Source organism: Pristiophorus japonicus, chromosome 30, assembly GCF_044704955.1.
Source record: "Pristiophorus japonicus isolate sPriJap1 chromosome 30, sPriJap1.hap1, whole genome shotgun sequence".
Taxonomy (NCBI): domain Eukaryota; kingdom Metazoa; phylum Chordata; class Chondrichthyes; family Pristiophoridae; genus Pristiophorus; species Pristiophorus japonicus.
Genome location: NC_092006.1, coordinates 7,164,275 through 7,234,926, shown reverse-complemented (window position 1 = coordinate 7,234,926; position 70,652 = coordinate 7,164,275). Strand labels below are relative to the sequence as shown.

General features: G+C 54.2%; 2 protein-coding genes across 2 annotated transcripts; both read right to left on the bottom strand.

Annotated features, from left to right (window-relative positions):
• Positions 1–16,555: 16,555 nt before the first annotated feature.
• On the bottom strand, positions 16,556–44,614 carry LOC139240104 (zinc-binding protein A33-like). The gene is made up of 7 exons (XM_070868480.1): positions 44,318–44,614; positions 38,644–38,843; positions 35,780–35,825; positions 32,213–32,431; positions 25,738–25,760; positions 24,136–24,251; positions 16,556–17,127 (listed from the first exon to the last, which is right to left on the bottom strand). The coding sequence occupies exons 1-7, from the start codon at positions 44,612–44,614 to the stop codon at positions 16,604–16,606; spliced, it is 1,425 nt and encodes a 474-aa protein (XP_070724581.1). The 3' UTR covers positions 16,556–16,603.
• A 7,262-nt stretch (positions 44,615–51,876) lies between these two features.
• mrpl9 (mitochondrial ribosomal protein L9) lies at positions 51,877–69,329 on the bottom strand. Its single transcript, XM_070868610.1, has 7 exons — positions 69,083–69,329; positions 61,737–61,896; positions 60,509–60,633; positions 60,279–60,332; positions 57,068–57,169; positions 56,167–56,250; positions 51,877–52,255 (listed from the first exon to the last, which is right to left on the bottom strand). The coding sequence occupies exons 1-7, from the start codon at positions 69,170–69,172 to the stop codon at positions 52,109–52,111; spliced, it is 762 nt and encodes a 253-aa protein (XP_070724711.1). The 5' UTR covers positions 69,173–69,329; the 3' UTR covers positions 51,877–52,108.
• Between the last annotated feature and the right edge of the window lie 1,323 nt (positions 69,330–70,652).

Below are 70,652 nucleotides of genomic sequence, written 5' to 3'. Positions count from 1 at the left end.
GTCCTCGACCAGGCCAGTATCGAAGCACTGACCACACACTTGACCAGCTCCGCTGGGCAGGGCCACATTGTCCGCACGCCCCCCAGACACGAGACTCCCAAAGCGAGCGCTCTGCTCGGAACTCCTTCACGGGCAAACGAGCCAAAGGAGGGCCAGAGGAAACGTTGCAAGGGACCACCCTCAAAGCCTCCCCCTGATAAAGTGCAACATCCCCCACCGACACCTGGGAGTCCCTGGGCCCAAAGACCAGTCCGCCCTAAGTGGAGGAAGTGCATCCGGGGGAGGGCGCTGAGCCACTCGAGTCTCGTCGCCGAGAGCATGCAGAAACCAAGCGCAGGCAGCGGAAGGAGCGTGCGGCAAACCAGTCCCACCCTCCCCTTCCCTCAACCACTGTCTGTCCCACCTGTGACAGGGGACTGTGGCTCTCGTATTGGGACTGTTCAGCCACCGAAGGACTCATGTTTAGAGTGGAAGCAAGTCTTCCTCGATTCCGAGGGACTGCCTGTGATGATGATGATGGCTGGGTGCAGGCAGCTCTGTCCTCCACGTGAAGATGCTGTAAAAAAAAAAAAAGGTTTATTTGGTGAAGTTTATTTTGATGATTTCTTTACCTGGATGGGGGAAACCCCCGAGGGTCTCCAGATGGGGTTTTTTTTTTTGCAATGCTTTTTATTTGTAGGTCTTCGACCCTCCGTGGGCCCCCGACTACATCCTGGGCAGCAAGGCTGCCTCTGCCACCGAGACCGAGAGCAAGTGTGCCCGCTGCTGCCCAGATTGGTGGCGTATGCCGCAGGTTTGCCACCTGCCGACCTTCGAGGGACCTGGGTGATGAAATCTCTGCCCCAAGAACAGGTTAGGGACCTCGGCGGTCCTTTGGGTGGCACTCGGGCGGGCGTGGGCCTTCACCATATGCGGGCCCTTTATCTGGGCATCGTCACAAATAAAGTCTGCGGTCAAGTGGTGGAGTGCCACGGAACCCAGTCCTCCACTTTGCCAGCTCTGGCTTCAGTGGAGTATAATGTGGGAAAATGTGAGGTTAGCCACTTTAGATGGAAAAATTAAAAAAAACACATTATTTTTTAATTAGGGAGAGATTACATAGTGCCGCAGTACAGCGGGACCTGGGGGTACTTGTGCATGAAACACAAAAGGATAGTATGCAGGTACAGCAAGTGATCAGGAAGGCCAATGGTATCTTGGCCTTTATTGCAAAGGGGATGGAGTATAAAAGCAGGGAAGTCTTGCTACAGTTATACAGGGTATTGGTGAGGCCACACCTGGAGCACTGCGTGCAGTTTAGGTCTCCGTATTTAACGAAAGAGAGAAGCATAGAAAATAGGTGCAGGAGTAGGCCATTCGAACCATTCAATATGATCATGGCTGATCATGCAACTTCAGTACCCCATTCCTGCTTTCTCGCCATACCCCCTGATCCCTTTAGCCGTAAGGGCCACATCCCTTTTGAATATAATCTAACAAACTGGCCTCAACAACTTTCTGTGGTAGAGAATTCCACAGGTTCACAATTCTCTGAGTGAAGAAGTTTCTCCTCCTCTCGGTCCCAAATGGCTTACCCCTTATCCTTAGACTGTGTGACCCCTGGTTCTGGACTTCCATTGGAGGCAGTTCAGAGAAGGTTCACTCGGTTGATTCCTGAGATGAAGAGGTTGTCATATGAGGAAAGGTTGAGCAGGTTGGGCTTCTACTCATTGGAGTTTAGAAGAATGAGAGGTGATCTTATTGAAACGTATAAGATTCTGAGGGGGCTGGACAGGGTAGATGCAGAGAGGATGTTTCCCCTTGTGGGAGAATCTAGAACTAGGGGGCACATAGTCTCAGAATAAGAGGTCGCCCATTTAAGATGGAGAGATGAGGGGGAATTTCTTCTCTCAGAGGGTCGTAAATCTGTGGAATTCTCTGCCCCAGAGAGCTGTGGAGGCTGGGACATTGAATATATTTAAGGCAGAGATCGGCAGATTTTTGAACGATAAGGGAGTGAAGGGTGATGGGGAGTGGGCGGGGAAGTGGAGCTGAGTCCATGATCGGATCGGCCATGATCGTATTGAATAATGGCGGAGCAGGCTCGAGGGGCAAATGGCCGACTCCTGCTCCTATTTCTTATGTTCTTATGAGTCAGAAGGTTGTGGGTTCAATCCCCATTCTGGAGACCTGTGCCCAAATTTTATTCCGACACTTCAGTGCAGTACTGAGGGAGTGCTGCAGGGTCTCAGGTGAGATGTTAAACTGATGCTGTTGTGGTGAATGTAAAAGACTGCACAATATTATTTGAAGAAGACCCGGACAATCCTCCCTTAAATCAACACCATGAAGAAAGACTGGCCAGACTGGGGAACTTTTCTCCAGAAGTGAGAAGGCTAAGTGGTGACCTGATAGATTATGAAAGCGCTTCAATCGGGGTATAGTAGAGAAAATGTTTCCACTTGTGGGGGAGACCAGAACTAGGGGCCATCGCTTTACAGCCAATGAAGTACTTTTGGAGTATAGTCACTGTTGTAATGTAGGGAAACGCGACAGTCAATTTGCGCACAGCAAGCTCCCACACACAGCAATGTGATAATGACCCGGATCATCTGTTTTAGTGATGTTGGTTGAGAGATAAATATTGGCCCCAGGACACTGGGGAGAACTCCCCCTGCTCTTCTTCCAATAGTGACCCCGGGATCTTTTACATCCACGCGAGAGGGCAGACGGGGCCTCGGTTTAACGTCTCATCCGAAAGACGTTCTCTCGGGTGGATGTAAAAGATCCCATGGCACTATTTCGAAGAAGAGCAGGGGGAGTTCTCCCCGGTGTCCTGGGGCCCAATATTTATAGCATCACTAAAAACAGATGATCCGGGTCATTATCACATCGCTGTGTGTGGGAGCTTGCTGTGCGCAAATTGAGCTGCCACGTTTCCCACAATACAGCAGTGACCACACTCCAAAAAGTACTTCATTGGCTGCAAAGCGCGTTGGGACGTCTCCGGTGGTCGTGAAAGGCGCTATATAAATACAAGTCCTTTGTTTCTTTCCTCTAATTCTGCCCTCTTGCACACATCCCGGTTTCCATCACTCCACCATTGGTGGCCGTGCCTTCAGCTGCCTGGGCCCCAAGCTCTGGAACTCCCTCCCTAAACTTTTCTCCGTTAAAGAGGAGATTTACGAGGATGTTGCCAGGAGTGGAGAATCTAAGCTCTGAGGACAGATTAGATAGGCTGGATTTGTTTTCATTGAAACAGAGGGAAGACCTGATTGAGGTGTATAAAATGATGAGGGGCCTGGATAGAGTAGATAGGACGGACCTGTGTCCCCTGGGCAGAGGGGTCAGCACCCAGGGGGCATAGATTGAAAGTAATTGGGGGGAGGTTTAGAGGGGATTTGAGGGGAAATGTCTTCACCCAGAGGGTGGTGGGGGTCTGGGGTGGAACTCACTGCCTGAAAGGGTGGTAGAGGCAGAAACCCTCACCACATTTAAAAAGTACCTGGATGTAACACTTGAAGTGCCGTAACCTACAGGGCTAGGGACCGAGAGCGGGAAAGTGGGATTAGGCTGGGTGGCTCTTTGTCGGCCGGCGCGGGACACGATGGGCCGAATGGCTTCCTTCCGTGCTTTAAATCGCTGTGATTCTATGAGTAAGAGGCTCCTTAAAAACCTACCTCTTTGACCCAAGATTTTCAGACACCTGTCCAGTCTCCTTATGTTAGTCGCCGTCAAATTTTCCCAGCGATTGGGACATTAAGGCTCTGTAACAAGGCAAGTCATTGTTATATTCAGGGGATGCACAAGAGGCCAGAATTGGAGGAAAGAAATGAAAGACTTGGATTTATATAGCGCCTTTCACGGCCACTGGACGTCCCGAGCTCGAACATGTTGAAAAGTGTTTTGCAGGAGGGTAATCAGATGAAAACACAGGTCGGTCAAACGCGGTGTACTGTAAACTTGGGTCCTTGGCTGACCTCAAGGCTAATTGTACACCAGCGCTGACCAACATTTAAAAAAATTGACCACTTCATGACAATGTGGTTTTGGTTAAAATCTGGTTACACAATCAGAATACGGGCAGTGAGATGGTCACCCAACCACTGGCCCCAGATGCTAAATATTCTACCAGCTCTCCCGCAAGCCGTCAGGGGCTAAATTTAAAAAATTGTTTATCTGTTTTGCGGACGAGACGTTGAACCGAGGCCCCGTCTGCCCTCTCGGCTGGTCGTAAAAGATCCCACGGCCACTATTTCGAAGAAGAGCAGGGGGAGTTCTCCCCGGGGTCCTGGGGCCAATACCTCAACCAAAACCACTTTTCCTACATTGCAGCAATTTGCGCACAGCAAGCTCCCACAAAACAGCACTGTGATATTGGGCCAGATCATCTGTTAAGTTTGTGATGTTGGTTGAGGGATAAATATTGGCCCCAAGGACACCGGGGAGAACTCCCCCTGCTCTTCTTCCAATAGTGGCCCCGGGATCTTTTACATCCACCCGAGAGGGCAGACGGGGCCTCGGTTTAATGTCTCATCCGAAAGACGGCACCTCAGACAGTGCGGCGCTCCCTCAGTACTGCCCCTCCAACAGTGCGGCATTCCCTCGGTACTGCCTCTCCGACAGTGCGGCGTTCCCTCGGTACTGCCCGTCCGGCAGTGCGGCGCTCCCTCAGTACGGCCCTCCGACAGTGCGGCACTCCCTCAGTACTGCCCCTCCGACAGTGCGGCACTCCCTCGGTACTGCCCCTCCGACAGTGCGGCGCTCCCTCAGTACTGCCCCTCCGACAGTGCGGCGCTCCCTCAGTACTGCCCCTCCGACAGTGCGGCTCTCCCTCAGTACTGCCCCTCTGACAGTGCGGCACTCCCTCAGTACTGCCCCTCCGACAGTGCGGCGCTCCCTCAGTACTGCCCCTCCGACAGTGCGGCTCTCCCTCAGTACTGCCCCTCCGACAGTGCGGCACTCCCTCAGTACTGCCCCTCCGACAGTGCGGCACTCCCTCAGTACTGCCCCTCCGACAGTGCGGCGCTCCCTCGATACTGCCCCTCCGACAGTGCGGCGCTCCCTCAGTACTGCCCCTCCGACAGTGCGGCGCTCCCTCATTACCGCCCCTCCGACAGCGCAGTGCGGCGCTCCCTCAGTACTGCCCCTCCGACAGTGCGGCGCTCCCTCAGTACCGCCCCTCCGACAGTGGGTCACTCCCTCAGTCCTGGCAGTGGGAGCTTGGTCCGGGAACTTGCACTCTGGTCTCTGGAACCCAGCACCTTCTGACCCAGAGGCGCGAGGGAGAGCGCACTATCCATCCGAGCCACAGCTCACCCAGTACAGTCGCGACCCCCCACTTCATTTCCCCAGCCACAGTTGGGTCGCAAATGTGAGATTGGTGGGGGGAAGGGGGAGCTCAGGTCATCAAGCAGAGACAAACTTTTGCAAGAAAAGGACGCAGACATGACATGTCCGCTGCGGTCAATGAGATTGGAACGTGCTGTTTCAGGCGTCTGACATTGACGTGTTCGATGAAGGGGCCAATTGGCAAACAGGGTGGTCAGACGATGCAGAAAGAGGGGTTTTTTTTATGTATCTTTGACACTGTTAGCTAACACCATCTTAAAAGGTCAAAGCATTGTGATTAGTAAATGGAAAGATAGTTTCCTCTCTGTACAAATCACTGGTGTCAACAGTTTGTGCACCTTTCTGGTAAATCATTGCACCGTTTCCCCTCAGGCTGCCTCTGATCTCGAGGCTGGGCCACAGCTCAGGTACTGTTTTCAGTCGGAGACACTCATAATCGCGACCTCCCGTGGGATCAAAGGTCGCGGCGTTTGCGCGCGGCCTTCCGGGAGCTCGCGTGACGTCCCACAGTGCCTCGGAACTGACAGCTCTCTCCCGGCAGCGTTGCTCTGCACAGGGGGTCCTGGCCAATATTTATCCATCTGCGCTGTCGGAGGGGCGGTACTGAGGGAGCGCCGTACTGCGCTGTCGGAGGGGCGGTACTGAGGGAGCGCTGCGCTGTCGGAGGGGCGGTACTGAGGGAGCGCCGCACTGTGCTGTCGGAGGGGCGGTACTGAGGGAGCACTGTACTGCGCTGTTGGAGGGGCAGTACTGAGGGAGCGCCGTACTGTGCTGTCGGAGGGGCGGTACTGAGGGAGCGCCTTACTGCGCTGTTGGAGGGGCAGTACTGAGGGAGCGCTGTACTGCGCTGTTGAAGGGGCAGTACTGAGGGAGCGCCGTACTGTCGGAGGGGCAGTACTGAGGGAGCGCCGCACTGTCGGAGGGGCAGTACTGAGGGAGCGCCGCACTGTCGGAGGGGCAGTACTGAGGGAGCGCCGCACTGTCGGAGGGGCGGTGCTGAGGGAGCGCCGTACTGCGCTGTCGGAGGGGCAGTAGTGAGGGAGCGCCGTACTGTCAGAGGGGCAGTACTGAGGGAGCGCCGTACTGTCAGAGGGGCAGTACTGAGGGAGAGCCGCACTGTCAGAGGGGCAGTGCTGAGGGAGCGCCGTACTGTCAGAGGGGCAGTACTGAGGGAGCGCCGCACTGTCGGAGGGGCAGTACTGAGGGAGCGCCGCACTGTCAGAGAGGCAGTGCTGATGGAGCGCCGTACTGTCAGAGGGGCAGTACTGAGGGAGCGCCGCATTGTCGGAGGGGCAGTACTGAGGGAGCGCCGCACTGTCGGAGGGGCAGTGCTGAGGGAGCGCCGCACTGTCGGAGGGGCGGTACTGAGGGAGCGCCGTACTGTCAGAGGGGCAGTACTGAGGGAGCGCCGCACTGTCGGAGGGGCAGTACTGAGGGAGCGCCGCACTGTCGGAGGGGCAGTACTGAGGGAGCGCCGTACTGTCGGAGGGGCAGTACTGAGGGAGCGCCGTACTGTCAGAGGGGCAGTACTGAGGGAGCGCCGTACTGCGCTGTCGGAGGGGCAGTACTGAGGGAGCGCCGTACTGTCAGAGGGGCAGTGCTGAGGGAGCGCCGTACTGTCAGAGGGGCAGTGCTGAGGGAGCGCCGCACTGTCAGAGGGGCAGTACTGAGGGAGCGCCGCACTGTCAGAGGGGCAGTACTGAGGGAGCGCCGTACTGTCAGAGGGGCAGTGCTGAGGGAGCGCCGTACTGTCAGAGGGGCAGTGCTGAGGGAGCGCCTCACTGTTGGCGGTGTCGTCTTTTGGATGAGACGTTGGACCGAGGACCAGTCTGCCCTATCGTGTGGACATAAAAAAAAGTCCTGTGGCACTGTTACGAAGAAGAGCAGGGGGAGTTCTCCCCGGGGTCCTGGGGCCAATATTTATCCCTCAACAAACATCACTAAAACAGATGATCCGGGTCATTATCACATCGCTGTGCGCAAATCGTCTGCCGCGTTTCCTACATTGCAACACGTTTTACGAAGGTACTTCAATGGCTGTAAAGCATTTTGGGATATCCAGAGATTGCAAAAGACTCTATAGCAGATAGACAGACTTAGATTGATCATCATCATCACAGGCAGTCCCTCGGGATCGAGGAAGACCTGCTTCCACTCTAAAAATGAGTTCTCAGGTGACTGAACAGTCCAATACGAGAGCCACAGTCCCTGTCACAGGTGGGACAGACAGTGGTTGAGGGAAGGGGAGGGTGGGGACTGGTTTGCCGCACGCTCCTTCCGCTGCCTGCGCTTGGTTTCTGCACGCTCTCGGCGACGAGACTCGAGGTGCTCAGCGCCCTCCCGGATGCACTTCCTCCACTGAGGGCGGACTGGTCTTTGGGCCAGGGATTCCCGGGTGTCTCGGATTTATATAGCGCCTTTCATGACCACCGGACGTCACAAAGCGCTTCACAGCCAATGAAGTACTTTTGCAGTGAAGTCCGTTATTTTTTTTGTGTTTTTTACTTCTGGCAACAAGCGGGTGTTGAAACGTGAAAAAGCAGAACTCGACCGGGAACGCAGGACTGACATATGAAGAAAGACTGGATCGACTAGGCTTATATTCACTGGAATTTAGAAGGATGAGAGGGGATCTCACAGAAACATATAAAATTCTGACGGGACTGGACAGGTTAGATGCAGGAAGAATGTTCCCGATGTTGGGGAAGTCCAGAACCAGGGGGTCACACAGTCTGAGGGTAAGGGGTAAGCCATTTGGGACCGAGATGAGGAGAAACTTCTTCACTCAGAGAATTGTGAACCTGTGGAATTCTCTACCAGAGAAAGTTGTTGAGGCCAGTTCGTTGGATATATTCAAAAGGGAGTTAGATGTGGCCCTTACGGCTAAAGGGATCAAGGGGTATGGAGAGAAAGCAGGAATGGGGTACTGAAGTTGCATGTTCAGCCATGATCATATTGAATGGTGGTGCAGGCTCGAAGGGCCGAATGGCCTGCTCCTGCACCTATTTTCTATGAACCAGACCTGAGCCCCAGACTCCTGCCCTGCCCGTCTGTGTCTGTGACTGAGTCAGTTGTTCCAGTGCTCTCAAAGCGTGGAGACTCTTGTCTGCAAAGGGAAGCCCCTTCATCATCCCTTCTCCTCCACCCACTCCTCGATAGAGCCACTGCGGCAAGGGCGAGAATGGAGATGTCACAGCTTCAACCCTCCGTTGGGCAGACTTACTGCCAACAGAAAGTCTAACGTTTCCCACATGTGAATTCAAAGACAGTTCTATTACCAATACTCGCCTCCCTAACTCTCTATTACTGTAACATTTTACCCTCACTTGTGTGTTTTATTTATGTCAATACTTTTTATATATGCGTGTGTCTATATATATATAAATATAATTACTGGAACAAAGTGCTTGTCTCTGAATATTACTTTCGTCTGAGATTGTGATCTGCGATTTAACAACACCTTCCCCTTCTCTGCTCACGATACTGATCTCCTTATTCACAGGGTGAGTTGAATTTGCTCTTGCATTTCGTACTAACCACCAAACCACAATCGTTCACACATTTAAAGGAGCATCTCGCCCCTCCGTTCGATACAGGCTGCTGCACTCTGGCGACACAAGCTCAAACTACGCACAGTGTGCTCCGGCCACTGGAGGAGGCCGCTCGTCCCATCATGCCCGTGCCAGCCCGTCTCCCACATCGCCACAAGGGACTGCACGCATTGGCTGCGAGGCGCTTTGCATAACCAAACAGGGGCCGGAGTCGGCCATTCGGCCCCTCGAGCCTGCTCCGCCATTCGATACGATCACGGCCGATCCGGTCCTGGACTGGACTGGGCAGGTGAGATGCAGGAAGAATGTTCCCGATGTTGGGGAAAGTCCAGAACCAGGGGGTCACACAGTCTAAGGATAAGGGGTAAGCCATTTGGGACCGAGATGAGGGGAAACTTCTTCACTCGGAGAATTGTGAACCTGTGGAATTCTCTACCACAGAAAGTTGTTGAGGCCAGTTCGTTGGATATATTCAAGAGGGAGTTAGATGTGGCCCTTACGGCTAAAGGGATCAAGGGGTATGGAGAGAAAGCAGGAAAGGGGTACTGAGGTGCATGATCAGCCATGATTATATTGAATGGTGGTGCAGGCTCGAAGGGCCGAATGGCCTGCTCCTGCACTTATTTTCTACGTTTCTATGATTCAGCTCCATCCAAATCATAGGAAGTCCCTCGAAATCGAGAAAGACTTGCTTCCACTCTAAAAAGTGTGTTCTCAGGTGACTGAACAGTCCAATACGGGAATTACAGTCCCTGTCACGGGTGTGACAGACAGTGGTTGAAGGAAAGGGTGAGTGGGACTGGTTTGCCGCACGCTCCTTCCGCTGTCTGTCAAAAAGTTCACAAGTGTTTCAATGAAGGACCTAATATTCCGGATCCCGAACTACATCCTGAAGGGTGGAAGATGCCTGTGGGTGGATTTTTTTTAACGTGGGGTGACCGTTGCACACCAGCCACCACACGGGCTTGACAGAGCTGGGTCTTGGTCCAGTGGCAAGGATTAACCAGGACAACTGGAGACCAGCTCTGCTGCACGGACCTAGTGCGCCCACATATCGCACAGTGTGGGCTGGGCCCGTGCTGTCCCTGGGCCCTCGCCTCTCCTGGGCCCACTTCTCTGGACTCTGGGGAGGTACCAGCGGATTGGAGAGCAGCTAATGTAACGCCTCTGTTTAAAAAAAGGGGGCAGACAAAAGGCAGGTAACTATAGGCCGGTTAGTTTAACATCTGTAGTGGGGCAAATGCTTGAAAACTATCATTAAGGAAGAAATAGCAGGACATCTGGATAGGAATAGTGCAATCAAGCAGACGCAACATGGATTCATGAAGGGAAATCATGTTTAACTAATTTACTGGAATTCTTTGAGGATATAACGAGCATGGTGGATAGAGGTGTACCGATGAATGTGGTGTATTTAGATTTCCAAAAGGCATTCGATAAGGTGCCACACCAAAGGTTACTGCAGAAGATAAAGGTACACGGAGTCAGAGGAAATGTATTAGCATGGATCGAGAATTGGCTGGCTAACAGAAAGCAGAGAGTCGGGATAAATGGGTCCTTTTCGGGTTGGAAATCGGTGGTTAGTGGTGCACCACAGGGATCGGTGCTGGGACCACAACTGTTTACAATATACATAGATGACCTGGAAGAGGGGACAGAGTGTAGTGTAACAAAATTTGCAGATGACACAAGGATTAGTGGGAAAGCGGGTTGTGTAGAGGACACAGAGAGGCTGCAAAGAGATTTAGATAGGTTAAGCGAATGGGCTAAGGTTTAGCAGATGGAATACAATGTCGGAAAATGTGAGGTCATCCACCTTGGAAAAAAAAAGTAAAAGGGAATATTATTTGAATGGGGAGAAATTACAACATGCTGAGGTGCAGAGGGACCTGGGGGTCCTTGTGCATGAATCCCAAAAAGTTAGTTTGCAGGTGCAGCAGGTAATCAGGAAGGCGAATGGAATGTTGGCCTTCATTGCGAGAGGGATGGAGTACAAAAGCAGGGAGGTCCTGCTGCAACTGTACAGGGTATTGGTGAGGCCGCACCTGGAGTACTGCGTGCAGTTTTGGTCACCTTACTTAAGGAAGGATATACTAGCTTTGGAGGGGGTACAGAGACGATTCACTAGGCTGTTTCCGGAGATGAGGGGGTTACCTTATGATGATAGATTGAGTAGACTGGGTCTTTACCCGTTGGAGTTCAGAAGGATGAGGGGTGATCTTATAGAAACATTTAAAATAATGAAAGGGATAGACAAGATCGAGGCAGAGAGGTTGTTTCCACTGGTCGGGGAGACTAGAACTAGGGGGCACAGCCTCAAAATACGGGGGAGCTAATTTAAAACCGAGTTGAGAAGGAATTTCTTCTCCCAGAGGGTTGTGAATCTGTGGAATTCTTTGCCCAAGGAAGCAGTTGAGGCTAGCTCATTGAATGTATTCAAATCACAGATAGATAGATTTTTGACCAATCAGGGAATTAAGGGTTACGGGGAGCGGGCGGGTAAGTGGAGCTGAGTCCACGGCCAGATCAGCCATGATCTTGTTGAATGGCGGAGCAGGCTCGAGGGGCTAGATGGCCTACTCCTGTTCCTAATTCTTATGCCTGCTCCCCATAACCCCTATTCCCTTATCGGTTAAGAAACTGTCTTTCTCTGTCTTAAATTTATTCAATGTCCCAGCTTCCACAGCTGTTGGTGGCAAAAACAGGAAGGCAGAATATCAGAATGGTGACAGATTAGGAAAAGGGGAGGTGCAACGAGACCTTGGTGTCATTGAAAGTTGGCATGCAGGTACAGCAGGCGGTGAAGAAGGCAAATGGCATGCTGGCCTTCATAGCTAGAGGATTTGTGTATAGGAGCAGGGAGGTCTTGCTGCAGTTGTACAGGGTCTTGGTGAGGCCACACCTTGAATATTGTGTTCAGTTTTGGTCTCCTAATCTGAGGAAGGACATTCTTGCTATTGAGGGAGTGCAGCGAAGGTTCACCAGACTGATTCCTGGGATGGCAGGACTGACATATGAAGAAAGACTGGATCGACTAGGCTTATATTCACTGGAATTTAGAAGAATGAGAGGGGATCTCACAGAAACATGTAAAATTCTGACGGGATTGGACAGGTTAGATGCAGGAAGAATGTTCCCGATGTTGGGAAAGTCCAGAACCAGGGGTCACAGTCTAAGGATAAGGGGTAGGCCATTTAGGACCGAGATGAGGGGAAACTTCTTCACTCGGAGAATTGTGAACCTGTGGAATTCTCTACCACCGAAAATTGTTGAGGCCAATTCGTTAGATATATTCAAAAGGGAGTTAGATGTGGCCCTTACGGCTAAAGGGATCAAGGGGTATAGAGAGAAAGCAGGAATGGGGTACTGAAGTTGCATGATCAGCTATGATCATATTGAATGGTGGTGCAGGCTCAAAGGGCCGAATGGCCTGCTCCTGCACCTATTTTCTATGTTTCTATGTTTCTCTGAGGCAGCGAATTCCACAGATTTACAACCCTCAGAGAAGAAATTCCTTCTCATCTCAGTTTTAAATGGGCAGCCCCTTATTCTAAGATCATGCCCTCTAGTTCTAGTCTCCCCCATCAGTGGAAACATCCTCTCTGCATCCACCTTGTCAAGCCCCCTCATAATCTTATACGTTTCGATAAGATCACCTCTCATTCTTCTGAATTCCAATGAGTAGAGGCCCAACCTCCTCAACCTTTCCTCATGAGTCAACCCCCTCATCTCTGGAATCAACCGAGTGAACCTTCTCTGAACTGCCTCCAAAGCAAGTGTATCCTTTCGTAAATATGGAAACCAAAACTGCACGCAGTACTCCAGGTGTGACCTCACCAATACCCTGTATAACTGTAGCAAGACTTCCCTGCTTTTATACTCCATCCCCTTTGAGATGTCCGGTGGTCGTGAAAGGTTTTGAAATTTGGAGCCACCCCACCCCGTCCTTTCTCCCGTAGCCCGGCACATTTTCGCTCCTTCCAGTATTTATCCAATTCCCGGTTTGAAAGCCACGATTGAATCTGCTCCCACCGCCCTTTCAGGCAGCTCGTTCCCGATCACAACTCGCAACCTCTATTTCACTCGAGCTGTGCCAGCATTTTGTTAACTGGTTTACTAGATTTGAGACCCCCCCACCCCCCTCCCGACATGGAGTCAGCCATGGCTCATTGGGCACCACTCTCTCTCTCTCGCCTCGAAGTCAGAAGGTCGTGGGTTCAAGTCCCACTCCAGAGGCTTGAGCACATAATCCAGGCTGAGGGAGCGCCGTACTGCGCTGTCGGAGGGGCGGTACTGAGGGAGCGCTGTACTGTCGGAGGGGCGGTACTGAGGGAGCGCTGTACTGTCGGAGGGGCGGTACCGAGGGAGCGTCGCACTGTCGGAGGGGCAGTACTGAGGGAGTGCCGCACTGCGCTGTCGGAGGGGCGGTGCTGAGGGAGCGCCGCACTGTCGGAGGTGCCATCTTTCGGATGAGACGTTAAACCGAGGCCCCGTCTGCCCTCTCAAGCGCACGCAGACAATCCCACGGCCGCGATTTCCCTGGTGTCCTGGGGGCCTGTATTTATCCCTCACGCAGGTGATCTGGCCATTATCTCGTGGCTGTCTGTGGGAGCTTGCTGTGCGCTATTGTGACTGCTGCGTTGTACACTGCAAAAGTTGGAGCGAGGTTGGGTGCGAGGGGGTTTGGGAGGTTGTCAAAAGGCACTTTCTTGCTCATCAGTTAGGTATCACTCTTGCCCGGGCCAGTAACCACTGGTGTGGTATGACTGGTTCCATTCAGCCCCTCTGTCTGCCAACAGTTATCCCACACCTCCTCAGGTACCTTCAAACCGTGAAAAGGGTTCAGGGCTTTGAGGGTGGTGGAAGCGGTGACAGAGTGCGACATTGGGCCCAGTTGTCTGGAGATTCTGAGTGGCACTATTGTACTGAGTCACACACCGATTCAATGACTGTTCAATCTCCCCGCCCCCAGGCGCTGCGAGCCAAAACATGCATTTCTATAGCGCCTTTCACAACCATACGACATTCCAAAGCGCGTCACATCCCCGGAGCATTTGTTGTCACTGCTGGAAACACGTAGCTGATATGCGCACAGCAAGATCCCGCAAACGTCAATCTTGCCACTCCTGGGAAAAGGATAAGGGTTGGACCCGTTTTTCTTTTGCAGTCACAGATGTGGGATCTTTTGCATCCACCTGCTGGCAGGCGGGGCCTCGGCTCAATGTCTAATCCGAAAAACGGCACCTCCGACAGTGCAACGCTCCCTCAGTACCGCCCCTCCGACAGTGCGGCGCTCCCTCAGTACCGCCCCTCCGACAGTGCGGCGCTCCCTCAGTACCGCCCCTCCGACAGTGCGGCGCTCCCTCAGTACCGCCCCTCCGACAGTGCAGCGCTCCCTCAGCACTGCCCCTCCGACAGTGCAACGCTCCCTCAGTACCGCCCCTCCGACAGTGCGGCGCTCCCTCAGCACTGCCCCTCCGACAGTGCGGCGCTCCCTCAGTACAGCCCCTCCGACAGTGCGGCGCTCCCTCAGCACTGCCCCTCCGACAGTGCGGCGCTCCCTCAGCACTGCCCCTCCGACAGTGCGGCACTCCCTCAGTACGGCCCCTCCGACAGTGCGGCGCTCCCTCAGTACGGCCCCTCTGACAGTGCGCCGCTCCCTCAGTAGCGCCCCTCCGACAGTGCGAAGCTCCCTCAGCACTGCCCCTCCAACAGTGCGGCGCTCCCTCAGTACTGCCCCTCCGACAGTGCACAGACAAAAGAACCAAAGGCGACTCGAGGAAAAACGTTTTTACGCAGCGAGTGGTTAGGATCTGGAACGCGCTGACGGAGAGGGCGGTGGAGGCAGACTCAATCGCGGCTTTCAAAAGGGAGTTGGATAAGGACCTGAAGGAAAAATATGTGCAGGGCTCCGGGGAAAGGCCGGGGGAGTGGGACTGACTGAAGCGCTCGTGCAGAGAGCCGGCACATCCTCGGTGGGCCCAATGGCCTCCTTCTGTGCGGTAACCGTCCTATGATTCTATGATCCGTGTTAAGACTGCCTATGTAAATATTTGTAATGGAGATTCCGTATGTAAACAGTTGATGGTCATGGTGTAGTTACAGGCTGGGGCCACCAGGTGGCGCGGCGGAGTGTGTTTCTGAAGTCACTCTCCCAATTCTGCTGCCATCTTATATGTACACAAGTATTCATCAGCTTTATTTATAATTATATATATATATATATATATACACACGTATGAAGACACTTACCAAGGTCCGAGTCTCACTCACCTGAACTGCGACAAACATCCGGCAATTCTAAATGTCCTTCCAAGCTTGGGTTGCTTTTGGAGCGAGCATTGTGGTCGGTGTAGTGCTCGGATGAAGTGCTGGTGGGTACAGGGCCGTCACTGAGGGACTGTAGCGGCAGCAATGTGCATGGCGAGTTGCGGGAGTGATGTTATGGCACAACACTCAAGTGAATTGGAGTAAGTGTGACTTTTCTGGTCATGCAACGCACCAGCTAAGCCTGACGGGGGCGCTGATGGACGCAGTCTTTGCAGAAAAACGCCCGTTGGGCAGCAGATACGACACACCGAGCCAAATCAAACTTGGTCAGCCAAGGCTTTGTGGGTCGCGCTCTCTCTCTCTCGCCTCGCAGTCAGAAGGTCGTGGGTTCCAGTCTCACTCCAGGGACTTGAGCACATCAATCCCAGGCCGACAGTGCGGCGCTCCCTCAGTACCGCCCCTCCGACAGTGCGGCGCTCCCTCAGCACCGCCCCTCAGACAGTGCGGGGCTCCCTCAGTACCAACCCTCCGACAGTGCGGCGCTCCCTCAGTACCGCCCCTCCGACAGTGCGGTGCTCCCTCAGTACCGCCCATCCGACAGTGCGGCGCTCCCTCAGTACTGCTCCTCCGACAGTGCGGAACTCTCTCAGTAATGCCCCTCAGACAGTGTGGAACTCCCTCAGTACCGCCCCTCCGACAGTGCGGCGCTCCCTCAGTACCGCCCCTCCGACAGTGCGGCGCTCCCTCAGTACCGCTCCTCCGACAGTGCGGAACTCCCTCAGTACCGCCCCTCCGACAGCGCAGTACGGCGTTCCCTCAGCACCGCCCCTCCGACAGTGCGGAACTCCCTCAGCACTGCCCCTCCAACAGTGCGGCGCTCCCTCAGTACCGCCCCTCCAACAGTGCAGCGCTCCCTCAGTACTGCCCCTCCGACAGTGTGGAACTCCCTCAGTACTGCCCCTCCGACAGTGCGGCGCTCCCTCAGTACTGCCCCTCCGACAGTGCGGCACTCCCTCAGTACTGCCCCTCCGACAGTGCGGCACTCCCTCAGCACTGCCCCTCCGACAGTGCGGCACTCCCTCAGTACTGCCCCTCCGACAGTGCGGCGCTCCCTCAGTACCGCCCCTCCGACAGCGCAGTACGGTGCTCCCTCAGTACCGCCCCTCCGACAGCGCAGTACGGCGCTCCCTCAGTCCCGCCCCTCCGACAGCGCAGCACGGCGCTCCCTCCATTGTTGCAGTGGGGACTCGAACTCCGAGGTCAGTGAGGAGTCCCACGACGACATCATTGAACAGCGTGACAAGAAGCGGGTGCAGAGGCCCTTACCAATCAGCCAGAGCAGGAGGGGCAGAAAAGAGATCGAATACCTTAAAACGTTTACTGAATGTGTACAAGGCGTGTGTTTCGGGTTGGGGAAAGGGGGAGGGGGGGTGGGGGGGAGATATAAGCTTCTAAAAGTGGCAGAGCTTGAGGAATTTGCCTGCGTCTCGGCTGGGACTGAAGAAAGGGACCACGGGGCTGTGGAAACTGGTCCTGAAGGTGCACAGCAGGACCATGCAGCAGGCGTCGTAGAAGGAGACCTGCCCGCCCTCGAAGTCCAGGTAGACGCCCACGCGGGTGGGCTCGGAGGCCAGGTCCAGGGGCCGTCGGCGGTCGTCGTTCACCCAGTAGTCGAGCAGCCGGCTGACGCTCCAGTAGCCGTGGGCGGGGGCCAGGCGCACGTAGCCCCCGCGAGCGCTGTTGACGCAGGTCACGCCCAGGTGCCAGGCCAGGGCCTCGCCCACCTCCACCTCCCAGTAGCGCCGGCCGGCGGCAAAGCGGGCGCCCGCCAGCACCGCCCGGAAGCGGGCGTAACGCTGCGGCCCGTCGGGGGTCACCGCGGCCCCCGAACCCGAGAAGCCGACCGCCGTGTAGTCCCGGTTGAAGCGCAGGCTGGGGTGGGCGGTCAGCGGGTCAAAGTGCAGGTTCTCTGGCCCTGGCGGGGGGGAAGGAGCGAGAGGCAGAGTTAGGGAGGAGGCACAACTTCGGACAAACACCCCGAGGTCGGCCTGATGCCCCCGGCATAACTAGAACCGCCTGTTACCACCGAACGTAACTTCGCCCTGCCTCAGCTCATCCGCTGCTGAAGCCCTCATCCGTGCCCTCGTTACCTCCAGACTTGACCATTCCAACACGCTCCTGGCCGGCCTCCCACATTCTCCCAAACTCGGCTGCCCCTGTTGTCCTAACTCGCACCGAGTCCCACTCACCCATCACCCCCTGTGCTCGCTGTCCCCGTGTCCTAACTCGCCCCGAGTCCCGCTCACCCATCACCCCCTGTGCTCGCTGTCCCCGTGTCCTAACTCGCACCCAGTCCCACTCACCCATCACCCCCTGTGCTCGCTGTCCCCGTGTCCTAACTCGCACCCAGTCCCACTCACCCATCACCCCCTGTGCTCGCTGTCCCCGTGTCCTAACTCGCACCCAGTCCCACTCACCCATCACCCCCTGTGCTCGCTGTCCCCGTGTCCTAACTCACTCCGAGTCCCACTCACCCATCACCCCCTGTGCTCGCTGACCCCGTGTCCTAACTCACTCCGAGTCCCACTCACCCATCACCCCCTGTGCTCGCTGCCCCGTGTCCTAACTCACTCCGAGTCCCACTCACCCATCACCCCCTGTGCTCGCTGACCCCGTATCCTAACTTGCTCCGAGTCCCACTCACCCATCACCCCCTGTGCTCGCTGCCCCATGTCCTAACTCGCTCCGAGTCCCACTCACCCATCACCCCCTGTGCTCGCTGACCCCGTGTCCTAACTCGCACCGAGTCCCGCTCACCCATCACCCCCTGTGCTCGCTGACCTATATTGGCTTCCGGTTAAGCAACACCTCGATTTTAAAATTCTCATCGTTGATTTCAAGTCCCTCCATGGCCCTACACCCCTCCCTATCTCTGTAACCTCCTCCAGCCCCTACACCCCTCCCTATCTCTGTAACCTCCTCCAGCCCCTACACCCCTCCCTATCTCTGTAACCTCCTCCAGCCCCTACACCCCTCCCTATCTCTGTAACCTCCTCCAGCCCTACACCCCTCCCTGTCTCTGTAACCTCCCCCAGCCCCTACACCCCTCCCTATCTCTGTAACCTCCCCCAGCCCCTACACCCCTCCCTATCTCTGTAACCTCCCCCAGCCCCTACACCCCTCCCTGTCTCTGTAACCTCCTCCAGCTCTACACCCCTCCCTATCTCTGTAACCTCCTCCAGCCCCTACACCACTCCCTATCTCTGTAACCTCCTCCAGCCCTACACCCCTCCCTATCTCTGTAACCTCCCTCAGCCCCTACACCCCTCCCTATCTCTGTAACCTCCCCCAGCCCCTACACCCCTCCCTGTCTCTGTAACCTCCCCCAACTCTACACCCCTCCCTATCTCTGTATCCTCCTCCAGCCCCTACACCCCTCCCTATCTCTGTAACCTCCTCCAACCCCACAACCCCCCTGAGATCTCTGCTCTCCTCTAATTCTGCCCTCCTGAGCATCCCTGATTATAATCGCTCCACCATCGGTGGCCGTGCCTTCAGCTGCCTGGGCCCCAAGCTCTGGAACTCCCTCCCTAAACCTCTCCGCCTCTCTCTCCTCCTTCAAGACGCTCCTTAAAACCGACCTCTTTGACCCAGCTTTTGGTCGCCTGTCCCTAATATCTCCTTATGTGGCTCGGGGTCAAATTTATTTGTTTTGTCCTAAAACACTCCTGTGAAGCGCCTTGGGGTATTTTACTACGTTAAAAGTTGTTGCTATTATAACACCTCGAACGTAGTCTGCTCAATCTCTCCTCATAGGACGATCCCCCCATCCCAGGAATCAGTCTGGTGAACCTTTGCTGCACTCCCTCTATGGCAAGTATATCCTTCCTTAGGTAAGGAGACCCAAACTGTGCACAGTACTCCAGGTGTGGTCTCGCCAGGGCCCTGTATAATTGCAGTGCAGGAGGGCGATGTGAGAGGCCCGTCAGAGGGGGGGATGTAGAACCACTGATCTGTTGTGCAGTTAATATGTTGCGCTGCCCCGGGGATGGAGAGGGGGGGTGGTGGTATTAAGAACGTAAGAATTAGGAGCAGGAGTCGGCCATTCAGCCCTCAAGCCTGCTCCGCCATTCAATAAGGCCGTGGCTGATCTGATCTTAACTCCACGTTCCCGCCCGATCCCTCGATTCCCTCAATATGCAAAAATCTACCGATCTCAGCCTTGAATATACTCAGCGACTGAGCCTCCACAGCCCTCTGGGGCAGAGAATTCCAAAGATTCACCACCCTCTGAGTGAAGACTCGAAATAGTGGATGCATTGGTGGTCATTTTCCAACAGTCTATCGACTCGGGATCAGTTCCTATGGGCTGGAGGGTAGCTAATGTAACCCCACTCTTTAAAAAAAGGAGGGAGAGAGAAAACGGGGAATTATAGACCGGTTAGCCTGACATCAGTAGTGGGGAAAATGATGGAATCAATTATTAAAGATGAAATAGCAGCGCATTTGGAAAGCAGTGACAGGATCGGTCCAAGTCAGCATGGATTTATGAAAGGGAAATCATGCTTCACAAATCTTCTAGAATTTTTTGAGGATGTAACTAGTAGAGTGGACAAGGGAGAACCAGTGGATGTGGTGTATCTGGACTTTCAAAAGGCTTCTGACAAGGTCCCACACAGAGATTGGTGTGCAAAATTAAAGCGCATGGTATTGGGGGTAATGTACTGACGTGGATAGAGAACTGGTTGGCAGACAGGAAGCAGTGAGTCAGGATAAACGGGTCCTTTTCAGAATGGCAGGCAGTGACTAGTGGGGTGCCGCAGGGTTCAGTGCTGGGACCCCAGCTATTTACAATATACATGAATGATTTAGATGAAGGAATTGAGTGTAATATCTCCAAGTTTGCAGATGACACTAAGCTGGGTGATGGTGTGAGCTGTGAGGAGGATGCTAAGAGGCTGCAGGGTGACTTGGACAGGTTAGGTGAGTGGGCAAATGCATGGCAGATGCAGTATAATGTGGATAAATGTGAGGTTATCCACTTTGGTGGCAAAAACACGAAGGCAGAATATTATCTGAATGGTGACAGATTAGGAAAAGGGGAGGTGCAACGAGACCTGGGTGTCATGGTTCATCAGTCATTGAAAGTTGGCATCAGGTACAGCAGGCTGTGAAGAAGGCAAATGGTATGTTGGCCTTCATAGCGAGGGGATTTGAGTATAGGAGCAGGGAGGACTTACTGCAGTTGTACAGGGCCTTGGTGAGGCCACACCTTGAGTGCAGTTTTGGTCTCCTAATCTGAGGAAGGACATTCTTGCTATTGAGGGAGTGCAGCGAAGGTTCACCAGACAGATTCCCGGGATGGCAGGACTGACATATGAAGAAAGACTGGATCGACTAGGCTTATATTCACTGGAATTTAGAAGAATGAGAGAGGATCTCATAGAAACATATAAAATTCTATCGGGATTGGACAGGTTAGATGCAGGAAGAATGTTCCCGATGTTGGGGAAGTCCAGAACCAGGGGTCACAGTCTGAGGATAAGGGGTAAGCCATTTAGGACCGAGATGAGGAGAAACTTCTTCACCCAGAGAATTGTGAACCTGTGGAATTCTCTACCACAGAAAGTTGTTGAGACCAGTTCGTTGGATATATTCAAAAGGGAGTTGGATGTGGCCCTTACGACTAAAGGGATCAAGGGGCATGGAGAGAAATCAGGAATGGGGTACTGAAGTTGCATGATCAGCCATGATCATATTGAATGGTGGTGCAGGCTCGAAGGGCCGAATGGCCTACTCCTGCACCTATTTTCTATGTTCCGATGTTTAGAAGATGTTTAGCCTCATCTCAGGCGACACCGCCACCAAATGGTCAACTGAGGAACTGCGGAGGGGGGCAGAAATTATCGACACACCTCACACACACACACTCTCTCACACACACAGGGACACAGAAAGTCATTGACCCGTTTCCAATTCCTTTGAAATAGACAGTGAAAGAAAAAGACCTGCATTTGTCGAGCGCCTTGCACAACATCCCAAAACGTTTCGCAGCCTGATGAAGTCATCTTTTCGAATATAGTAACCTAGCAAAGGCGGAAGCCAATTTGTGCACAGCAAGCTCCCACAAACAGCGATTATCAGTTAATCTGTTTTTTTTTTAAGTGACGTTGGTTGAGGGATAAATAATGGCCCCAAGGACACCGGGGAAAAGTTAGCACGCAGGTACAGCAAGTGATTAAGAGGGCAAATGGAACATTGGCCTTTATTGTAAAGGGGGATGGAGTATAAAAGCAGGGAAGTCCTGCTCGAACTGCACAGGGTATTGGTGAGACACACACCTGGAGTACTGCATGCAGTTTTGTTCTCCGTATTTAAGGAGGGATCATAGGCTGACCCTCGGAATCGAGGAAGACTTGCTTCCACTCTTAACATGAGTCCTTCGGTGGCTGAACAGTCCAACACGATGGAGGGATTATACTTGCTTTGGAGGCAGTTCAGAGAAGGTTCACTCGGGTGATTGCGGAGATGAGGGGGTTGACTTACGAGGAAAGGTTGAGCAGGTTGGGCCTCTACTCATTGGAGTTTAGAAGAATGAGAGGTGATCTTATCGAAACGTGTAAGATTATGAGGGGGGCTCGACAAGGTGGATGCAGAGAGGATGTTTCCACTGATGGGGGAGACTAGAACTAGGGGGCACGGTCTTAGAATAAGGGGCCGCCCATTTAAAACTGAGATGAGGAGGAATTTCTTCTCTCAGAGGGTTGTAAATCTGTGGAATTCTCTGCCCCAGAGAGCTGTGGAGGCTGGGACATTGAATATATTTAAGACAGAGATAGACAGATTTTTGAGCGATAAGGGAGTGAAGGGTTATGGGGAGCGGGCGGGGAAGTGGAGCTGAGTCCATGATCGGATCAGCCATGATCGTATTAAATGGCGGAGCGGGCTCGAGGGGCCGAATGGCCGACTCCTGCTCCTATGTTGCTATGGGCTGGCAGCTTTCACAGGCGTTACCACTAGGGGTCGCTATGGGTCGGGCGGGAGCCAGAAATCCAGCCGGTGTCGCTGACCAACACTGGCTCCCGCAACCAGCAACACCTCAATTATTACAGTTCTCATCCGGGCTTTCAAATCCCACCATGGTCTCACCCCTTCCCTCAGTCTGTAGCCTCCTCCAGCCCTACAAGGGTGTGCACTACATTTCCGCGGCATAACTAAGACCGCCTATAGCCCATCTCCGTAACATCGCCCATCTCCGCCCCCTGCCTCAGCTCATCCGCTGCTGAAGCCCTCATCCGTGCCCTCGTTACCTCCAGACTTGACTATTCCAACGCACTGCGCTCCTGACTGGCCTCCCACATTCTACCCCACGTAAAGTCGGCTGCCCCCGTGTCCTAACTCGCACCGAGTCCCGCTCACCCATCGCCCCCTGTGCTCGCTGCCCCCGTGTCCTAACTCGCACCGAGTCCCACTCACCCATTACCCCCTGTGCTCGCTGCCCCCGTGTCCTAACTCGCACCGAGTCCCGCTCACCCATCACCCCCTGTGCTCGCTGCCCCCATGTCCTAACTCGCACCGAATCCCGCTCACCCATCACCCCCTGTGCTCGCTGCCCCCGTGTCCTAACTCGCACCGAGTCCCGCTCACCCATCACCCCCTGTGCTCGCTGTCCCCGTGTCCGAACTCACACCGAGTCCCACTCACCCATCACCCCCTGTGCTCGCTGCCCCCGTGTCCTAACTCGCACCGAGTCCCGCTCACCCATCACCCCCTGTGCTCGCTGACCTACATTGGCTCCCGGTTAAGCAACGCCTCAATTTCAAAATTCTCATCCTTGTGTTCAAATCCCTCCATGGCCCTCGCCCCCTCCCTATCTCTGTAACCTCCTCCAGCCCCACAAGCTCTCAGAGATGTCTGCGCTCCTCTAATTCTGCCCTCCTGAGCATCCCTCCTGATTAGAATCGCTCCACCATCGGTGGCCGTGCCTTCAGCTGCCTGGGCCCCAAGCTCTGGAACTCCCTCCCTAAACCTCTCCGCCTCTCTCTCCTCCTTCGAGACGCTCCTTAAAAACCGACCTCTTTGACCCAGCTTTTGGTCACCTGTCCCCAATATCTCCTTTTGTGGCTCGGTGTCAAATTTTGTCTGATAATCGCTCCCTGTGAAGCACCCTGGGACGTTTCACGACGTTAAAGGCGTTAACCACCATCCCTTAATATTCAACGGCATTCCCATCGCCGAATCTCCCGCCATCACCATCCCGGGGGTCCCCACTGACCAGAAACTTAACTGGACCAGCCACACCAATACCGTGGCCACAAGAGCGGGTCAGAGGCTGGGTATTCTGTGGCCAGTGTCTCACCTCCTGACTCCCCAAAGCCTCTCCCACCATCTACAAGGCACAAGTCAGGAGTGTGATGGAACACTCCCCACTTGCCTGGATGAGTTGCAGCTCCAACAACACTCGAGAAGCTCGACACCATCCAGGACAAAGCAGCCCCGCTCGATGGGCCACGCTACCCACCACCTTCAACACTCACTCCCTCCACCACCGGCGCCCCCTGGCTGCAGTGTGCACCGTCTACAAGATGCACCGCGGCAACTCGCCAAGGCTTCTTCGGCAGCACCTCCCAAACCCGCGACCTCTACCCGCCTAGAAGGTCAAGGGCAGCAGGTCCATGGGAACACCACCCCCTCCACGTTCCCCTCCCAGTCACACACCATCCCGACTTGGGAATATATCGGCCGTTCCTTCATCGTCGCTGGGGTCACAATCCTGGAACTCCCTCCCGAACAGCACTGTGGGAGCACCTTCACCACACGGACTGCAGCGGTTCAAGAAGGCGGCTCACCACCACCTCCTCAAAGGGCCATTAGGGGGATGGGCAATAAATGCCGGCCTTGGCCAGCGACGCCCACATCCCAGGAACGAATAAGGAAGCAAGCTACTCCACCCCTAAGCAAAGGGACGCAGTGTGTTTGGTACCTGGGCTGACGACATCAAGCATCCTTTTCCAGGCAATGAACTGAAAGGGTCCAGTAAACAGCTCCCCGCGTGGGTTCAGCATGGCTATGCTGGCTTTCTCCAGCTCTGGGATCGGCCTGCAGAGGTGTGGGAGGGAAGAGCAGAACGATTTGAAGCCCATAATGGCATCTCGACAGAGCTCCGCGCGTCATGGCAACAGGACTCGCGATAAGTGGACCCCACGCGCATTAGTAGCAATTGCCGAGTCGGAGAATTACCGGTGCCCACCGTGGCTCAGTGGGCAGCACCCTCACCTCTGAGTCAGAAGGTCGGGGGTTCGAGTCCCACTCCGGGTACTTGAGCACAAAGATCCAGGCCGACACTCCCAGTGCAGTGCTGAGGGAGCGCCGCACTGTCGGAGGGGCAGTACTGAGGAAGTGCTGCACTCTTGGAGGGGTGGTACTGAGGGAGCGCCGTACTGCACTGTCGGAGGGGCAGTACTGAGGGAGCGCCGCACTGTCGGAGGGGCAGTACTGAGGAAGTGCCGCACTGTCGGAGGGGCAGTACTGAGGAAGTGCCGCACTGTCGGAGGGGCAGTGCTGAGGGAGCGCTGCACTCTTGGAGGGGTGGTACTGAGGGAGCGCCGTACTGCACTGTTGGAGGGGCGGTACTGAGGGAGTGCCGCACTGTCGGAGGGGCAGTACTGAGGGAGCGCCGCACTGTCGGAGGGGCAGTACTGAGGGAGTGCCGCACTGTCGGAGGGGCGGTACTGAGGGAGCGCCGCACTGTCGGAGGGGCGGTACTGAGGGAGCGCCGCACTGTCGGAGGGGCGGTACTGAGGGAGCGCCGCACTGTCGGAGGGGCGGTACTGAGGGAGCACCATACTGTCGGAGGGGCAGTACTGAGGGAGCGCCGCACTGTCGGAGGGGCGGTACTGAGGGAGCGCCGCACTGTCGGAGGGGCGGTACTGAGGGAGCGCCGCACTGTCGGAGGGGCGGTACTGAGGGAGCGCCGCACTGTCGGAGGGGCGGTACTGAGGGAGCGCCGCACTGTCGGAGGTGCCGTATTTCAGATGAGACGTTAAACCGAGGCCCCGTCTGCCCCCTCGGGTGGATGTAAAAGATCCCGGGGCCACTATTGGAAGAAGAGCAGGGGGAGTTCTCCCCGGTGTCCTGGGGCCAATATTTATCCCGCAGCCAACATCACTAAAACAGATGATCCGGGTCATTATCACGTCGCTGTGTGTGGGAGCTTGCTGTGCGCAAATTGAGCGTTTCCCACATTACAACAGTGAGCACACTCCAAAAGTACTTCATTGGCTGTGAGGCGCTTGGGGACGTCCGGTGGCTGTGAAAGGCGCTATATAAATGCAAGTCTTTCTTTCTTTTAAGCAGCCAAATGCGATGACTGCAATATTAACAGTCTTCAGCCAGACAGGTTCCCGAGAGAGGCAGCCCATAACTGGGCCGTTGCCACCCAAGCTGGCCGAGGAACAGCAGTAACCTCGTCTCTCAATCCCGCCTCCCTCAACCTCGAGGGACGCAGGTGAACTCCCCCAGATCAGGACCAGACGGAGTTTATACATATAGATATATATATATATGAGCAGGAGCACACGCTTACCGGGAAATGGAATCCAGCATCTCCTGTGGAACAGCGAGAGAGGGGAAGGGGAAAAAAATATATATATTATTGTCAGCCCAGCAGTCACCATCTCTTGCAAACCTTAATACCATCAGGCAAGCAACAAGAGGCAGGAGCCAGAATCCTGCGTCAAACTCGCTCAATGAGAGAGTTTGCCCCAGGAGCTGGATTTCCGCCATTGTTCATTGCTCGTAGGTTTATATGTAACCTTCAGGGCTCCTTCTGCGCTGTAAATTTCTGTGTTTCTTTCCACTGACCACACTCGACCAGCTCCGCTGGGCGGGGCCACATTGTCCGCATGCCCCCCCCCCCGACGCGAGACTCCCAAAGCAGGCGCTCGACTCGGAAAACTCCTTCGCGGCAAACGAGCCAAAGGTGGGCAGAGGAAACGTTACAAGGGACCACCCTCAAAGCCACCTTGTACAACTGCAGCAAGACCTCCCTGCTCCTAGTGGGAACGTAATAAAATACATGATAGTGATAGGGGATTCTACTCGAAGGGGAATAGATAGACGTTTCTGCGGCCGCAACCGAGACTCCAGGATGGTACGTTCCCTCCCTGGTGCAAGGGTCAAGGATGTCTCGGAGCGGGTTGCAGGACATATTGAAGGGGGAGGGTAAACAGCCAGTTGTCGTGGTGCATATAGGTGCCAAACGGGATGAAGTCCTACAAGACGAATTTAGGGAGCTAGGAGCTAAATTAAAAAGTAGGACCTTAAAAGTAGTAATCTCAGGATTGCTACCAGTGCCACGTGCGAGTCAGAGTAGGAATCGCAGGATAGCTCAGATGAATACGTGGCTTGAGGAGTGGTGCAGAAGGGAGGGATTCAAATTCCTGGGGCATTGGAACCGGTTCTGGGGGAGGTGGGACCAGTACAAACCAGACGGTCTGCACCTGGCCAGGACCAGAACCATTGTCCTAGGGGGAGTGTTTGCTGGTGCTGTTGGGGAGAAGTTAAACTAATATGGCAAGGGGATGGGAACCTATGCAGGGAGACAGAGGGAAGTAGTATGGGGGCAGAAGCAAAAGATAGAAAGAAGAAAAATAAAAGTGGAGGGCAGAGAGACCCAAGGCAAAAAGCAAAAAGGGCCACATTACAGCAAAATCCTAAAGGGGCAAAGGGTGTTAAAAAGACAAGCCTGAAGGCTCTGTGCCTCAATGCGAGGAGTATTCGGAATAAGGTGGACGAATTAATTGTGCAGATAGCAGTTAACGGATATGATGTAATTGGCATCACGGAGACATGGCTCCAGGGTGACCAAGGCTGGGAACTCAACATCCAGGGGTATTCAACATTTAGGAAGGATAGGCAGAGAGGAAAAGGAGGTGGGGTGGCGTTGCTGGTTAAAGAGGAAATTAACGCAATAGTAAGGAGGGACATTAGCTTGGATGATGTGGAATCTGTATGGGTGGAGCTGCGGAATACCAAAGGGCAGAAAACGCTGGTGGGAGTTGTGTACAGACCACCAAATAGTAGTAGTGAGGTTGAGGACAGCATCAAACAAGAAATTAGGGATGCATGCAATAAACGTACAGCAGTTATCTTGGGTGACTTTAATCTACATATTGATTGGGCTAACCAAACTGGTAGCAATGCGGTGGAGGAGGATTTCCTGGAGTGTATTAGGGATGGTTTTCTCGACCAATATGTCGAGGAACCAACTAGAGGGCTGGCCATCATAGACTGGGTGATGTGTAATGAGAAAGGACTAATTAACAATCTTGTTGTGCGAGGCCCCTTGGGGAAGAGTGACCATAATATGGTAGAATTCTTTATTAAAATGGCAAGTGACACAGTTAATTCATAGACTAGGGTCTTGAACTTGGGGAAAGGTAACTTCGATGGTACGAGACGTGAATTGGCTAGGATAGACTGGCGAGTGATACTTAAAGAGTTGACGGTGGATAGACAATGGCAAACATTTAAAGATCACATGGATGAACTTCAACAATTGTACATCCCTGTCTGGAGTAAAAAGAAAACGGGGAAGGTGGCTCAACTGTGGCTAACAAGAGAAATTAAGGACGAGGCATATAAATTGGCCAGAAAAAGCAGCAAACCTGAGGACTGGGAGAATTTTGTAATACAGCAGAGGAGGACAAAGGGTTTAATTAGGAGGGGGAAAATAGATTATGAGAGGAAGCTTGCTGGGATTATAAAAACTGACTGCAAAAGCTTCTATAGATATTTGAAGAGAAAAAGATTAGTGAAGACAAACGTAGGTCCCTTGTCAGATTCAGGTGAATTTATAATGGGGAACAAAGAAATGGCGGACCAGTTAAACAAATACTTTGGTTCTGTTTTCACGAAGGAAGACACAAATAACCTTCCGGAAATACTAGGGGACCGAGGGTCTAGTGAGAAGGAAGAACTGAAGGATATCCTTATAAAGCGGAAAATTGTGTTAGGGAAATTGATGGGATTGAAGGCCGATAAATCCCCGGGACCTGATAGTCTGCATCCAAGAGTACTTAAGGAAGTGGCCATAGAAATAGTGGATGCATTGGTGATCATTTTCCAACAGTCTATCGACTCTGCATCAGTTCCTATGTATACTGGAGGGTAGCTAATGTAACACCACTTTTTAAAAAAGGAGGGAGAGAGAAAACGGGGAATTATAGATCGGTTAGCCTGACATCAGTAGTGGGGAAAATGTTGGAATCAATGATTAAAGATGAAATAGCAGCGCATTTGGAAAGCAGTGACAGGATCGGTCCAAGTCAGCATGGATTTATGAAAGGGAAATCATGCTTGACAAATCTTCTGGAATTTTTTGAGGATGTAACTAGTAGAGTGGACAAGGGAGAACCAGTGGATGTGATGTATTTAGACTTACAACAGGCTTTTGACAATGTCCCGCACAAGAGATTGGTGTGCAAAATTAAAGCACATGGTATTGGGGGTAATGTACTGACGTGGATAGAGAACTGGTTGGCTGACAGGAAGCAGAGAGTCGGGATAAACAGGTCCTTTTCAGAATGGCAGGCAGTGATTAGTGGAGTGCCGCAGGGCTCAGTGCTGGGACCCCAGCTATTTACAATATACATTAATGATTTAGATGAAGGAATTGAGTGTAATATCTCCAAGTTTGCAGATGACACTAAGCTGGGTGGCGGTGTGAGCTGTGAGGAGGATGCTAAGAGGCTGCAGGGTGACTTGGACAGGTTGGTGAGTGGGCAAATACATGGCAGATGCAGTATAATGTGGATAAATGTGAGGTTATCCACTTTGGGGGCAAAAACACGAAGGCAGAATATTATCTGAATGGCGGCAGATTAGGAAAAGGGGAGGTGCAACGAGACCTGGGTGTCATGGTACATCAGTCATTGAAAGTTGGCATGTAGGTACAGCAGGCGGTGAAGAAGGCAAATGGTATGTTGGCCTTCAGAGCGAGAGGATTTGAGTACAGGAGCAGGGAGGTCTTACTGCAGTTGTACAGGGCCTTGGTGAGGCCTCACCTGAAATATTGTGTTCAGTTTTGGTCTCCTAATCTGAGGAAGGACGTTCTTGCTATTGAGGGAGTGCAGCGAAGGTTCACCAGACTGATTCCCGGGATAGCGGGACTGACATATGAGGAGAGACTGGATCAACTGGGCCTTTATACACTGGAATTTAGAAGGATGAGAGGGGATCTCACAGAAACATATAAAATTCTGACGGGACTGGACAGGTTAGATGCAGGAAGAATGTTCCCGATGTTGGGGAAGTCCAGAACCAGGGGTCACACAGTCTAAGGATAAGGGGTAAACCATTTAGGACCAAGATGAGGAGAAACTTCTTCACTCAGAGAGTTGTGAACCTGTGGAATTCTCTACCACAGAAAGTTGTTGAGGCCAGTTCGTTGGATATATTCAAAAGGGAGTTAGATGTGGCCCTTACGGCTAAAGGGATCAAGGGGTATGGAGAGAAAGCAGGAATGGGGTACTGAGGGAATGATAAGCCATGATCATATTGAATGGTGGTGCAGGCTCGAAGGGCCGAATGGCCTGCTCCTGCACCTATTTTCTATGTTTCTATGACAGTGGATTCACCTGCTTCAATTTGTATGTGATTGACACTTGAGGTGATCGAGATATTCACGTGTGCGACAGTTTTTAAAAACACCGTTACATGGGTTCTCCCTTAGATCCGTGTACGGATAATCGGGAGCTGACTGTACTTGCATTGGAGGCAGTTCAGAGAAGGTTCACTCGGCTGATTCCGGAGATGAGGGGGTTGACTTATGAGGAAAGGTTGAGGAGGTTGGGCCTCTACTCATTGGAATTCAGAAGAATGAGAGGTGATCTTATCGAAACGTATCAGATTATGAGGGGGCTCGACAAGGTGGATGCAGAGAGGATGTTTCCACTGATGGGGGAGACTAGAACTAGGGGGCACGATCTTAGAATAAGGGGCCGCCCATTTAAAACTGAGATGAGGAGGAATTTCTTCTCTCAGAGGGTTGTAAATCTGTGGAATTCTCTGCCCCAGAGAGCTGTGGAGGCCGGGACATTGAATATATTTAAGGCGGAGATAGACAGATTTTTGAGCGATAAGAGAATGAGAGCGGGCGGGGAAGTGGAGTTGAGTCCATGATCAAATCAGCCATGATCGTATTAAATGGCGGAGCAGGCTCGAGGGGCCGACTGGCCGACTCCTGCTCCTATTTCTTATGTTCTTAAAGGGTGATAAAGGCAGAAACCCTCAACCCGCCAATGGTGGAGCGATTATAATCAGGGAGAGCAGAATTTGAGGAGCGCAGACATCTCGGGTAGATTTGTGGGGTTTGAGGAGGTTACAGAGATAGGGAGAGGCGAGGGCCATGGAGGGATTTTAAAGTAAGGATGAGAATTTTGAAATTGAGGCGTTGTTTAACCGGGAGCCAATGTCGGTCAGCGAGCACAGGGGGTGATGGGTGAGCGGGACTCGGTGCGAGTTAGGACACGGGGGCAGCGAGCACAGGGGGCAATGGGTGAGCGGGACTCGGTGCGAGTTAGGACACGGGGGCAGCGAGCACAGGGGGTGATGGGTGAGCGGGACTCGGTGCGAGTTAGGACACGGGGGCAGCGAGCACAGGGGGCGATGGGTGAGCGGGACTCGGTGCGAGTTAGGACACAGGGGCAGCGAGCACAGGGGGTGATGGGTGAGCGGGACTCGGTACGAGTTAGGACACGGGGGCAGCGAGCACAGGGGGCGATGGGTGAGCGGGACTCGGTGCGAGTTAGGACACAGGGGCAGCGAGCACAGGGGGCGATGGGTGAGCGGGACTCGGTGCGAGTTAGGACACGGGGGCAGCGAGCACAGGGGGCGATGTGTGAGCGGGACTCGGTGCGAGTTAGGACACGGGGGCAGCGAGCACAGGGGGTGATGGTTGAGCGGGACTCGGTACGAGTTAGGACACGGGGGCAGCGAGCACAGGGGGCGATGGGTGAGTGGGACTCGGTGCGAGTTAGGACACGGGGGCAGCCGAGATTTGGATCACCTCGAGTTTACGTCGGGTAGAATGTGGGAGGCCAGCCGGGAGCGCGTTGGGATAGTCAAGTCTGGAGGTAGCGAGGGCACGGATGAGGGCTTCAGCAGCGGATGAGCTGAGGCAAGGGGCAGAGACAGTGAAAGGTCTTTCTGTGCATCCATATACTCCACTATGGAGTCTCGCGTTTACTCGAGACGTGTTGTTGTGAACCACACAGCAAAAGGAGGTTGGCTCCTTAATCTATCCTTCTTTGCTTCGGAATTCATCGCAACACCTTGTTATTAAGAACGAGCTAGTTTATTAGCGAATGGCTTAACGATCACACGACACAGTACCAGTTCATCCACTAGGCTCACAACTGCATACCTCATCGTGGACGGCTTAGACCCAACTGGCCGGGGTTTTATTGAGTCTTGTGAACATCACGTGACTGGCTAAGCCCCTCCCAGCTCAACAACTTTTTTTTTTGAGCATCACTTTAAATCTAGCGCCCCCTTTTGGTAAGCGCCCTAATTTCCAAATAAAACTTTAAAGGAAACTTCAATCAAGTGAAAATTTGGTTGCCGGGGGTGATGATGCACTCCAGTCCCTCCGGCGCCCACCTCTCGCGGAAGGCCGCGAGCGTACCGGTGGACACCGCGTGCTCCATCTCCAGGAAACACCCCGGCTCGAATATAACCCGCGGAAGAGAGGCCGGCAGTCGGGGCTGAACGACCCCCTCGACCGCCCGCTGCCTGGGCCGGCTGATGGCCCCCTTGGCCAGGGCCCAGGAGCAGGCCCTCGGACCTGCCCGCTCCCCTCCGCACAGGGGGCCCACAGGTCAGGAGCGTGGGACTGAAGTGCCAACCAGAATTTGAGGAGCAGCCCGTTCAAATCCACCAGCTCGACAAACCAGTGAGCCGACCCACAAGGTGCATGCATCACAACTGCCGACATACCACCGAGTATCGCCTTCTCCAACACCCCACCCTCCGGCAAACCCCAGATGAGAGTCCTTTACCTCCAGCGGGACGGATTGCTTCAACTTGCTCTGAATCTCGGCGATGGACTGCTCCAACTCCACGATGGTGGTTCCCAGGTCCACCTGCCCTGCCTCCTCCGTGGCCACCTGCTCCAGTTCGTCCAGACGCAGCAGGAACATCTCCCGCTCCTCGATCAGAAACTCAATCAGCTCGCTGAACTCCTGTCCGATTTTCGCCTGCAGCTCTCGCTTCCGTTTCTGCCGCCCCCGGGGGTTCCCCGCAGAAAGGCGGTGGAGGCCGGGCGGGAGAATGGTTTGAAAGAAAGCCACGTCGCAAAGTTAGTACCGAGAGGCGCAAGTCCTGCTGCAAACCTGAAACATGAACAGAGAGTCCTTTCCCGCTCACGCACTTATTTAGCTGCCCCTTAAATGTATCCGGGAGGTTGGCCTCAACCCATTCCTTGATCTACGCCATTGAGGGAGTGCAGCGAAGGTTCACCAGACTGATTCCTGGGATTGGAGGGGAGGGATTGTCCCGTCAGGAGCCTAGGCCTATATTCTCTCCATGTACAGTCTAAGTGCGTTAAGTGCATCGTTTCGGGGTATTTTTTTGAATAGTTTCAAAAATTGCACACTATTTGTTTTGTAAATGTGCCACATGGGCCTTAAAAAAAATCAGGAGACACCTCAAACCGCAGGAGAAATACCACCAACGATGTCTCCGCAAGATCCTACAAATCCCCCTGGGAGGACAGACGCACCAACGTTAGCGTCCTCGACCAGGCCCAACATCCCCAGCATCGAAACATAGAAAATAGGTGCAGGAGCAGGCCATTCGGCCCTTCGAGCCTGCACCACCATTCAATATGATCATGGCTGATCATGCAACTTCAGTACCCCATTCCTGCTTTCTCTCCATACCCCTTGATCCCTTTAGCCGTAAGGGCCACATCTAACTCCCTTTTGAATATATCCAACGAATTGGCCTCAACAACTTTCTGCGGTAGAGAATTCCACAGGTTCACAATTCTCTGAGTGAAGAAGTTTCTCCTCATCTCGGTCCTAAATGGCTTACCCCTTATCCTGAGACTGTGACCCCCTGGTTCTGGACTTCCCCAACATCGGGAACATTCTTCCTGCATCTAACCTGTCCAATCCCGTCAGAATTTGATATGTTTCTATGAGATCCCCTCTCATTCTTCTAAATTCCAGTGAATACAGGCCCAGTCGATCCAGTCTCTCCTCATATGTCAGTCCTGCCATCCCGGGATTCAGTCTGGTGAACCTTCAAAGCACTGACCACACTCGATCAGCTCCGCTGGGCAGGGCCACATTGTCCGCATGCCCCCGATACGAAACTCCCAAAGCAAGCGCTCTACTCGGAACTCCTTCACGGCAAACGAGCCAAAGGTGGGCAGAGGAAACGTTACAAGGGACCACCCTCAAAGCCTCCCTGATAAAGTGCAACATCCCCACCGACACCTGGGAGTCCCTGGCCCAAAGACCAGTCCGCCCTAAGTGGAGGAAGTGCATCCGGGAGGGCGCTGAGCACCTCGAGTCTCGTCGCCGAGAGCGTGCAGAAACCAAGCGCAGGCAGCGGAAGGAGCGTGCGGCAAACCTGTCCCACCCTCCCCTTCCCTCAACCACTGTCTGTCCCACCTGTGACAGGGACTGTGGCTCTTTGTATTGGGCTGTTCAGCCACCTAAGGACTCACTTTAAGAGTGGAAGCAAGTCTTCCTCAATTCCGAGGGACTGCCTATGATGATTATGATGATTCGCTGGAGTTTAGGAGAAGGAGAGGTGATCTCATTGAAACATACAAGATTCTGAGGGGGATTGACCGGGTAGATGCAGGGAGGATGTATCCCCCGGGCTGGGGAGTCTAGAACCAGGGGTCACACAGTCTCAGGATAAGGGCTCGGCCATTTAGGACTGAGATGAGGAGGAATTTTTTCACTCAGAGGGGGGTGAATCTTTGGGATTCTCTGCCCCAGAGGCCTGTGGAGGCTCAGTCGTTGAGTATATTCAAGGCCGAGATCGAGAGATTTTGGGATATGGGGATCGGGCAGGGAAGTGGAGTTGAGGTCGAAGATCAGCCGTGATCTTATTAAATGGCGGAGCAGGCTCGAGGGGCCGAATAGCCGACTCCTAGTTCTTATGTTTTTATGTGTCAGCATGTCAGAGTTTCTGGAATCAAGTCCCACTCCAGGGACTTGAGCACAAAAGTCTAGACTGGTGCTCCCAATGCAGTACTGAGGGAGCGCCGCACTGTCGGAGGGGCAGTACTGAGGGAGCGCCGCACTGTCGGAGGGGCGGTACTGAGGGAGCGCCGCACTGTCGGAGGGGCGGTACTGAGGGAGCGCCGCACTGTCGGAGGGGCGGTACTGAAGGAGCGCCGCACTGTCGGAGGGGCGGTACTGAGGGAGCGTCGCACTGTCGGAGGGGCAGTACTGAGGGAGCGCCGCACTGTCGGAGGGGCGGTACTGAGGGAGCGCCGCACTGTCGGAGGGGCGGTACTGAGGGAGCGCCGCACTGTCGGAGGGGCAGTACTGAGGGAACGCCGCACTGTCGGAGGGGCAGTACTGAGGGAGCGCCGCACTGTCGGAGGGGCAGTACTGAGGGAGCGCCGCACTGTCGGAGGGGCAGTACTGAGGGAGCGCCGCACTGTCGGAGGGGCAGTACTGAGGGAGCGCTGCACTGTCGGAGGGGCGGTACTGAGGGAGCGCCGCACTGTCGGAGGGGCAGTACTGAGGGAGAGCCGCACTGTCGGAGGGGCGGTACTGAGGGAGCCCCGCACTGTCGGAGGGGCGTTACTGAGGGAGCACCGCACTGTCGGAGGGGCGGTACTGAGGGAGAGCCGCACTGTCGGAGGGGCGGTACTGAGGGAGCGCCGCACTGCACTGTCGGAGGGGCGGTGCTGAGGGAGCGCCGCACTGTCGGAGGGGCGGTACTGAGGGAGCGCCGCACTGTCGGAGGGGCAGTACTGAGGGAGCGCCGCACTGTCGGAGGGGCAGTGCTGAGGGAGAGCCGCACTGTCGGAGGGGCGGTACTGAGGGAGCCCCGCACTGTCGGAGGGGCGTTACTGAGGGAGCACCGCACTGTCGGAGGGGCGGTACTGAGGGAGCGCCGCACTGTCGGAGGGGCAGTACTGAGGGAGCGCCGCACTGTCGGAGGGGCAGTACTGAGGGAGCGCCGCACTGTCGGAGGGGCAGTACTGAGGGAGCGCCGCACTGTCGGAGGGGCAGTACTGAGGGAGCGCTGCACTGTCGGAGGGGCGGTACTGAGGGAGCGCCGCACTGTCGGAGGGGCAGTGCTGAGGGAGCGCCGCACTGTCGGAGGGGCGGTACTGAGAGAGCGCCGCACTGTCGGAGGGGCGGTACTGAGGGAGCGCCGCACTGTCGGAGGGGCGGTACTGAGAGAGTGCCGCGATTAGGGATGGCCAATACTGTGTGACATCCACATCCCATGAATGAAGTTTTAAACAGGGCGGGAGATTTCTACGTCCATCTGATTTGAATGCTGATGACAGGCGAGTTGGGTCACTTATAATCGCCGGGGGCAACCCGCTCTTTCCTTTACACAAATATTACAACAGGGCTGCTTACCGGGAACTCTTCAATTAATTCGTGAACTAGAAGAACATCACAGGTCCTAGACACCAGGAGAAATAAAAAGACGTCAAACATTCCCTGAATGGCACAGATTAATCCGACAGGGGCATTATTTTATTTTAAAGCGTTTGTTCGTGGGGTGCGGGTGACTCTAGCAAGGCCGCTTTTACTATCCGTTTTGTACCTTCACCCAGAGAGCGGTGAGAATGTGGGACTCGCTGCCACAGGGAGGGGTTGAGGCGAATAGTATCGATGCATTTAAGGGGAGGCTAGACAAGCCAATGAGGGAGAAGGGAATAGAGGGTGAGAGGAGGCTCATGTGGAGTTAAAGTTGCCTCTAGACTTGACTATTCCACTCCTGGCTGGCCTCCCACATTCTACCCGACGTAATCTAGAGGTGATCCGAAACTCGGCTGACCCCGTGTCCTAACTCGCACCGAGCCCCGCTCACCCATCACCCCCTGGGCTCGCTGCCCCCGTGTCCTAACTCACACCGAGTCCCGCTCACCCATCACCCACTGTGCTCGCTGCCCCCGTGTCCTAACTCGCACCGAGTCCCGCTCACCCATCACCCCCTGTGCTCGCTGCCCCCGTGTCCTAACTCACACCGAGTCCCGCTCACCCATCACCCCCTGTGCTCGCTGCCCCCGTGTCCTAACTCGCACCGAGTCCCTCTCACCCATCACTCCCTGTGCTCGCTGCCCCCGTGTCCTAACTCGCACCGAGTCCCGCTCACCCATCACCCCCTGTGCTCGCTGCCCCCGTGTCCTAACTCGCACCGAGTCCCGCTCACCCATCACCCCCTGTGCTCGCTGCCCCCGTGTCCTAACTCGCACCGAGTCCCGCTCACCCATCACCCCCTGGGCTCGCTGACCTACATTAGCTCCTGGTTAAGCAACGCCTCGATTTCAAAATTCTCATCTGTGTTTACAAATCCCTCCATGGCCCTCGTCCCCTCCCTATCTCTGTAATCTCCCCCAGCCCCTACACCCCTCCCTATCTCTGTAACCTCCTCCAGCCCCTACACCCCTCCCTATCTCTGTAACCTCCTGCAGCCTCTACACCCCTCCCTATTTCTGTAACCCCCTGCAGCCCCTACACCCCTCCCTATCTCCGTAACCTCCTCCAGCCCCTACACCCCTCCTTATCTCTGTAACCCCCTCCAGCCCCTACACCCCTCCCTATCTCTGTAACCCCCTCCAGCCCCTACACTCCTCCCTATCTCTGTAACCTCCTCCAGCCCTACACCCCTCCCTATCTCTGTAACCTCCTCCCTATCTCTGTAACTTCCTCCAACCCCCCCCGAGATCTCTGCGCTCCTCTAATTCTGCCCCCCTGAGCATCCCCCGGTTTCCATCGCTCCACCATCGGTGGCCGTGCCTTCAGCTGCCTGGGCCCCAAGCTCTGGAACTCCCTCCCTAAACCTCTCCACGCCTCTCTCCTCCTTCAAGACACTCCTTAAAATCGACCTCTTTGACCCAGCTTTTGGTCACCTGTCCCTAATATCTCCTTACGTGGCTCGGTGTGAAATTTTTAAATCTCCTAATACCCCTGTGAAGCACCTCGGGCACGGATTTGGGAGGTTTTAAGGAGCCTCGTAAAGGAGGAGAGAGGCGGCGAGGTGTTTTCCCCAGAGAATAGTACGTCTCTGGAACAAGCCGCCCTGGTGGTGGATGCAGATTCGCAGAATTCCTTCAAGCAAGAGCTGGATTTGTTTCTGCCTCGGCGGAGATCATCTCTGACAGAAGGATAGTTACTGCAGGGACGTCAGGACCAGGGTGATCTCCTGGACTAGTTTCAATCGCCTGGATGGTCGGAGAGGGCTTTCCCCAGATTGGCCTGGGTTTTTAATCTGTGTTTTTGCCTCTCCCCGGGTGGGGAGGGTATATGTTGTGATACACAAGCTATCGGGATTGTGTGGGATGGGCTCGTTGGGCCAGAGGGTCTTTACCTGTCTGTCATCGTTCGTATGTTTTGGCGGGCATTCCGGAGCTGAGGGCCTATGCTCCGTGAGATTTTACGCCAACGTTTCAGGCTGCTGATTCCACGGCTAATGGAAAGGTCGGGGCGGAGGAGCGGCGAGAGATCGGGGGCGGAGGAGCGGCGAGAGATCGGGGGCGGAGGAGCGGCGAGAGATCGGGGGCGGAGGAGCGGCGAGAGATCGGGGGCGGAGGAGCGGCGAGAGATCGGGGGCGGAGGAGCGGGCGAGAGATCGGGGGCGGAGGAGCGGCGAGAGATCGGGGGCGGAGGAACGGCGAGAGATCGGGGCGGAGGAGCGGCGAGAGATCGGGGCGGAGGAGCGGGCGAGAGATCGGGGCGGAGGAGCGGCGAGAGATCGGGGGCGGAGGAGCGGCGAGAGATCGGGGCGGAGGAGCGGCGAGAGATCGGGGCGGAGGAGCGGCGAGAGATCGGGGGCGGAGGAGTGGCGAGAGATCGGGGGCGGAGGAGCGGCGAGAGATCGGGGCGGAGGAGCGGCGAGAGATCGGGGCGGAGGAGCGGCGAGAGATCGGGGACGGAGGAGCGGCGAGAGATCGGGGGCGGAGGAGCGGCGAGAGATCGGGGCGGAGAGAGATCGGGGGCGGAGAGAGATCGGGGCGGAGGACAGAGCTGGTCTCCAGTCGTCCTGGTTAACCCTTGCCCCTGGACCAAGACCTCGCTCTGTCAAGCCCCGTGTGGTGGCTGGTGTGCAACGGTCACCCCACGTTAAAAAAATCCACACACAGGAATCTTCCACCCCCTCAATTGGAGTTCAGGACTGGAACATCGGGTCCTTCATTGAAACATCTGTGAACTCGTGTGGAAGCAAGTCATCCTCGCTCGAGTCATCCTCGCCTATGATGAGAATGGGTTGCCTTTACCTGTGAGCTCTTGACAATTGACAGAAGTCGCACAAGATCTTCTGGTCTGTCACACAGTACATGCTCATGGGATTCTGATGTCTCTCACACAGCTTCTGAGCTGGGCGGCTGTGAGACTTGGAGACGGCCTTCATTTCCTGCAGTTTCTCCACTAAGTTTGCAGCCAAAAAATTCTTGGTGAGGTTCTTATTGGGAAAGGTCTGCAGGCAAAGGTGAGAGGACAACAGAACAAGAGAGAGCAATCAGCATAAAACTAACTGTATGCACTTTTTCTTCAGCCTTGGTGTCAGATTTGACCCTGAAATGAGCTTTCGATCGCACATCCATGCCATAACTAAACCCGCCTGTTTCCACCTGTAACATCGCCCGTCTCCGTCCCCTGCCTCAGCTCATCCGCTGCGGAAGCCCTCGTCCGTGCCCTCGTTATCTCCAGACTTGACTATTCCGACGCGCTGCGCTCCTGGCCGGCCTCCCACATTCTACCCGACGTAAACTCGAGGTGATCCAAAACTCGGCTGCTCCCCCCCGTGTCCTAACTCGCACCGAGTCCCCACTCACCCATCGCCCCCCCCCCCGTGCTCGCTGCCCCCGTGTCCTAACTCGCACCGAGTCCTCGCTCACCCATCACCCCCCGTGCTCGCTGCCCCTGTGTCCTAACTCACACCCAGTCCCGCTCACCCATCACCCCCCGTGCTCGCTGCCCCCGTGTCCTAACTCGCACCGAGTCCCGCTCACCCATCACCCCCTGTGCTCACTGCCCCCGTGTCCTAACTCGCACCCAGTCCCGCTCACCCATCACCCCCCGTGCTCGCTGCCCCCGTGTCCTAACTCACACCCAGTCCCGCTCACCCATCATCCCCCGTGCTCGCTGCCCCCGTGTCCTAACTCACACCCAGTCCCGCTCACCCATCACCCCCCGTGCTCGCTGCCCCCGTGTCCTAACTCGCACCGAGTCCCTCTCACCCATCACCCCCTGTGCTCACTGCCCCCGTGTCCTAACTCGCACCAAGTCCCGCTCACCCATCACCCCCTGTGCTCACTGACCCGTGTCCTAACTCACACTGAGTCCCGCTCACCCATCACCCCCTGTGCTCACTGACCCGTGTCCTAACTCACACTGAGTCCCGCTCACCCATCACCCCCCGTGCTCACTGACCCGTGTCCTAACTCACACCGAGTCCCGCTCACCCATCACCCCCTGTGCTCGCTGCCCCGTGTCCTAACTCGCACCGAGTCCCGCTCACCCATCACCCCCTGTGCTCGCTGACCCGTGTCCTAACTCACACTGAGTCCCGCTCACCCATCACCCCCCGTGCTCACTGACCCGTGTCCTAACTCACACCGAGTCCCGCTCACCCATCACCCCCTGTGCTCGCTGCCCCGTGTCCTAACTCGCACCGAGTCCCGCTCACCCATCACCCCCTGTGCTCGCTGACCTACATTGGTTCCCGGTTAACCAACATCTCGATTTCAAAATTCTCATCCTTGTTTACAAATCCCTCCATGGCCCTCGCCCCCCCTCCCTATCTCTGTAACCCCCTCCAGTCCCTACACCCCTCCCTATCTCTGTAACCCCCTCCAGCCCCTACACCCCTCCCTATCTCTGTAACCTCCTCCAGCCCCTACACCCCTCCCTATCTCTGGAACCCCCTCCAGCCCCTACACCCCTCCCTATCTCTGTAACCTCCTCCAGCCCCTACACCCCTCCCTATCTCTGTAACCTCCTCCAGCCCCACAACCCCCCGAGATTTCTGTGCTCCACTAATTCTGCGCTGTTGAACATCCCCGATTATAATCGCTCCACCATTGGCGGCCGTGCCTTCAGCTGCCTGGGCCCCAAGCTCTGGAACTCCCTCCCTAAACCTCTCCGTCTCTCTCTCCTCCTTCAAGACGCTCTTTAAAACCGACCTCTCTGACCCAGCTTTTGGTCACCTGTCCCTAATTTCTCTTTATGCGGCTCGGGGTCAAATTTGTATCACATAATACTCCTGTGAAGCGCCTTGGGACGTTTCTCGACGTTAAAGGCGCTATATAAATACACGTTACTGTTCGAGTCTCGATTAGGCCGGTTTGTATTTCCCTAATCATTGCATTTCCATAATCTCAGACAATTGGGTCATTGATGTACAGTTAAGCGGACAATGCACAGCGTTGTTACTGGTATTTCAGTAAAACTCAGACTCCCTCCCTGCTATACACTCTTTTTTCTTCACATTTTTCTTGCTTGCTTTCCATTCCATCAATTCGTGACAGCGTTCGTTTTCAAATTGAGGGACACCACAATCCTAACTGGGTCCCGTCGGCCACATGCAGTTCCCCGAGATCTGCCAATCCGGAGACCCAGGCAACTGGCTCCCAGGATCAGCCGTGGTATCGCTCGCAGTGTGACATTTTAAGAATGTAAGAAATAGGAGCAGGAGTTGGCCATACGGCCCCTCGAGCCCGCTCCGCCATTCAATACGGTCACGGCCCGATCCCCATAACCCTCGATTCCCCCAGAGTCCAAAAAACTATCGGTCTCAGCCGTGAATATATTCAGGGACTCAGCGAAACGGGTAAAGGGAGTGACGGGAATTGGAGAGTGACGCGAAGAGAACCGCGATGCAAGTGCGCCCGGTGGGCTGAAGGCGTGACAGGATGGGCCTGTGACAGCAATAAGCGTATCAGGATGGTAGCAGCCAGGAAATATGTAGGACGAGCCAGTGTGACAGGAAGCGAGCGTGACGGGGACAGTGTGACAGGAAGTGAGCGTGACGGGGACAGCGTGACAGGAAGCCAGCGTGACGGGGTCAGTGTGACAGGAAGCCAGCGTGACGGGGTCAGTGTGACAGGAAGCGAGCGTGACGGGGACAGCATGACAGGAAGTGAGCGTGAACGGGTACAGCGTGACAGGAAGCGAGCGTGACGGGGACAGGGTGACAGGAAGCGAGCGTGACGGGGACAGCGTGACAGGAAGCGAGCGTGACGGGGACAGTGTGACAGGAAGCGAGCGTGACGGGGACAGGGTGACAGGAAGCGAGCGTGACGGGGTAGTGTGACAGGAAGCGAGCGTGACGGGGACAGCGTGACAGGAAGTGAGCGTGAACGGGTACAGCGTGACAGGAAGCGAGCGTGACGGGGTAGTGTGACAGGAAGCGAGCGTGACGGGGACAGCGTGACAGGAAGCGAGCATGACGGAGACAGTGTGACAGGAAGCGAGCGTGACGGGGACAGTGTGACAGGAAGCGAGCGTGACAGGGACAGCGTGACAGGAAGCGAGCATGACGGGGACAGTGTGACAGGAAGCGAGCATGACGGAGACAGTGTGACAGGAAGCGAGCGTGACGGGGACAGTGTGACAGGAAGCGAGCGTGATGGGTACAGTGTGACAGGAAGCGAGCGTGACAGGAAGCGAGTGTGACGGGGACAGCGTGACAGGAAGCGAGCATGACGGGGACAGTGTGACAGGAAGCGAGCATGACGGGGACAGTGTGACAGGAAGCGAGCATGACGGGGACAGTGTGACAGGAAGCGAGCGTGACAGGAAGCGAGTGTGACGGGGACAGCGTGACAGGAAGCGAGCATGACGGGGACAGTGTGACAGGAAGCGAGCATGACGGAGACAGTGTGACAGGAAGCGAGTGTGACGGGGACAGTGTGACAGGAAGCGAGCGTGATGGGGACAGTGTGACAGGAAGCGAGCGTGACGGGGACAGTGTGACAGGAAGCGAGTGTGACAGGAAGTGAGCATGACGGGGACAGCGTGACAGGAAGCGAGCGTGACGGGGTCAGCGTGACAGGAAGTGACCGTGAACGGGTACAGCGTGACAGGAAGCGAACGTGACGGGGACAGGGTGACAGGAAGCGAGCGTGACGGGGTAGTGTGACAGGAAGCGAGCGTGACGGGGACAGCGTGACAGGAAGCGAGCGTGACGGGGACAGTGTGACAGGAAGCGAGCGTGACGGGGACAGCGTGACAGGAAGCGAGTGTGACGGGGACAGCATGACAGGAAGCGAGCGTGACGGGGACAGTGTGACAGGAAGCCAGCGTGACGGGGTCAGTGTGACAGGAAGCGAGCGTGACAGGAAGCGAGTATGACGGGGTCAGTGTGACAGGAAGCGAGCGTGACGGGGACAGTGTGACAGGAAGCGAGTGTGACAGGAAGCGAGCGTGATGGGTACAGTGTGACAGGAAGCGAGCATGATGGGTACAGTGTGACAGGAAGCGAGCGTGACAGGAAGCGAGTGTGACGGGGACAGTGTGACAGGAAGCGAGCATGACGGGGACAGTGTGACAGGAAGCGAGCATGACGGGGACAGCATGACAGGAAGTGAGCGTGAACGGGTACAGCGTGACAGGAAGCGAGCGTGACGGGGTAGTGTGACAGGAAGCGAGCGTGACGGGGGCAGCGTGACAGGAAGCGAGCATGACGGGGACAGTGTGACAGGAAGCGAGCGTGACGGGGACAGTGTGACAGGAAGCGAGCGTGATGGGTACAGTGTGACAGGAAGCGAGCGTGACAGGAAGCGAGTGTGACGGGGACAGTGTGACAGGAAGCGAGCGTGATGGGTACAGTGTGACAGGAAGCGAGCGTGACAGGAAGCGAGCGTGACAGGAAGCGAGTATGACGGGGACAGTGTGACAGGAAGCGAGCGTGACAGGAAGCGAGTGTGACAGGAAGCGAGCGTGATGGGTACAGTGTGACAGGAAGCGAGCATGATGGGTACAGTGTGACAGGAAGCGAGCATGATGGGTACAGTGTGACAGGAAGCGAGCATGATGGGTACAGTGTGACAGGAAGCGAGCGTGACAGGAAGCGAGTGTGACGGGGACAGTGTGACAGGAAGCGAGCGTGACGGGGACAGTGTGACAGGAAGCGAGCGTGACAGGAAGCGAGCGTGACGGGGACAGCATGACAGGAAGTGAGCGTGAACGGGTACAGCGTGACAGGAAGCGAGCGTGACAGGGACAGTGTGACAGGAAGCGAGCGTGACGGGGACAGGGTGACAGGAAGTGAGCGTGACAGGAAGCGAGTATGATGGGGACAGTGTGACAGGAAGCGAGCGTGACGGGGACAGGGTGACAGGAAGCGAGCGTGACGGGGACAGGGTGACAGGAAGCGAGCATGACGGGGACAGTGTGACAGGAAGCGAGCATGACGGGGACAATGTGACAGGAAGCGAGCATGACGGGGACAGTGTGACAGGAAGCGAGCGTGATGGGTACAGTGTGACAGGAAGCGAGCGTGACAGGAAGCGAGTATGATGGGGACAGTGTGACAGGAAGCGAGCGTGACGGGGACAGTGTGACAGAAAGCGAGTGTGACAGGAAGCGAGCGTGATGGGTACAGTGTGACAGGAAGCGAGCGTGACGGGTACAGTGTGACAGGAAGCGAGTGTGACAGGAAGCGAGCGTGACGGGGACAGTGTGACAGGAAGCGAGCGTGACGGGGACAGTGTGACAGGAAGCGAGCGTGACGGGGACAGGGTGACAGTGACAAGCGTGACAGCAAGTCAGCGTGAGAGGGCAGGGAACAATTTGGTAAGAAATGAGAACAGGGGCAATGTTGGACCGGAAGTGAGCACAACAGAGGGGGCAATGTTGGACCGGAAGTGAGCACAACAGAGGGGCAATGTTGGACCGGAAGCGAGCACAACAGAGGGGCAGCCGGAGCGGAAGTCGGGCGCCACCTACCTGCCGGCACTGGGGGCAGGGGTAGCCGCCGGCCGGGCCCGCCGTTGCCCCGGAGACGACGCCGGCCTCAGCCTCGGCCTCGGCCTCCCGCCGCCGCCGCTCGCCGCTCTCCCAGACCTGGACGATGCAGCGGCGGCAGAAGCTGTGGCCGCAGCCCAGCACCACGGGCTGTCCGAGCAGCTGCAGGCAGACCGGGCACGTCAGCTCCCGCCGGAATGCGCGCTCCAGCGGCGACGGCGGCGGCGGCGGGCGGGCCGCCATCTTGCTGAGGGAAGGACGCCGGCGTCGCGGCGCCATCTTGGTAGGGGGGCGAGCGCGGAGCCACTGCGCATGTGTCGCGTCCGCCGACGCGAGGCATGCCGGGTGCGGACTGCTCCGACCCGCCGCCACGCCCCCCCCTTCCAGTGAGGTTGGAGGACGCATGCGCTGTGTGAGGGCGGTGGGGGGGGGAGGAGCCAGCAGACCCCGCCCCCTCTCGCCCAGGAACAGAGGGCTGGCGCTGACGTCACCCGCAGTGATGTTGCCAGCATGTATCAGTGTAATCCCAATCACATCCTCTCTGTTTACATCTATTTGCACAGTTAATTCATCCAGTTTATTACAGATACTCCTTTGCATTCAGGCACAAAGCCTTCAGGCTTGTTAAAAAATGTGTCCTTTTAGAATTATGATGTAGTGCGGCCCTTTTTGTTTCTTGCCTTTGTTTACTCGGCCTTCCACTATTGCTTTTTACCTTTCTACCATCTGTTTCTGACTCCACATTACTTCGCCCTGTCTCACTGCATAGGTTCCCATCCCCCTGCCATATTAGTTTCAACACTCCCGAACTGCATGGGCAAATGTTACCCCCCAGGACATCCGTTCCAGTCCTGCCCGAGTGCAGACCGTCCCTTTTGTACTCCGCGCCCCCGCCCCAGAACTGGTTCCGACGCCCCAGGGATTTGAGTCCCTCCCTCTTGCACCACTGCTCAAAGCCACGGATTTATTCTAACTATCCTGCTCCCTCTGCTCTGATTACGGAGACGTGGCTCCAGGAATGATCAGGGCTGGGAGCTCAACATCCAAGGGTATTCAACATTCAGGAAGGATGGAATAAAAGGAAACGGAGGTGGGGTAGCATTGCTGGTTAAAGAGGAGATTAATGCAATAGTTAGGAAGGACATTAGCTTGGATGATGTGGAATCTATATGGGTAGAGCTGCAGAACACCAAAGGGCAAAAAACGATAGTGGGAGTTGTGTACAGACCTCCAAACAGTAGTAGTGATGTTGGGGAGGGTATCAAACAGGAAATTAGGAGTGCATGCAATAAAGGTGCAGCAGTTATAATGGGTGACTTTAATATGCACATAGATTGGGCTAACCAAACTGGAAGCAATACGGTGGAGGAGGATTTCCTGGAGTGCATAAGGGATGGTTTTCTAGACCAATATGCCGAGGAACCAACTAGGGGGGAGGCCATCTTAGACTGGGTGTTGTGTAATGAGAGAGGATTAATTAGCAATCTCGTTGTGCGAGGCCCCTTGGGGAAGAGTGACCATAATATGGTGGAATTCTACATTAGGATGGAGAATGAAACAGTTAATTCAGAGACCATGGTCCAGAACTTAAAGAAGGGGACTTTGAAGGTATGAGGCGTGAATTGGCTAGGATAGATTGGCGAATGATACTGAAGGGGTTGACTGTGGATGGGCAATGGCAGACATTTAGAGACCGCATGGATGAATTACAACAATTGTACATTCCTGTCTGGCGTAAAAATAAAAAAGGGAAGGTGGCTCAACCGTGGCTATCAAAGGAAATCAGGGATAGTATTAAAACCAAGGAAGTGGCATATAAATTGGCCAGAAATAGCAGTGAACCCGGGGACTGGAAGAAATTTAGAACTCAGCAGAGGAGGACAAAGGGTTTGATTAGGGCAGGGAAAATAGAGTACGAGAAGAAGCTTGCAGGGAACATTAAGACGGACTGCAAAAGTTTCTATAGATATGTAAAGAGAAAAAGGTTAGTAAAGACAAACGTAGGTCCCCTGCAGTCAGAATCAGGGGAAGTCATAACGGGGAACAAAGAAATGGCAGACCAATTGAACAAGTACTTTGGTTCGGTATTCACTAAGGAGGACACAAACAACCTTCCGGATATAAAAGGGGTCAGAGGGTCTAGTAAGAAGGAGGAACTGAGGGAAATCCTTATTAGTCGGGAAATTGTGTTGGGGAAATTGATGGGAATGAAGGCCGATAAATCTCCAGGGCCTGATGGACTGCATTCCAGAGTACTTAAGGAGGTGGCCTTGAAAATAGCGGATGCATTGACAGTCATTTTCCAACATTCCATAGACTATGGATCAGTTCCTATCGAGTGGAGGGTAGCCAATGTAACCCCACTTTTTAAAAAAGGAGGGAGAGAGAAAACAGGGAATTATAGACCGGTCAGCCTGACATCGGTAGTGGGTAAAATGATGGAATCAATTATTAAGGATGTCATAGCAGCGCATTTGGAAATAGGTGACATGATAGGTCCAAGTCAGCATGGATTTGTGAAAGGGAAATCATGCTTGACAAATCTTCTGGAATTTTTTGAGGATGTTTCCAGTAGAGTGGACAAGGGCGAACCAGTTGATGTGGTGTATTTGGACTTTCAGAAGGCTTTCAACAAGGTCCCACACAAGAGATTAATGTGCAAAGTTAAAGTACAATGGGATTGGGGGTAGTGTGCTGACGTGGATTGAGAACTGGTTGACAGACAGGAAGCAAAGAGTAGGAGTAAATGGGGACTTTTCAGAATGGCAGGCAGTGACAAGTGGGGTACCGCAAGGTTCTGTGCTGGGGCCCCAGCTGTTTACATTGTACATTAATGATTTAGATGAGGGGATTAAATGTAGTATCTCCAAATTTGCGGATGACACTAAGTTGGGTGGTAGTGTGAGCTGCGAGGAGGATGCTATGAGGCTGCAGAGTGACTTGGATAGGTTAGGTGAGTGGGCAAATGCATGGCAGATGAAGTATAATGTAGATAAATGTGAGGTTATCCACTTTGGTGGTAAAAACAGAGAGACAGACTATTATCTGAATGGTGACAGATTAGGAAAAGGAGAGGTGCAACGAGACCTGGGTGTCATGGTACATCAGTCATTGAAGGTTGGCATGCAGGTACAGCAGGCGGTTAAGAAAGCAAATGGCTTGTTGGCCTTCATAGCGAGGGGATTTGAGTACAGGGGCAGAGAGGTGTTACTACAGTTGTACAGGGCCTTGGTGAGGCCACACCTGGAGTATTGTGTACAGTTTTGGTCTCCTAACTTGAGGAAGGACATTCTTGCTATTGAGGGAGTGCAGCGAAGGTTCATCAGACTGATTCCCGGGATGGTGGGACTGACATATCAAGAAAGACTGGATCAACTGGACTTGTATTCACTGGAGTTCAGAAGAATGAGAGGGGATCTCATCGAATCGTTTAAAATTCTGATGGGTTTAGACAGGTTAGATGCAGGAAGAATGTTCCCAATGTTGGGGAAGTCCAGAACCAGGGGTCACAGTCTAAGGATAAGGGGTAAGCCATTTAGGACCGAGATGAGGAGAAACTTCTTCACCCAGAGAGTGGGTGAACCTGTGGAATTCTCTACCACAGAAAGTTGTTGAGGCCAATTCACTAAATATATTCAAAAAGGAGTTAGATGTAGTCCTTACTACTCGGGGGGATCAAGGGGTATGGCGAGAAAGCAGGAATGGGGTACTGAAGTTGCATGTTCAGCCATGAACTCATTGAATGGCGGTGCAGGCTAGAAGGGCCGAATGGCCTGCTCCTGCACCTATTTTCTATGTTTCTAAGGCCAGGCTCACCTGGCCCTGCAGGGCCAACAACACGCCAGCCCAGCGAGGGCACAGCCAACACACCAGAACAGACATTTGTACCGAGGCGGTCCACCAGGGAAAGAAAGGCTCCCGACCGCCTCACCTTGTAAATAGTTTTCACTTTGACTTTGCGGGGGGAAGTGATGTTGTGTATCTGTAAAGCATGCACTCCTATGTTCCACCATCAGGGAGCTCATCCCCTGAAGTCCCAAGGGATCCCAGCATCCCTTGGGAGCACTTACATAAGCCAGCCCCTAAGGCCTGTTCCTCACTCTGGAGTGTCTTATTAAAGACTGAGATCACTGTTACTTTAACCTCCCTGTGTGCAGCCTCATCTGTGTTAGGTACACAGTAGACACAAGGGAGGATGTGCCGGTAATGGCCGGAGTTGGAGAAAGGTTAATCTGCTTATGGTGTGAATGGCGAGGTAATGGCCAGTTGCCATTGTAGACAAAGGGAAAAAGGGAAGAGAAAAAAATCATCCATCCTCATAGGCAGTCCCTCAGAATCGAGGAAGACTTGCTTCCACTCTTAAAATTAATCCTTAGGTGGCTGAACAGTCCAATACAAGAGCCACAGTCCCTGTCACAGGTGGGACAGACAGTGGTTGAGGGAAGGGGAGGGTGGGACTGGTTTGCCGCACGCTCCTTCCGCTGCCTGCGCTTGGTTTCTGCACACTCTCGGCGACGAGACTCGAGGTGCTCAGCGCCCTCCCGGATACACTTCCTCCACTTAGGGCGGCCTGGTCTTTGGCCAGGGACTCCCAGCTGTCGGTGGGGATGTTGCACTTTATCAGGGAGGCTTTGAGGGGAGGAGGGGGGGAAGGGAACCAAAGAAGGGCAGAGGTTACGCTCTGAAATTGTTGAACTCGATGTTGAGTCCAGAAGGCTTTAAAGTGCCTAAACGAAAGGTGAGGTGCTGATCTTCGAGCTTACGTTGAGCTTCATTGGAACAGTGCAGGAGGCAGAGGACGGAGAGGTCATAGTGAGAGTGGGGGCGGGGAATTAAAGTGACAGGCGACCGGAAACTCGGGGTCACGCTTACAGACTGAACGGAGGTGTTCCGCAAAGCGCTCACCCAATGTAGAGGAGACCACCTCATGAGCAGTGAATACAGTATACTAAATTGAAAGAAGTACAAGTAAATCGGTTTCACGTGGAATGGGTTTTTGGGGCCCTGGATAGTGAGAAGGGAGGAGGTTAAAGGGCAGGTGTTGCATCTCCTGCGTTTGCACGGGAAGGTGCCGTGGGAAGGGGAAGGGGGTGACTGCGGAATGGACCAGGGTGTCGCAGAGGAAGCGATCCCTTCAGAATGCTAAGCGGGGAAGATGTGGTTAGTGGTGGGATCACGCGGGAGACGGCGGAAATGGCGGAGGAAGATCTGTGGAACGCGGAGGCTGGTGGGGTGAAAGGTGAGGACAAGGGGAACCCTGTCATGGTTCTGAAAGGGTGAGAGCAGAGATGCAGGAAATAGCACAGATATTTTTATTCCAGATTCCAGCAACCATAGTATTTTACTTTCGTATTTATATGGATGTGTTTATTTGTACTGCCAAAATGGCTGCCTTGTCTCTGGTTGGCTGTCCATTATCACATGACCTATTGTTGATTGGTCCCCTTGGTGGATAAGCCACACACTAAAGTTCCTCTGGAATGTGTAACTGGAACTGCCCAGCCCAGGTTCTGACCAACTTTCCAATTTGTAATTCAATCCATTTTGACTTCAGAAGCCACAGAGGACAGATCTCCCCAAAAGCCACCAAGTTCCAGCCAAAGTCCCTTACCTAAGCGCAAGTGCATGACCTTAGGCACCCGCCGCCCCTCATAGATGGGGCAGTGTGTGCAGATTATTGGGTATGAAGTGAATAGTGAGTGTCGTGAACCACGGATTTCATCCACTCCAATGATGTCCCTTGTCACACACGGGCCGAGTTTTCGAAAAATTGGGTATGGGTGTAAAGAGGGTTGGAAGAACGGTTTTAAGTGCTGCAAATCTTGGAGACTTTGAAAAATTCTCCAGTCCCGGCAACATCCTGGTAAATCTCCTCTGCACCCTCTCCACTGCAATCACATCTTTCCCGTAATGTGGTGACCAGAACTGCACGCAGTACTCCAGCTGTGGCCTAACCCAGTGCTTTATACAGTTCAAGCATAACCTCCCTGCTCTTGTATTCCATGCCTCGGCTAATAAAGGAAAGCATTCCGTATGCCTTCTTAACCGCCTTATCCACCTGGCCTGCTCCCTTCAGGGATCTGTGGACCTGCACCCTCCCCTGTTATAGGGGGCACTTGGAGAAAAAAATATGATTTTAGTGCCCCAAAAAAAAAAGGGCCTTGTAAATGTTTGGTGTGTCCCCCAGATCGGGGGGGGGGACACGATTTAATGTTTTCATTTTCCCCCCCCAAAGGTTCTGTGGACCTGCACTCCAAGGTCCCTCTACACTTCAGTGTCCGACCATTTAATGTGTTAGCCCTTCCCAATGCATCACCTCACACTTCTGTAGCTCAAGTTACGCTCTGTTGAATTGGGGGGGGGGGGAAGAGAAAGAGATTCCTGCTGGTTTTACACCAGGACTCCAGCACAATCGTCCGTAAAAAGATCGGGAGGGGACGGAATTTTAAGCCTAAGTGAGCGGACTTCCCCAAAATCTACTTGCGCTGGTGTTTCCGAGATCTTTTACGCCACGTCCATATTCAACTCACACCGGGCGGCTTGCACGTGTCTTTATTCACCCCAATGACGTACTTGCTTTAAGCTTGCTGCTGAAGATGTGCTGGCGGACGCCATCTCGACCCCAATCCCGTTTCCGAAGCCGTCTCACACTGCGTGCGCGCTCACATACGCCGCGAGGGGAACGGGACAGCGAGCTGTACCGGGCGGGGGGGGGGGGGGGGGGGGAGAAACGGCTCCTCCGGCCCACGCGCACCTCCCGCGAACAGCCACGTTTTAACCATGAGGGAATCGGGGCTCGACAGCCTCATCGTCCATCACTCTGCGATTTGGGGGCTCGGAGATTCCCCAGAGTGGGGCACGGCTCCGTGGGCCCCAGACTGAGCGAGCGTTGTGTTCGAGATTCACCACAGTTGCGGTTTTAGTCCAGAAACTTAATTTTAGCAGGAAGTGTTAATATGTATTACAGCTCAGAAGCTTCCATTCTATCTGTCTTAAAAGGAGGAAAGCGAGGCGGAGGGGTTTTAGGGAGGGAATTCCAGAGCTTGGGGCCCAGGCAGCGGGTAAAAGGGAATGATTCACTCCCGCCTGGTGCTGTACGGGCTGTGTGTGTGTCTCCTGTACACACAGTGTGTGTCTCTGAGTGTTTCCTCTACACACCGCGTGTGTGTGTCCGGGTCAGCTCCTGTGCACGTACAGCGGTATACAAGGGAATAATTCACTCCCGCCTGGTGCTGTACGGGCTGTGTGTGTGTCTCAGTGTTTCCTCCACACACCGCGTGTGTCTCCCCGGGTCAGCTCCTGTGCACGTACAGCGGTATACAAGGGAACGATTCACTCCTGTCTGGTTTCTGACCCGGAGCGTGTGTGGACAGGATCTGACTTTCTCCCCCACCCTCCATGGTCAAACGGCCCTTTCCGAACTCTCTCCGAGATCACCCGGGTAGAAATAGCTGCTGGCTGGGGGGGGGGGCGGGGGGGCATACTCTCGGATGACTGGCGGGAGATGTTTTTTATGTTGCACACACGGCTCCACACGTCACTCGATACGACTCGTTTATTGATCGGACACGGACCATTCTGACCCGTTACAGTTCACAGTACACCCGCAGCATGTGCATTAACGGAGGGGCCATCGAGAAGGGGAGGGGGGGGGGGGGGGGGGGGAAAACGGCTCAACCGATACACACACTTTCCCCAACCGCCCGGGTCCCAGTGCGGCCGCTGACCCGAGTCCTGGCGGCGCGCGGCGACTCCCAGAGTCCGTTCCCACGGTCAGCACTCCCGGTCTGTCGCGTCCCCCGGCCGTTCCTCATCCTCCGTCTGCCGCTGAGTGAGCAGCCAGTGCTTGTACCGCCTCGTCTTCGGGAGTTCAAAGTTCACCACCGCCATCGACATCCGCACCGTCTCGATGCCGTTCACCTGCGGGGTGGAGGGCACGGCAGGGGGTCAGAGCGGAGCGTTAAAAACAACCTCCCGTGGCGCGTTGGCCTTTACCGCAAGAGGGTGACAAGAGCGAGGCAGTCTCGCGACAATTGCAGGGGTAAATGGGCCATTTTCAGGGGTGCCACAGGGATCAGTGCTGGGGCCTCAGGGGAAGTCATAACGGGGAACAAAGAAATGGCGGACCAATTGAACAAGTACTTTGGTTCGGTATTCACGAAGGAGGACACGAACAACCTTCCGGTTATAAAAGGGGTCGGGGGGTCTAGTAAGGAGGAGGAACTGAGGGAAATCCTTATTAGCCGGGAAATTGTGTTGGGGAAATTGATGGGATTGAAGGCCGATAAATCCCCAGGGCCTGATGGACTGCATCCCAGAGTACTTAAGGAGGTGGCCTTGGAAATAGTGGATGCGTTGACAGTCATTTTCCAACATTCCATTGACTCTGGATCAGTTCCTATGGAGTGGAGGGTAGCCAATGTAACCCCACTTTTTAAAAAAGGAGGGAGAGAGAAAACAGGGAATTATAGACCGGTCAGCCTGACATCGGTAGTGGGTAAAATGATGGAATCAATTATTAAGGATGTCATAGCAGTGCATTTGGAAATAGGTGACATGATAGGTCCAAGTCAGCATGGATTTGTGAAAGGGAAATCATGCTTGACAAATCTTCTGGAATTTTTTGAGGATGTTTCCAGTAGAGTGGATAAGGGAGAACCAGTTGATGTGGTATATTTGGACTTTCAGAAGGCGTTCGACAAGGTCCCACACAAGAGATTGATGTGCAAAGTTAGAGCACATGGGATTGGGGGTAGTGTACTGACATGGATTGAGAACTGGTTGTCAGACAGGAAGCAAAGAGTAGGAGTAAATGGGTACTTTTCAGAATGGCAGGCAGTGACAAGTGGGGTACCGCAAGGTTCTGTGCTGGGGCCCCAGCTGTTTACATTGTACATTAATGATTTAGATGAGGGGATTAAATGTAGTATCTCCAAATTTGCGGATGACACTAAGTTGGGTGGCAGTGTGAGCTGCGAGGAGGATGCTGTGAGGCTGCAGAGCGACTTGGATAGGTTAGGTGAGTGGGCAAATGCATGGCAGATGAAGTATAATGTGGATGAATGTGAGGTTATCCACTTTGGTGGTAAAAACAGAGAGACAGACTATTATCTGAATGGTGACAGATTAGGAAAAGGGGAGGTGCAAAGAGACCTGGGTGTCATGGTACATCAGTCATTGAAGGTTGGCATGCAGGTGCAGCAGGCGGTTAAGAAAGCAAATGGCATGTTGGCCTTCATAGCAAGGGGATTTGAGTACAGGGGCAGGGAGGTGTTGCTACAGTTGTACAGGGCATTGGTGAGGCCACACCTGGAGTATTGTGTACAGTTTTGGTCTCCTAACCTGAGGAAGGACATTCTTGCTATTGAGGGAGTGCAGCGAAGGTTCACCAGACTGATTCCCGGGATGGCGGGACTGACCTATCAAGAAAGACTGGATCAACTGGGCTTGTATTCACTGGAGTTCAGAAGAATGAGAGGGGACCTCATAGAAACATATAAAATTCTGACGGGGTTAGACAGGTTAGATGCAGGAAGAATGTTCCCAATGTTGGGGAAGTCCAGAACCAGGGGTCACAGTCAAAGGATAAGGGGTAAGCCATTTAGGACCGAGATGCGGAGGAACTTCTTCACCCAGAGAGTGGTGAACCTGTGGAATTCTCTACCACAGAAAGTTGTTGAGGCCAATTCACTAAATATATTCAAAAAGGAGTTAGATGAGGTCCTTACTGCTAGGGGGATCAAGGGGTATGGCGAGAAAGCAGGAATGGGGTACTGAAGTTGAATGTTCAGCCATGAACTCATTGAATGGCGGTGCAGGCTAGAAGGGCCGAATGGCCTACTCCTGCACCTATTTTCTATGTTTCTATGTTTCTATTTACAATCTACATCAATGACCTTGATGGAGGGAGCGAGTGTAATGTATCCCAAGTTTGCTGATGATAGAAAGCTGGCTGGGACAGGTAGCTGCGAGGAGGACACAGAGACTGCAAAGGGACGCAGACGGGTTAAGGGAGTGGGCAGTTAGGTGGCAGATGGAGTTTAGTGTGCGAAAATGTGAAGTTGCTCACTTTGGTAAGAATAGACAAACAGAATTTTTTTTTTTTTTTAAATGGTGAGATACTATGGTGAGATACTGCTAAATGTTGGTGTTCAGCGAGATTCAGGTGTCTTCGTACAGGAACACATAGTTAGTATGCAGGTACAGCAAGCAATTTGGAAGGCAAATGCATCTTGGCCTTTATTGCAAGGGGGTTGGAGTATAAGAGTAAGGAAGTCTTGCTACAATTGTACAGGGCCTTGGTGAGACCACACCTGGAGTACTGTGCACAGTTCTGGTCTCCTTATCCAAGGATATACTTGCCTTGGAGACGGTGTAACAAAGGTTCACCAGACTGATTCCTGGGATGGGGGGATTGTCCTATGAGGAGAGATTGAGCAGACTGGGCCGATACTCTCTGGAGTTTAGAAGAATGAGAAATGATCTCATTGAAACACAAGATTCTGAGGGGGATTGACAGGATAGATGCAGGGAGGGTGTTTCCCCCCGGGCTGGAGAGTCGAGAACCAGGGGTCACACAGTCTCAGGATAAGGGCTCGGTCATTGAGGATGGAGATGAGGAGGAATTTCTTCCCTCAGAGTGGGGGTGAATCTTTGGAATTCTCTGCCCCAGAGGGCTGTGGAGGGTCAGTCGTTGAGTATATTCAAGGCTGAGAGCGATAGATTTTTGGGCACTCGGGGGAAATCGAAGGATCGAGCGGGAGAGTGGAGTTGAGGTCGAAGATCAGCCTGATCTTATCGAATGGCGGAGCAGGCTCGAGGGGCCGAATGGCCGACTCCTGCTCCTAATTTTTATGTTCTTAAAGCAACAGTGGATGATTGTCCCTTTATTTTTTTTCAATGCCACACTTCAACTTGCAAACATTATCACCTATAGCAGCGTTTAAAACATCTATTTTCTTTACCCCCATAAAGGTTAATGATGTTTTCCCCACTGTTATAATTCAACACTTTACTCTGTATCTAACCCCGTGCTGTACCTGCCCTGGGAGTGTTTGATGGGACAGTGTAGAGGAAGCTTTACTCTGTATCTAACCCCCTGTACCTGCCCTGGGAGTGTGTGATGGGACAGTGTAGAGGAAGCTTTACTCTGTATCTAACCCCCTATACCTGCCCTGGGAGTGTGTGATGGGGACAGTGTAGAGGAAGCTTTACTCTGTATCTAACCCCCTGTACCTGCCCTGGGAGTGTTTGATGGGACAGTGTAGAGGGAGCTTTACTCTGTATCTAACCCATGCTGTACCTGCCCTGGGAGTGTTTGATGGGACAGTGTAGAGGGAGCTTTACTCTGTATCTAACCCCCTGTACCTGCCCTGGGAGTGTTTGATGGGACAGTGTGGAGGGAGCTTTACTCTGTATCTAACCCCCTGTACCTGCCCTGGGAGCGTTTGATGGGACAGTGTAGAGGGAGCTTTACTCTGTATCTAACCCCCTGTACCTGCCCTGGGAGTGTTTGATGGGACAGTGTAGAGGGAGCTTTACTCTTTATCTAACCCCGTGCTGTACCTGCCCTGGGAGTGTTTGATGGGACAGTGTAGAGGGAGCTTTACTCTGTAACTAACCCCCTGTACCTGCCCTGGGAGTGTTTGATGGGACAGTGTAGAGGGAGCTTTACTCTGTATCTAACCCCCTGTACCTGCCCTGGGAGTGTTTGATATGACAGTGTAGAGAGAGCTTTACTCTGTATCTAACCCCCTGTACCTGCCCTGGGAGTGTGCGATAATGAAGGAGGAAGATTGTGTAAGAGAAGGAAGGATCTCGCGATCACTCACCGTCACCTCGCACCAGTGCTCGCCCCAGGTACTGATCGGATCATCGGGAATCTTCAGCGCGTCTGGCGGCACAAACACTCGGAGCTGGGAAAGAAAAGGTGCAGCTTTCACTCATTAAACCTCCCCGGGATCGCTCAGCCCCTCCGACAGTGCGGCGCTCCCTCAGTACCGCCCCTCCGACAGTGCGGCGCTCCCTCAGTACCGCCCCTCCGACAGTGCGGCGCTCCCTCAGTACCGCCCCTCCGACAGTGCGGCGCTCCCTCAGTACCGCCCCTCCGACGCTCCCTCAGTACTGCCCCTCCGACAGTACGGCACTCCCTCAGTACCGCCCCTCCGACAGTGCGGCGCTCCCTCAGTACTGCCCCTCCGACAGTGCGGCGCTCCCTCAGTACTGCCCCTCCGACAGTGCGGCGCTCCCTCAGTACTGCCCCTCCGACAGTGCGGCGCTCCCTCAGTACCGCCCCTCCGACAGTGCGGCGCTCCCTCAGTACCGCCCCTCCGACAGTGCGGCGTTCCCTCAGTACTGCCCCTCCGACAGTGCGGCGCTCCCTCAGTACTGCCCCTCCGACAGTGTGGCGCTCCCTCAGTACTGCCCCTCCGACAGTGCGGCGCTCCCTCAGTACTGGGAACGCCGGCCTGGATTTATGTGCTCAAGTCCCTGGACTGAGACGTGACCTCACGACCTTCCGACCCAGGAGGTGAGAGAGTGCTGCCCCACTGAGCCACGGCTGACCGGGCCAAAAACTAAACGAGGCCAAAGCCTTCTCCCTCCACCCCCGCCCGCCTCAATGGTTTCGCCCATGTAGCACCTCAACTGCAGCCCCGGGTGAGACCAACTGAGTCAGCTCTGACCGGGGAGAGGGGGGGGGGGGGGTTACCCGAGCCCTGCTATCTCACTCACCTCCGTCAGGAACTGGCGACAGACGATCTCCTTTGTCAGCTCCCACTTCACGTTGTTCTTCATCCTCACCATCAGCTTGGAATTCTTCAGGAACTCGACGGTCTGTTTTGGCGGAAGCAGAAGGCTCGAGAATCGTGTGGCACGGAATGGGGAGGCTATTGGGCCCCAGGGAGCCCGTGCTGTGCCGGCTCTGTGACAGAGCGATCCAATCAGTCCCACTCCCCCCTGCTCTTTCCCCACAGCCCGGCACATTTCCCCCCCTTCCGGTATTTACCCAATTCCCCCCCGGTTTGAAAGTGCCGATTGAATCTGCTCCCTTTCAGGCAGCGCGTTCCCGATCACAACAACTCGCTGCGTGAATACGTTTCTCTCCGTCCTCTCTTTGGTTCGGAGGTACAAGAGTAAGGACATCTTGCTCCAATTGTACAGGGCCTTGGTGAGACCACACCTGGAGTACTGCGCACATCGTAGATGCCACATTTCACGCCTCAAATCTCTGGAGAAATACCACCAACGATGTCTCCTCCGCAAGATCCTACAAATCCCCTGGGAGGGACACAAACAGAAAATAGGTGCAGGAGCAGGCCATTCGGCCCTTCGAGCCTGCACCACCATTCAATATGATCATGGCTGATCATGCAACTTCAGTACCCCATTCCTGCTTTCTCTCCATACCCCTTGATCCCTTTAGCCGTAAGGGCCACATCTAACTCCCTTTTGAATATATCCAACGAACCGGCCTCAACAACTTCCTGTGGTAGAGAATTCCACAGGTTCACCACTCTCTGGGTGAAGAAGTTTCTCCTCATCTTGGTCGTAAATGGCTTACCCCTTATCCTTAGACTGTGACCCCTGGTTCTGGACTTCCCCAACATCGGGAACATTCTTCCTGCATCTAACCTGTCCAGTCCCATCAGAATTTTATATGCGTCTATGAGATCCCCTCTCATTCTTCTAAACTCCTGTGAATACAGGCCCAGTCGATCCAGTCTTTCTTCATATGTCAGTCCTGCCATCCCGGGAATCAGTCTGGTGAACCTTCGCTGCACTCCCTCAATAGCAAGAACGTCCTTCCTCAGGTTAGGAGACCAAAACTGTCATGTATCTCACATTACTGTATATAACTATCTTACCATGCTATACATGACTGTAACTGGATATGACCTGTAACAATAAGCATACCTTACCACCAGGGGTGCACTTGCAGGAGACACTCCATACCTGTCTCACTGTGGTATATAAAGGGAAGTCTCGGGCAAGTGCAGCACTGGAGAGCTGGAATTAAAGGTGCAGGTCCTGAGTGACCTTGATTTCAGTGTGTGTCTTGTGTAAGTCAGTACATTAGAGTTAGGACTTAACAAAAACTGTACACAATATTCAAGGTGTGGCCTCACCAAGACCCTGTACAACTGCAGTAAGACCTCCCTGCTCCTATACCAATGTCAGTGTTCTCAACCAGGCCAACATCCCCAGCATCGAAGCACTGACCACACTCGACCAGCTCCGCTGGGCAGGGCCACATTGTTCGCATGTCCCCGACACGAGACTCCCAAAACAAGCGCTCTACTCGGAACTCCTTCACGGCAAGCGAGCCAAAGGTGGGCAGAGGAAACGTTACAAGGGACCATCCTCAAAGCCTCCCCTGATAAAGTGCAACATCCCCACCGACACCTGGGAGTCCCTGGGCCCAAAGACCAGTCCGCCCTAAGTGGAGGAAGTACATCCGGGAGGGCGCTGAGCTCCTCGAGTCTCGTCGCCGAGAGCGTGCAGAAACCAAGCGCAGGCAGCGGAAGGAGCGTGAGGCAAACCAGTCCCACCCTCCCCTTCCCTCAACCACTGTCTGTCCCACCTGTGACAGGGACTGTGGCTCCCGTATTGGACTGTTCAGCCGCCGAAGGACTCATTTTGAGAGTGGAAGCAAATCTTCCTTGACTCCGAGGGACGGCCTGTGATGATAACTGTGCACAATTTTGGTCTCCTTATCTGAAGGTGCTGCAACAGAGGTTCACCAGACTGATCCCTGGGATGAGAGGGTTCACCAGACTGATCCCTGGGATGAGAGGGTTCACCAGACTGATCCCTGGGATGAGAGGGTTCACCAGACTGATCCCTGGGATGAGAGGGTTCACCAGACTGATCCCTGGGATGAGAGGGTTCACCAGACTGATCCCTGGGATGAGAGGGTTCACCAGACTGATCCCTGGGATGAGAGGGTTCACCAGACTGATCCCTGGGATGAGAGGGTTCACCAGACTGATCCCTGGGATGAGAGGGTTGTCCTATGAGGAGAGATTGAGTACATTGGGCCCATACTCTCTGGAGTTTAGAAGAATGAAAGGTGATCTCATTGAAACATACAAGGTTGTGAAGTGGATTGACAGGGTAGATGCAGGGAGGGTGTTTCCCCCCCGGGGCTGGGGCGTCTAGACCCAGGGGTCACACAGTCTCAGGATAAGGGCTCGGCCATTTAGGACTGAGATGAGGAGGAATTTCTTCACTCATACATGAGGACAGGTGAACAAAAGCTTAGTCAAAGAGGTAGGTTTTAAATAGCATCTTAAAAGGGGGAGAGAGAGAGAGAGAGAGAGGCGGAGAGGTTTAGGGAGGGAGTTCCAGAGCTTGGGGCCCAGGCAGCTGAAGGCACGGCCACCGATGGTGGAGCGATGGAAATTGGGGGATGGGCAAGAGGGCAGAATTGGGGCAGCGCAGAGATCGGAGCGCTGGATGAGGTTACAGAGATAGGGAGGGGTGTAGGGGCTGGAGGAGGTTACAGAGATAGGGAGGGGTGTCGGGGCTGGTGGAGGTTACAGAGATAGGGAGGGGTGTAGGGGCTGGAGGAGATTACAGAGATAGGGAGGGGTGTAGGGCTGGAAGAGGTTACAGAGATAGGGAGGGGTGTAGGGGCTGGAGGAGATTACAGAGATAGGGAGGGGTGTAGGGGCTGGAGGAGATTACAGAGATAGGGAGGGGTGTAGGGCTGGAGGAGGTTACAGAGATAGGGAGGGGTGTGGGGGCTGGAGGAGGTTACAGAGATAGGGAGGGGTGTGGGGGCTGGAGGAGGTTACAGAGATAGGGAGGGGTGTGGGGGCTGGAGGAGGTTACAGAGATAGGGAGGGGTGTAGGGGCTGGAGGAGGTTACAGAGATAGGGAGGGGTGTGGGAGCTGAGATTAGAGAGCTAGGGACGTTACCAGAGCAGTAAGGCCCACTCACCATTTCTCCGGTCCGTGTCTGCGTTCTCTCCTCTGGCCTCCCCTCTCGGAGTAGCTGTTCGAACACAAGAAACCTGGTTTAGAAGGGTTATTCTCTTCAATTCGTGCCCGCACCCCCTGCCACCGACTCACGCCGTGACCCTGTCCCCCCCGGGAGCCGGGAACGGGAGCCGGCGCCCAGCGTGGGAGGGGTCCGGGGAACCGGGTCGAAAGGACCGTTGCCGCACTCACCCGTCGCTCCTGCTCGAACAAGGCCTTGTTCTCCGGGGAGGCGTAGACAGCGAGGGCCTGCGGGAGGAGCTGGTTACGCCCCACGGACTTCTTCACAAACACCGTGTCCCCCCGGCCTCCGAGCTCTGAAAACAAAAAAAGCACGCCGAAAGAATTTACCGGGTCTGTGGCTCTATTGAAAGACTTGCATTTATATAGCGCCTTTCACGAGCACCAGGCCTCCCAAGACGCTTTACAGCCGATGAAGTACTTTTGAGGTTCGTCACTGCTGTATTGTGGGAAACGCGGCAGCCAATGATCGCACAGCAAGCTCCCACACACAGCGATGTGATAATGACCCGGATCATCTGTTTTAGTGATGTTGGTTGAGGGATAAATATTGGCCCCAGGACACCGGGGAGAACTCCCCCTGCTCTTCTTCCAATAGTGGCCCCGGGATCTTTTACATCCACCCGAGAGGGCAGACGGGGCCTCGGTTTAACGTTCCCTCAGTACTGCCCCTCCGACAGCGCAGTACGGCGCTCCCTCAGTACCGCCCCTCCGACAGCGCAGTGCGGCGCTCCCTCAGTACCGCCCCTCCGACAGCGCAGTACGGCGCTCCCTCAGTACCGCCCCTCCGACAGCGCAGTGCGGCGCTCCCTCAGTACCGCCCCTCCGACAGCGCAGTACGGCGCTCCCTCAGTACCGCCCCTCCGACAGCGCAGTACGGCGCTCCCTCAGTACCGCCCCTCCGACAGGGCAGTGCGGCGCTCCCTCAGTACCGCCCCTCCGACAGGGCAGTACGGCGCTCCCTCAGTACCGCCCCTCCGACAGGGCAGTACGGCGCTCCCTCAGTACCGCCCCTCCGACAGGGCAGTACGGCGCTCCCTCAGTACCGCCCCTCCGACAGGGCAGTACGGCGCTCCCTCAGTACCGCCCCTCCGACAGGGCAGTGCGGCGCTCCCTCAGTACCGCTCCTCCGACAGCGCAGTGCGGCGCTCCCTCAGTACTGCCCCTCCGACAGCGCAGTGCGGCGCTCCCTCAGTACTGCCCCTCCGACAGCGCAGTGCGGCGCTCCCTCAGTACTGCACTGGGAGCGTCAGCCTAGTTTTATGTGCTCACTTCCCTGGAGTGGGACTCGAACCCACGGCCCAGAGGCGAGAGCGCTGCCCACGCAGCCACGGCCGACACTGCGGTTACTCCCGGCGCTACAGTTGGGAAGAGAGGAAACGCGGCTGCAAATACGTACTGGGGACCGTCTGAGTCAGGATCAGTTCCAGCTTCTCCTGGGGCTTGTGCTTGGTGTCCTCCGCCAGTTTGTACACCCGGTGCCTCCTGGGGTGCAGTCTGGCCGGCTTGCCTTCCTTGGGGAGCGGGACCTGCCAGCACCGTTCCACCAGCACCGTCCGCTGCGGGAACAAACCGGCGTCAACAATCGGTGCTTTGGGAACCGGGCCCCCAAGACCCTTTGCGAGGATCGCACGTCACAGGTCGCTGGACACACTGCAAGGCGACTGGACCCGGAATCGTAACAGCACAGGAGGCTGCCATTCGGCCCATCTATGCGAGCAGTCTAATTTCCCCCTGGTCCTGCAGATCATAACTCTTCGAGTACATGGACTAATGTGCCTTGTGACTGGAAGGCTGTTGCTGGTGGGGCTCTGCAGGGCTCAAGACTCGGTGCTTGTGGCATATATCAATGAAAGGAGTGGCGAGCATTGGCCATGGGCAACGTGGAGGCCTCTGGAACAGCATGGCGGCCATGACCACGGCAAGGTCCAGGTCGGTGACTGGAGCGTGGGGAGATACAGCAGGAGCGGCGAGAGACTGTAGAGGGAGGTGATCGGGGGGCCCAGGGGAGGTGAGAGTCTGGGGCCAGAAGAGGCGAGGGCCCTAGGGGGCAGCACGGGGCCAGCCCACACTGTGCGATATGTGCGCGCACTGGGTCCGTGCAGCAGAGCTGGTCTCCAGTCGTCCTGGTTAACCCTTGCCCCTGGACTAAGGCCTCGCTCTGTCAAGCCCGTGTGGTGGCTGGTGTGGATTGTTTTAACAGTCACCCCACGTTAAAACAATCCACCCACAGGCATCTTCCACCCTTCAGGATGTAGTTCGGGATCTGGAATATTATTGAAACATCCGGGAACTCATTCTTTTTGGCGTAGAAGCAAGTTATCCTCGTTTTGAGGGACTACCTATAAGATGATGAGACTTGAATAGAGGGGGTATGATTTAGAAGTTTGCAGATGATACTAAAATTGGCCGTGTGGTTGACAATAAAGAAGAAAGCTGTAGACTGCAGGAAGCTATCAATGAACTAGTCAGATGGGCAGAACAGTGGCAAATGGAATTCAATCCTGAGAAGTGTGAGGTAATGCATTTGGGGAGGGCTAACAAGGCAAGGGAATACACATTAAATGGGCAGACACTGAGAAGTGTGGAGAAACAAAGGGACCTGGGAGTGCAGGTCCACAGATCCCTGAAGGTAGCAGGCCAGGTGGATAAGGTGGTTAAGAAGGCATACGGAATACTTGCCTTTCTAAGTCGAGGCATAGAATACAAGAGCAGGGATTGCTTGAACTGTATGAAACACTGGTTAGGCCACAGCTGGAGTACTGCGTGCAGTTCTGGTCACCACATTACAGGAAAGATGTGATTGCACTGGAGAGGGTGCAGAGGAGATTTACCAGGATGTTGCACTGGAGAGGGTAGGGAGGAGATTTACCAGGATGTTGCACTGGAGAGGGTAGAGAGGAGATTTACCAAGATGTTGCACTGGAGAGGGTACAGAGGAGATTAAACCAGGATGTTGCACTAGAGAGGGTAGAGAGGAGATTTTCCAGGACGTTGCCAGGACTGGAGAATTTTAGCGATGAGGAAAGATTGGAAACATAGAAACACAGAAAATAGGTGCAGGAGTAGGCCATTCAGCCCTTCGAGCCTGCACCGCCATTCAATGAGTTCATGGCTGAACATGCAACTTCAGTACCCCATTCCTGCTTTCTCGCCATACCCCTTGATCCCCCGAGTAGCAAGTACTTCATCTAACTCCCTTTTGAATATATTTAGTGAACTGGCCTCAACTACTTTCTGTGGTAGAGAATTCCACAGGTTCACCACTCTCTGGGTGAAGAAGTTTCTCCTCATCTCGGTCCTAAATGGCTTACCCCTTATCCTTAGACTGTGACCCCTGGTTCTGGACTTCCCCAACATTTGGAACATTCTTCCTGCATCTAACCTGTCTAAACCCGTCAGAATTTTAAACGTTTCTATGAGGTCCCCTCTCACTCTTCTGAACTCCAGTGAATACAAGCCCAGTTGATCCAGTCTTTCTTGATAGGTCAGTCCCACCATCCCGGGAATCAGTCTGGTGAATCTTCGCTGCACTCCCTCAATAGCAAGAATGTCCTTCCTCAAGTTAGGAGACCAAAACTGTACACAATACTCCAGGTGTGGCCTCACCAATGCCCTGTACAACTGTAGCAACACCTCCCTGCCCCTGTACTCAAATCCCCTCGCTATGAAGGCCAACATGCCATTTGCTTTCTTAACCGCCTGCTGTACCTGCATGCCAACCTTCAATGACTGATGTACCATGACACCCAGGTCTCGTTGCACCTCCCCTTTTCCTAATCTGTCACCATTCAGATAATAGTCTGTCTCTCTGTTTTTACCACCAAAGTGGATAACCTCACATTTATCCACATTATACTTCATCTGCCATGCATTTGCCCACTCACCTAACCTATCCAAGTCACTCTGCAGCCTCATAGCATCCTCCTCGCAGCTCACACTGCCACCCAACTTAGTGTCATCCGCAAATTTGGATATACTACATTTAATCACCTCATCTAAATCATTAATGTACAGTGTAAACAGCTGGGGCCCCAGCACAGAACCTTGTGGTACCCCACGAGTCACTGCCTGCCATTCTGAAAACTACCCATTTACTCCTACTCTTTGCTTCCTGTCTGACAACCAGTTCTCAATCCACGTCAGCACACTACCCCCAATCCCATGTGCTTTAACTTTGCACATTAATTTCCTGTGTGGGACCTTGTCGAAAGCCTTCTGAAAGTCCAAATATACCACATCAACTGGTTCTCCCTTGTCCACTTTACTGGAAACATCCTCAAAAAATTCCAGAAGATTTGTCAAGCATGATTTCCCTTTCACAAATCCATGCTGACTTGGACCTATCATGTCACCTATTTCCAAATGCGCTGCTATGACATCCTTAATAATTGATTCCATCACTTTACCCACTACCGATGTCAGGCTGACCGGTCTATAATTCCCTGTTTTCTCTCTCCCTCCTTTTTTAAAAAGTGGGGTTACATTGGCTACCCTCCACTCCATAGGAACTGATCCAGAGTCAATGGAATGTTGGAAAATGATCGTCAATGCATCCACTATTTCCAAGGCCACCTCCTTAAGTACTCTGGGATGCAGTCCATCAGGCCCTGGGGATTTATCGGCCTTCAATCCCATCAATTTCCCCATCACAATTTCCCGACTAATAAAGATTTCCCTCAGTTCCTCCTCCTTACGAGACCCTCTGACCCCTTTTATATCCGGAAGGTTGTTTGTGTCCTCCTCAGTGAATACCGAACCAAAGTACTTGTTCAATTGGTCCGCCATTTCTTTGTTCCCCGCTATGACTTCCCCTGATTCTGACTGCAGGGGACCTACGTTTGTCTTTACTAACCTTTTTCTCTTGACATACCTATAGAAACTTTTGCAATCCGCCTTAATGTTCCCTGCAAGCTTCTTCTCGTACTCCATTTTCCCTGCCCTAATCAAACCCTTTGTCCTCCTCTGCTGAGTTCTAAATTTCTCCCAGTCCCCAGGTTCGCTGCTATTTCTGGCCAATTTGTATGCCACTTCCTTGGCTTTAATACTATCCCTGATTTCCCTTGATAGCCACGGTTGAGCCACCTTCCCTTTTTTATTTTTACGCCAGACAGGAATGTACAATTGTTGTAGTTCATCCACGCGGTCTCTAAATGTCTGCCATTGCCCATCCACAGTCAACCCCTTAAGTATCATTCGCCAATCTATCCTAGCCAATTAACGCCTCATACCTTCAAAGTTACCCTTCTTTAAGTTCTGGACCATGGTCTCTGAATTAACTGTTTCATTCTCCATCCTAATGCAGAATTCCACCATATTATGGTCACTCTTCCCCAAGGGGCCTCGCACAATGAGATTGCTAATTAATCCTCTCTCATTACACAACACCCAGTCTAAGATGGCCTCCCCCCTAGTTGGTTCCTCGACATATTGGTCTAGAAAACCATCCCTTATGCACTCCAGGAAATCCTCCTCCACCATATTGCTTCCAGTTTGGCTAGCCCAATCTATGTGCATATTAAAGTCCCCCATTATAACTGCTGCACCTTTATTGCATGCACTCCTAATTTCCTGTTTGATACCCTCCCCCAACATCACTACTACTGTTTGGAGGTCTGTACACAACTCCCACTAATGTTTTTTGCCCTTTGGTGTTCTGCCGCTCTACCCATATAGATTCCACATCATCCAAGCTAATGTCCTTCCTAACTATTGCATTAATCTCCTCTTTAACCAGCAATGCTACCCCACCTCCTTTTCCTTTTATTCTATCCTTCCTGAATGTTGAATACCCCTGGATGTTGAGTTCTCAGCCCTGATCATCCTGGAGCCACGTCTCCGTAATCCCAATCACATCATATTTGTTAACATCTATTTGCACAGTTAATTCATCCACTTTATTACGGATACTCCTTGCATTAAGACACAAAGCCTTCAGGCTTGTTTTTTTAACACCCTTTGTCCTTTTAGAATTTTGCTGTACAGTGGCCCTTTTTGTTCTTTGCCTTGGGTTTCTCTGCCCTCCACTTTTCCTCATCTCCTTTCTGTCTTTTGTTTTTGCCTCCTTTTTGTTTCCCTCTGTCTCCCTGCATTGGTTCCCATCCCCCTGCCAGATTAGTTTAACTCCTCCCCAACAGCACTAGCAAACACTCCCCCTAGGACATTGGTTCTGGTCCTGCCCAGGTGCAGACCGTCCGGTTTGTACTGGTCCCACCTCCCCCAGAACCGGTTCCAATGCCCCAGGAATTTGAATCCCTCCCTGCTGCACCACTGCTCAAGCCACGTATTCATCTGCGCTATCCTGCGATTCCTACTGACTAGCACGTGGCACTGGTAGCAATCCCGAGATTACTACTTTTGAGGTCCTACTTTTTAATTTAGCTCCTAGCTCCTTAAATTCGTTTCGTAGGACCTCATCCCTTTTTTTTAAAACCTATGTCGTTGGTACCAACGTGCACCACGACAACTGGCTGTTCTCCCTCCCTTTTCAGAATGTCCTGCACCCGCTCCGAGACATCCTTGACCCTTGCACCAGGGAGGCAACATACCATCCTGGAGTCTCGGTTGCGAAAAGATTGGGGTTGTTTTCTTTGGAACAGAGGAGGCCGAGGGGAGACCTGATTGAGGTGTATAAAATGATGAGAGGCCTGGATAGAGTGGATAGGACGGACCTGTTTCCCTTGGCAGAGGGGTCAATAACCAGGGGGCATAGATTGAAAGTAATTGGGGGGAGGTTTAGAGGGGATTTGAGGGAGAATTCCTTCACCCAGAGGGTGGTGGGGGTCTGGGGTGGAACTCACTGCCTGAAAGGGTGGTAGAGGCAGAAACCCTCACCACATTTAAAAAGTACCTGGATGTAACACTTGAAGTGCTGTAACCTACAGGGCTACGGACCGAGAGCGGGAAAGTGGGATTAGGCTGGGTGGCTCTTTGTCGGCCGGCGCGGGACACGATGGGCCGAATGGCCTCCTCCCGTGCTGTAAATTTCTGTGATTCAGAGTCAACCACATTGGTGTAGGACTGGAGTCACATATAGGCCCAGACCGGGTACAGGCGGCAGGTTCCTATCCCTGCCGGGACATTACTGAACCAAATAAGGTTTTTTTAACCACAATCCCACAGCTCCATGGTTATTCCAACTGCATTTCTGAGCAGAATTCACATTCTCAAACGGCAGTGAGATGTGAACGCCTGTTCTCTGGATTATCGGTCCAGTAACGTGTCCGCCGTCAGCGACAGGCCCTGAGATACCTTGCTCCCAGCCCCGATAATCAGAGAAATTTACCGCACTGGAGGCGGCCATTCGGCCCATGCCGGCCAGCAAAGAGCCACCCAGCCTCATCTCACTTTCACCTCCCCCCACCAGCCACAATAATCCCACCCCCACACAACACACACAATAACCCCCTCCCCACACAACACACACAATAACCCCCTCCCCTCCCCCCCCACACACACAATAACCCCCTCCCCCCCCACACACACAATAACCCCCTCCCCTCCCCCCCCACACACACAATAACCCCCTCCCCTCCCCCCCCACACACACAATAACCCCCTCCCCTCCCCCCCCACACACACAATAACCCCCTCCCCTCCCCCCCCACACACACACACAATAACCCCCTCCCCTCCCCCCCACAAATAACTCCCTCCCCCACACACACAATAACCCCCTCCCCTCCCCCCCCACACACACACACAATAACCCCCTCCCCTCCCCCCCACAAATAACTCCCTCCCCCACACACACAATAACCCCCTCCCCTCCCCCCCACAAATAACTCCCTCCCCCACACACACAATAACCCCCTCCCCTCCCCCACACACACACTAACCCCCTCCCCTCCCCCACACACACACTAACCCCCTCCCCTCCCCCACACACACACTAACCCCCTCCCCTCCCCCACACACACACTAACCCCCTCCCCTCCCCACACACACACTAACCCCCTCCCCTCCCCCCACACACACTAACCCCCTCCCCTCCCCCACACACACTAACCCCCTCCCCTCCCCCACACACACACTAACCCCCTCCCCTCCCCCCCACACACACACTAACCCCCTCCCCTCCCCCACACACACACTAACCCCCTCCCCTCCCCCACACACACACTAACCCCCTCCCCTCCCCCACACACACACTAACCCCCTCCCCTCCCCCACACACACACTAACCCCCTCCCCTCCCCCACACACACACTAACCCCCTCCCCTCCCCCACACACACTAACCCCCTCCCCTCCCCCACACACACACACTAACCCCCTCCCCTCCCCCACACACACAATAACCCCCTCCCCTCCCCCACACACACAATAACCCCCTCCCCTCCCCCACACACACACTAACCCCCTCCCCTCCCCCACACACACACACACTAACCCCCTCCCCTCCCCCACACACACACACTAACCCCCTCCCCTCCCCCCCACACACACACTAACCCCCTCCCCTCCCCCACACACACACTAACCCCCTCCCCTCCCCCCCACACACACACTAACCCCCTCCCCTCCCCCACACACACACTAACCCCCTCCCCTCCCCCACACACACACACTAACCCCCTCCCCTCCCCCACACACACACACTAACCCCCTCCCCTCCCCCACACACACACACTAACCCCCTCCCCTCCCCCACACACACACACTAACCCCCTCCCCTCCCCTCCCCCCACCACCACCACCACCAAATAACCGGCGCTAACTCCCGAGGCCGGGCGCGGACCCTCACCAGGCCGGCGCTAAGCCGCAGCCCTCGCTCCCCGCCGCAGCCCCCGGGCCCGGGCTGCACCAGCCGCCGCCAGAGGCCCAGCCGCCACATCCCCGCCGCGCACAGCGAGAGCAAAGGTTTCTCCCGCCCACTAGGCCGCGTCTCCCCGGCAACCGAGCCGTAGGACCCGCAGCAGCAGCAGCCCGCCGCGCCGCCTGTCCGCAAACCCCGGAGTCAGGCGGCTCCACACAGGCAGGGGCTGTGCACACAGATTGCGCTCGTCACCGGGAGCTGTGCACACACACACTGCGCTCGTCACCGGGAGCTGTGCACACACACACTGCTCTCGTCACCGGGAGCTGTGCACAAACACTGCGCTCGTCACCGAGAGCTGTGCACACACACACTGCGCTCGTCACCGAGAGCTGTGCACACACACACTGCGCTCGTCACCGGGAGCTGTGCACACACACACTGCTCTCGTCACCGGGAGCTGTGCACAAACACTGCGCTCGTCACCGAGAGCTGTGCACACACACACATTGCTGTCGTCACCGGGAGCTGTGCACAAACACTGCGTTCGTCACCGAGAGCTGTCTCACACACACTCATTGCTGTCGTCACCGAGAGCTGTACACAAACACTGCGCTCGTCACCGGGAGCTGTACACACACACACACAATTGCTGTCGTCACCGGGAGCTGTACACACACTGCGCTCGTCATCAGGGGCTGTGCACACACACACACACACTGCTCTCGTCATCAGTGCCTCTTCAAACTTTAAGTTGTTTTATAACCAATGGTCCTTCAAACTTTATATGTTTAATATTGAGTAGCTTTTCAAACTTTATTCATAATAAGAGGCTTTTCCAACTTGAAATTATTTATAAATCAGTCACTTTTCAGGGCTGGGAACTCAACATCCAGGGGTATTCAACATTCAGGAAGGATAGAATAAAAGGAAAAGGAGGTGGGGTAGCATTGCTGGTTAAGGAGGAGATTAAGGCAATAGTTAGGAAGGACATTAGCTTGGATGATGTGGAATCTATATGGGTAGAGCTGCAGAACACCAAAGGGCAAAAAACGTTAGTGGGAGTTGTGTACAGACCTCCAAACAGTAGTAGTGATGTTGGGGAGGGCATCAAACAGGAAATTAGGGGTGCATGAAATAAAGGTGCAGCAGTTATAATGGGTGACTTTAATATGCACATAGATTGGGCTAGCCAAACTGGAAGCAATACGGTGGAGGAGGATTTCCTGGAGTGCATAAGAGATGGTTTTCTAGACCAATATGTCGAGGAACCAACTAGGGGGGAGGCCATCTTAGACTGGGTGTTATGTAATGAGAGAGGATTAATTAGCAATCTCGTTGTGCGAGACCCCTTGGGGAAGAGTGACCATAATATGGTGGAATTCTGCATTAGGATGGAGAATGAAACAGTTAATTCAGAGACCATGGTCCAGAACTTAAAGAAGGGTAACTTTGAAGGTATGAGGCGTTAATTGGCTAGGATAGATTGGCGAATGATACTGAAGGGGGTTGACTGTGGATGGGCAATGGCAGACATTTAGAGACCGCATGGATGAAC

Coding starts and splice junctions, on each gene's coding strand:
- LOC139240104 (XM_070868480.1), bottom strand. CDS start 44,614: ATGGCGCCGCGACGCCGGCGTCCTTCCCTCAGCAAGATGGCGGCCCGC. Junction 38,844..44,317: donor CCTGCCCCCAGTGCCGGCAG/GTAGGTGGCGCC, acceptor CTTTGCCTGCAG/ACCTTTCCCAATAAGAACCT. Junction 32,432..35,779: donor AATTAATTGAAGAGTTCCCG/GTAAGCAGCCCT, acceptor CGGGGGCGGCAG/AAACGGAAGCGAGAGCTGCA.
- mrpl9 (XM_070868610.1), bottom strand. CDS start 69,172: ATGTGGCGGCTGGGCCTCTGGCGGCGGCTGGTGCAGCCCGGGCCCGGG. Junction 60,634..61,736: donor CCTGACTCAGACGGTCCCCA/GTACGTATTTGC, acceptor TTTTGTTTTCAG/AGCTCGGAGGCCGGGGGGAC. Junction 60,333..60,508: donor TGTTCGAGCAGGAGCGACGG/GTGAGTGCGGCA, acceptor GTGTTCGAACAG/CTACTCCGAGAGGGGAGGCC.